Raw genomic sequence first — 61502 nt, 5'->3', positions numbered from 1 at the left:
AGGATGCATGTTTTGGAATATATTTTATTCCTTATATTTCTATTCTTCTTTTCACTCATTCAGGTCATTATCGTAGCATAACTACAATGTTGTTGATCCATCCTCAGTTTTKTCCCATCACAGCCATTGGTACTCTGTAGCTGTTTTAAAATCACCATTGGCCTCATTGTCACATCCCTCAGCAGTTTCCTTCCTGTCCTGCATCTCAGTTCAGAAGGACAACTGTATCTTTGTTGTGTCTGGGTGGTTTAATACATCATCCACAGCATAATTATTAATTTGACCTTTCTTAAAGAGATATTCAATGTCTGATTTGTTATTGTTACCCATCTACCAATCACTTCCCTTCTTTAGGCTTGCCTAAACAAAAGGGTGAATACTTGTGCAACTGATACATTTTAGTTATTACATTTTTCTTAACTTAATTATTATAACTTAGTTATTACATTTTTCTTAACAAAAAACATTTGTATAATTGTCTTTTCACCTTGACATTGTGGAGTATTTTGTTGTTTAGATCAATTACAAAAAAGTCACAATAAAATCCATTTCAATCCCACTTTGTAACACAACAAAATGTGAAAAAAATCCAAAGGGGGTGAATACTTATGATACCCACTGTATCAAAACAATAATTATTCAAATTGAGGGTAACCTAGCCTCAAGTGTGTGAATTGTTAAATTTTGCTGCACAATAAAAAAATAAAAAATACCCATTTGTATTCACAAAAGGCTCAATTTATTTAAAATACATGATGTACGTTGTGATAAATATAACAAATTGGAAGAGCTCATCAACAACCTAAGGGTAGACCCTAATTAAAAACACAAGCATAGACATAACGTTGTTACAATATTGTGCTGCGACAATCACAGATACTGAGAGCAGAGTAGAATATCAATTGGACTGTAGAGTTCTGTTCCTTTGGACTTCAGTTCTGAGAAAACCAAGTCGCAAAAACAGCACTACAGGAGTTAGTTAGGACAGTCCCACTCTACAGGATTATTGTGTATTGTCAAAGCCACAAGAATCCAATATGGCTTCATGGTAATCCTTTCAGCACTGCGTGTGCAACAACAACACCTACAGAACACCCAAGCCTGTTACCACTGACGAGAGCCTATTGGAGGAGATGAGGAAATATGACAGCGGAATAGAGTGGAAAAACCCTTGTTACAGTAAACATCACAGTAATAACTACTTTATAAAACAAGTAACCCTACCAATGGTAAACAGTTGCTACAGCGTCAATTCCTGTTTGAAACTGGACTTTTCCTAAGAACATCACTGGTCAACTACTTACATTGATACCAAACAAAGTACAGTACATTCTATCTGAGAAAATGGTTATATTGGAAGTATCGGCTGTTTCTGTGCATCACATACTGTAAGTCTGATAAATGGCTGTGTATTCTTATGTGTGTTCAGATACACTAGGAGGTATTTAGCTTCACTTACAAATTGCAAACAATTATACTGATACACCGAAGTAGCTGAATGTCAGGTTTCATTAGCAGTAGAGATATCCTTAACCATACAGTCAATATAACTTAATCAAGCTTTGCAACAGGGAACAAGTGTGATGCAGTACTGACCCCAAACGCATTTTTGGATGGGGGAATCAATTCTTATCCTATTATGTCAATATGGGGCAAATTTCTGGCGGTCAGATTTTTTCATGCCAGCAGTAGGGACTTTAGTGCTGTAAGGGGATAGACCTTGTGGAAGGCCCGAGGCAGKTGCTGGGTGCATAGCCAGCATAGGGAGCGTTTTCATGCCAAATAGACTGGAAACGGGGACAGCATAGTGCTGGMTGGGGATAGACTGTAAGGTGGAGGGGGAGTGCATGTTAATGGTGCCAGGGACTTGGGTAGTGGCAGCCATGACAGCCATAGAGGTTGGTGTGGAGACAGTGGGAACAGACTGAGAGAAGCTCATATTGTTGAGGTCAACAGGTGATGCAGAGGAAGCAGCATGCATGGTGTATTTAGCCATCTCTAAGCTGTAAACAGATACAGGGAAGGTAGTCATTTTTTGGAGAGGATCGGGTGGGGAGAAAATGGTAGGATTCAGCAAAGGTGTTAAAGAGAGGCATATCCAAAGAAAAGAGGAAAGAGAATGGGCAAAGCATTGGAGGAGAGTGAGAAATAGGGAAAAAATAAGTAAATGAAGAATGTTACGTGATAAAAATCAGAATTAATAAGACAAAAGGGTTTTCATGCTTTTGTGAGTATGGATGAGTTGATTGTATGTAGACCCCAAGGCACTAAGATTAGATGTAATGCTTTTCCATAAAACAATGTCATCCTTCCATCATGTCAACATTGTTTGTTTGAGTATCTTGTCTGATGTTAGACTATCTTGTCTGTTATTTGATTATCTTGTCTGTTAGACTATCTTATCTGTTGTTTGACTATCTCGTCTGTTGTTAGACTATCTCGTCTGTTGTTAGACTATCTCGTCTGTTGTTAGACTATCTTGTCTGTTGTTTGATTATCTTGTCTGTTAGACTATCTTATCTGTTGTTTTACTATCTTGTCTGTTGTTTGATTATCTTGTCTGTTAGACTATCTTATCTGTTGTTAGACTATKTTGTCTGTTGTTTGATTATATTGTCTGTTGTTTGACTATCTCGTCTGTTGTTAGACTATATTGTCTGTTGTTTGATTATCTTGTCTGTTAGACTATCTTGTCTGTTGTTTGACTATCTTATCTGTGGTTTGATTATATTTTCTGTTGTTTGACTATCTTGTCTGTTGTTTGACTATCTTGTCTGTTGTTTGACTATCTTGTCTGTTGTTTGACTATCTTGTCTGTTGTTTGACTANACTATCTTGTCTGTTGTTTGACTATCTTGTCTGTTGTTTGACTATCTTGTCTGTTGTTTGACTATCTTGTCTGTTGTTTGACTATCTTGTCTGTTTTTCTCCTCTATTGTCAGCTGTATCTTGTCAGTTGTCTGTCATGTAGTGCGTTATTGGTCACAACTCCCAACTGACCTGTTAGAGGTAGTGAAGCAGTTTTACCTGGCATTGATGAGGTAGTGTGCCACATTGATGCTGGTCGGAGAGCCTATGATCGTGACTTGGCGCATGGGCGATCCGTCCGTGGCACTGGCTATCTTAATGTGAGCTCCTGACACCTGGCGAATCTCATTGACCTTGCTGCCGTGTCTGCCAATTATGGAGCCAATAAGCTGAGGGAAAGATTGGGAAGTGAAAATGAAAAGATGTGTCATGCATGTTGCTCATGCATTATCAGTCCAATTAAAACATCTGCATCCTCCATAATGTTATCTCCCCAATTGGAACATCTGACATTTTCCTTGCCAATTTGGACATCTGACAATTTTATTTCTCTCAGTTGGGAAACATGTCTACCTAAAGATAAGAATAGAACATAATGTAGAGAGATAGCATTCAGTTGGCTTACATTTCGGGGAAACAACCATTTCAGCTGTCATTCTCATTTTAGAGCAGCGAAACTGGTGCCTAAAAGAATGTGATCTATATGATGTACATTGTATGATGCTGATGAGACTGAGCAAAACGTACTTCATTGGGTATTGCCAGCTCCTGAGAACTTTTGGGGACAGAGGCATCCATTCCTGCAGAGTAGGACATAGCATGGTAACGACAGTGCTACATCGTTTCCATATGCACTGAATATAATGGCATAGTATGCTATGTATGATGTCTGAGACATCACATTCATTAACTATTTGTCAACTGTAAACAATTCAGGTCACATTGCATGCACATCTAACATGAAACTATAACACGATACCACAAAAGAGCAAAGTTCCTTAATACATTATTAATAGACCTTAGCATTACAATCTGGGAATTTTTCATTTGAAATGCATACTTWTTTTGTTGCAATACCCTGTCAGGCAATTGTGATAATTCAATAATTCTCCTTGTTTGAATGTTGTGTTATTTCAATTTGCTGCTTGTTTGTTGTGGGGTAGAATACATGGGGTGGTATAGGTCAGGATTGGTATGGAGGATGTAAGAAATAGAGGAGAATCTTTGCCAAGGTCAAGGAGAGGGGTCTGTAAGATGTAGGCTACCACTTCATATAGAAATGGCTCTATCTTTTCAGACGTACAGTAGAACATAACCGTGTGAAATAATGGAAAGAAGATGTGCTCCTTCCAGAAGCAGAAGAGGGMTTTTGATTGGTGTGATGAGCACAGGAGGACAGAAAGTGGAAGAAAGAGGACAAAGAGAGAGGGATAAGATGGACTTCCCCAGGGAGCCTTGGGTACGTACCAGGGAAGGTAGGGTTGCTCTGCCCAAGGGAAGGGAGGGGGATATGCTGCATAGCCAACTGGTGAAGCTTGGTCAACTGCAGGGTAGGAAGGAAGTTAGAACTAACCAATCAAACTGGATTATTTCATAGAGGAGATGACAGCTATAGCTACAATACAGAACCAATCTGAAGTTCAAAACACAGAGTTCAAAAGTGTGTGTTCATTTGGTGAAGAATTTGACGTTTGTCATCAGAATCATGCTGGCTTGTCATGGAAGTGATTTTGATTTTGTCATTATTACATGTGGTATTTCTATGAGCAAGAGGCTGAGGGCTAAGTCATCATTAGTTTTGCTTTGTGGTCCCCGTCTTTGCTGACACTCTTTGAAACAAAGCAAGCTGCTATGTTAGTGTTAGTAAAGACTACAGTACAGGAAAGTGTTTCATCCTTGCTAGTGGGTGGCACTGAGGACATAGTGTTGGCTTGGAAGGCGTGTGGTGGTGGTGGTGGTGGTGGTGTGGTGGTGGGTGGTGGTGGTGGTGGTGGTGGTGGTGGTGGTGGTGGTGGTGGTGGGTGTTACTGGATCAGACAAATACACTTACATCTTGATGTGGAAAAGCATACTGTCCTTGAATTGTGAAGGCCTGAAAAAATGGGATACAATATTGATTGGGTTACTATAACTGTTTGAACATTTTTACTCTTGTCCTTTTTTGATTCTTTTCAAAATAGTTGCAACACGTGAGAATTGAATGCTGCTTTATTCACATCCCCAAAATCTGTAAAACCTTTAAAAAATGTCCCATGCTTTTATCTACTACCGCCATGGTTTGATCCACGTAATTTAATCTAAAGGTAATTCATTCGTTTTTTTTCAACTGTGAAAGGTCACAATGGATTTTGCTACATGTAAGATGGGAGCGCATAATGCACAATGTTACATGACAAAGTTAGAGGTTTAAGAGTCATATTTGTCTAGCATTGATGCACATCAGTACGTTGCCGTTAGTTGTAAAGGGAAGATGGGCTTACTAACAGCTGTGTACTTCTATGACAGATCTGACCAGAGGCAATAGATGTTTCAGTCAACTGGCTGTAGCAGCAATTTCTCCTCATCTGGCCACTCACAATCTACAAATAGTGGTGAGATGTCTTTATATGCAGATTCTTCCCTCTAGTGGTGAAAGATGCTCTGGTTAATGTTTGGCTTGTGCATTGTGTTTCACTTCAGAATTACATTTCATAACTTGATTACTCTGAATTGAAAAAGGCCAGGAAAATGCAGAACCTGCATTTTACTTGTAAAAACTGGAAATGCAATGAATTTCCATGAAATTCCAAGAATGAGGGCCTCCCAAGTGGCGCAGTGGTCTAAGGCACTGTGTCGCAGTGCTAGCTGTTCCACTAGAGGTTCTGGGTTCGAGTCCAGGCTCTGTCGCAGCCGCCCGTGACCTTGAGACCCAGGGGGCGGCGCACAATTGGCCCAGCGTCGTTAGGGGAGGGTTTGGCCGACTGGGATGTCCTTGTCCCATTGCGCACTAGCGACTCCTGTGGCGGGCCTGGCGCAGTGCATGCTGACATGGTCGCCAGGTGTACAGTGTTTCCTCTGACACATTCGTGCGGCTGGCTTCCGGGTTAAGTGGGCATTGTGCCAAGAAGCAGTGCTTGGGTTGTGTTTCGGAGGATGCACGGCTCTCGGCCTTCGTCTGTACGGGAGTTGCAGCGATGAGACAAGACTGTAACTACCAATTGGATATCATGAAAAAGGGGGTAATAAAAAAATTGTAATTCCTAGAATGAGTGGAATGATTGTTGCCAAGTTTGCATTTTTACCAACATATTTTATTTATTAACATATTTAATATATTTAAGCAGGTATGTTAATGAATGTACAATAATGAATGTACAATAACAACATCCAGCCTTCCACAGAGTTAGATGACCAAATGTGAATTCATTTATCGTCATATAACAGGTTAATTTTCAAGGAATTCATGGACACATACATTAACATTTCTAATGACCTATCCTCAAAACTATGCAGAATGCTTTGAAGAGAGGTGGCTTTTTCAGCAAGGTGATCGACAATGTCCTGAAAATAACGTCATCACCCTTAGAAAGATATTTGATCACATACATTTACATTTTACATTTTCGTCATTTAGCAGACCCTCTTAGTCAGAGCAACTTACAAGTTAGTGCAATCATCTTTAAGATAGCTAGGTGGGACAACCACATATATCAGTCATAGTAAGTACATTTTTCCCCAACAAAGTAGCTATCAGCAAAGTCAAGTGCGAGTGTTAGTTCACGAAAGGCAAAATTATTTTTATTTTATTCTGTATTTAGTTATTTGGGGGGAGGTGGTGAGGAGGGGTGCGATGGGGGGTGCTGTGGGATTATTTAAGATACTCTTTGAAGAGGTAGGGTTTCAGATGTTTTTGGAAGATGGGCAGGTCCTAGCTTTAGGGGGAAGCTGGTTCCACCATTGGGGTGCAAGGACAGAGAAGGACACTTGCCATCACTTGCCAATCATCAGTGCCAATTTTTTTTTATACCTTACTGTAATTGTATTAAAGTGTCACTTTTGTATATGCAAAAATGGTACTCACTTGTGAGGCATGTTGTTGTTGTTGTTGAAATACTGGATGGCCGGCTCCAGGCATGGTCTTGGGGCGATATGGGATTGTTGCTCCTTTGGGCGGTGACTAAAGACACAAACAAACAACAAACAGCAATGGCTGATTGGACAAACACATCACTATCAACAACAGGTTTGATTTTTTTATTTAACCTTTATTTAACTAGTTAGTTAAGAACAAATTCTTATTTACAATGACGGCCTACCCGGGCCAAACCCTCCCCTAACCCGGACGATGCTGAGCCAACTGTGCGCCACCCTATGGGACAAGTAGTGAGATTGCATTGTTTCTTAGATTACTTTTGATATCAATTGGTCTGATATGTCTGTAGCCTCCATTATTATGGTGTGAACCTGAGTTAAATACCATAATTATGGAGCCTATAGCCATTTTAGGTCTGACCAAACAGCTAATTGGATGCTATAATAATACTGTATGTTAATTGTATTGGCATGATTACCTCCAGCATGACAGAGCAGATGTGTCTGACACACTGCGTGATGGCCTGAGGGGTGCCTGAGATAGTGACAGCTCTCTCAGTGGATTCCGGCAGCATGTCCCCTGCCACCTGTACCTGAGCACCTGTGGTCTGAACATAACATTCAATAGGAGTCAATTACAGAGATAGGGAATTACTTGTCAAAAGATTCCATAGGCCATTAGATCATATATTATTAATATATTACAAATATATTGTATAATTGTACAGTGTCTGATATTTATATTTGACACGCACAACGTTCCTGTCGTACAAATTAGTCTCTTGTGACAGACCGCTGTACAGCGCACACAAGATTTGGTTCTGTGTTCTGAGATTATGTCAACATAAATATTTGACATCCAATTATTCGGAGAGTGCATTCCTTCTCATTGTTCATTGACTGTGTTGACAATGAAGATTCAGCACCCCGTTCCTTTGATGAATAGACATTGTTTGGTACTCCACACTTATCAGTCTCCCTGAATAGTGTTGTGTGGTGCTGTTGCGTCATTGTAATTCATTTACCTGAGGCTGTTTCATTGGGTGATTGAAAGGTTAGGATGGGATCCCCAGATATGTGCTGTATAAACAACTCCAAAAGTCATGAGTTGGCTATACAGCTCAAACAGATCTGGGAGCAGTCTAAATCAAATGAGCTCCCGCTGGACAAATGCAAACGAGAGATGCTTGAGGCCTAGCTTATTTTACCTCTCGGATCTCCTTGATCTTGGAGCCTCCTTTGCCTATCAAGGAGCCACATTGACTGCCTGGGAACACAAGGCGGAGTGTCACTGGAGGATGGCTTGTTACAGTGCTGTTTGTCATTGCAGCTGTAATGTCCTGAAATAGAGGTTTAGACAACAGTTTTAAGGTTATCAAAGAATAMGGGTCTAATCTCAGACATTATATCATGAGCTTTTGTGCTGTATCATTCACTGAAGTCAATGGAAGTTTTGAGTAAAATGTTGCCCAAGGTGAGGAAATGAGTTACTTTAGTACTTACAAGATGTTAACACACCAGAGTACATGGTACCAGAGTATTTTGTTACCTCCTCAAACTTCTCAGCGATCATAGAGAAAGCTCTGAAGATGCCCTCTGTTGGTCCTGTGATGGTAACAATCCTCTCTGGAGAAGATCCCTCTGAAATGTTGATGCGAGCACCACTCTGGAAACACTCATAGAGTTTTAGGTGAGTCATGTAAAAATACACTTTATTCCAATTCTATTTACATTTTATTTCCTTTCTATTGAAAATATTTTATTTTATTTTTTATAACAGTTGTAAGGATAAGACTTACCTCCTCTCTCATCTTTTTGACGGTTTCCCCTTTCTTTCCAATTATGCTGCCCACTTCCTGTTAATGAGACACCCCAAAAACGTYGCATACACTTTTCTAAGCCTTAATTTAATCAATAACAATCATAAAAAGAATGTGATCTGACAATCAGAATCATGTAAAAGAAGAGGTGATGTTGTGATGATGAGACGTGCGTTTACCTTCCCGTGCATGAGAAGCCGAAACGTGAGGGTAACATTCAGCCCCCCCCCTGAGGCCCCGTCTTCCTTGTCAGACATATTCACACGTATCAACGGTCTCTAGACACTCATGCAACACTCTGTAGACACAAACAGGGACCCAATTCACATGAAACTGGCATAGTCAATAGATTTTGTTCAGTCGGTCATAACATCAGATAAGAATACAAAAGCCCTGCAATGTATCCCTTGAAATGTATCCAATATAACAGGCAGACAATAAAACTCTACTGGAAGGCTTTCCCAGAATTAATCAGACAATTAATTTGTCATTTTACAATGAAAGAGTTTTCCCTATAATGCCGTTTTCTTTGATTTTCACGTCAAGTTTTTRACCACATATCAACTCAAAAGTGAAATCCAAGCCTCCAGAGTGAAATGTGCCCACATACCGGTAAGCACGCATGGTAACATATTTCTTTATCATTAGCCCGATGATGCAAGGCTGATCATTATCCTGTTTTAGCAGTTGATAGTTGCTACTGAGTAAAATTAGCTTTGCCCCTGGTGTGATGCTCACATGGGACTCCCTCATTAGTTCCAGCTACACAGAACATGTGTGACTCTTCTTTGATTGTACAAAAAGGAACTGCTTGAGTCCTACAGGGCAGGAGATCAAGTGATGTCTGTGTGACCGTCTCTAATATGCCCCTGCCAATATCACACTGTGGGAGAACAATGTCCGCATGTAACATTCATCCTATACCCAAAACCACAGAGGAATGTCTCTGAATGTAACACAGACAGAAGTAGGACACTCAACATGGACATACATGCTACTTGTTGAGGGTGAATGCAGCGGTCTAAGGCGCTGCATCTCAGTACTAGAGGCGTCACGACAGACACCCTGGTTCGAATCCAGGCTGTATTACAACGGGCCGTGATTGGTATTCCCATAGGGCGGCGCACAATTGACCAAGCATCGTCCCGGTTTAGCCGGTGTAGGCAGTCAATGTAAATAAGAATTTGTTCTTAACTGAACAGAATCATTTTTTCCACAAACCTAAATTACATCAAATATTTCCCAAGGCTACAACAAAGCTCTAAACATAACTGCATTTGTCACTTATGTATCTTACAAAGTGTGGCATGACTCATGCATGACCTTTGACCCCACTCAGATACTTACATAGTTTAATAGGATCTCTATGCATACACCAATGGCTGAAGACAATGCTTTGCCGCCATGCCACACCTAAAAAAGATCATGAGTAAAATAATGTTTGAGTTTGACAATAACATCTCACCGGGCACAGAGGTCAATTTCTAGTTTGGATTTACATTTGGTTGAGTTGTCAACTAATGTGAATACAACGTGAAATCAACCAAAAAATGTCATTGTCATTGGAATTAGGTTAAAAGTTGGGTGAAAAATTATGAAATTCCCTTACGTTGATGACTTTTTGCAAATCAATCAGTTTTCCACATTGATTTAACGACATCACATTCATTTTTGGAGTTGAAATTACGTGGAAACCACMTTGATTCAACCCATTTTTGCCCAGTGGGATATCATCACATTCCCACAGCACATATTTGTTCCATTATAATTGCTTCAATAGTCATAATAATTATCCAATAAAATGTGGGGTTTCTTAAGGGTCCTCAACTTCCTGCTTGTGAACAAGGAAAATTGGAGAGCTAGGTCAAGCCTGGGTCAATTCCCAGCAAGCAATGCAAAAATCGACACACATTCCCTTGTTGCAAATACCAGACAAGGGCCATATCAAAAATAATATACTATTGTTGCAAATAACAATATTAGGAATCCAAAGAGTTGTTGAGCAGCCAGCAGGGTACAGTGCCTTCGGAAAGTATTCAGACTCCTTGACTTGTTCCACATTTTGTTAGGTTACAGCCTTATTCTATTCACTTGTACTTTTCCCTCATCAATCTACCCATAATACCCAATAATAATTAAGCAAAAACTGGTTTATAGAAATGTTTGCTAATTTATTAAAAATGAAAAAATGAAATATCACATTTACATATGTATTCAGACCCTTTACTCAGTACTTTGTTGAAAAACCTATGGCAGCGATTAAAGCTTTGAGTCTTCTTGGGTATGACGCTACAAGCTTGGCACACCTGTATTTGGGTGTTTCTCCCATTCTTCTCTTGTGATCCTCTCAAGCTCTGTCAGGTTGGATGGGGAATGTTGCTGCACAGCTATTTTTGGGTCTCTCCAGAGATGTTTGATCGGGTTCAAGTCCGGGCTCTGGCTGGGCCACTCAAGGACATTCAGAGACTTGTCCCGAAGCCACTCCTGCGTTGTCTTGACTGTATGCTTAGGGTCGTTGTCCTATTGGAAGGTGAACCTTCGCCCCAGCCTGAGGTCCTGAGCACTCTGCAGCAGGTTTTCATCAAGGATCTTCCTGTACTTTGCTCCAATCATCTTAGCCTCGATCCTGTTATGTCTCCCAGTCCCTGCCGCTGAAAAATGAAAAACATCCCCACAGCATGATGCTGCCACCATCATCCTTCACCGTAGGGAGGGTGCCAGGTTTCCGCCAAATAGATCATTCTTGGTTTCATCAGACCAGAGAATCTTGTTTCTCATGATTTGAGAGTCTTTAGTTGCCTTTTGGCAAACTCCAAGCGGGCTGTCATGTGACCATAAAGGCCTAATTGGTGGAGTGCTGCAGAGATTGTTGTCCTTCTGGAAGGTTCTCCCATCTCCACAGAGGAACTCTAGAGCTCTGTCAGAGTGACCATCAGGTTCTTGATCACCTCCCTGACCAAGGCCCTTCTCCCCCGATTGCTCAGTTTGGCCGGGCAGCCAGCTACAGGTAGAGTCTTGGTGGCTCCAAACTTATTCCATTTAAGAATGATGGAGGCCACTGTAGAATGATGGAGGCCACTGTGTTCTTGGGGACCTTCAATYCTGCAGAAATATTTTGGTACCCTTCCCCAGATCTATGCCTCGACACAATCCTGTCTCGGAGCTTTACAGACAATTCCTTCGACCTCTTGGGTTTTGCTCTGACATGTGCTGTCAACTGTGGGACCTTATATAGACAGGTGTGTGCCTTTCCAAATCATGTCCAATCAATTCAATTTACCACAGGTGGACTCCGATCAAGTTGTTGAAGCATCTCAAGTATGATCAATGGAAACAGGATGCACCTGAGTTCAATTTCGAGTCTCATAGCAAAGGGTCTGAATACTTATGTAAATAAGGTATTTCTGTTTTTTATTTTTTATAAATTTGCAAAAATGTCTAAAAACCTGTTTTTGCTTTGTCATTATGCGGTGACAATTTGCTTTGTCATTATGCGGTATCCCTTTAGAATAAGGCTGTAACGTATCAAATGTGGAAAAAGTCAAGGGGTCTGAATACTTTCCAAATGCACTGTATATATGGCCTAACAAGAGTGATTCCCTTCCCTGTGTCATTTTAAGGTACTGTAAATGCATCCAACAAACAGCAACATCCCAGCCTAATCCTATAGGCCAGGATTTGTTTGGTTAATGCTTAAGACCCTTCTGACCCATTTCTTTCACCTCTAGCATGTCAGCACCCACTCAATACTTCAGAACAAAACACTGACACAAAGCAGCAGCCATAAACATGATTTACAGATGATCTCATATTTCAATCAATATTTCAAACAACAACAAACAAACAGGTGCAGTGACAACGTTTTAATAACAATTTCATCTTTGTGAGCAAAATTCAATTACACTTCAGTGTTCACATGTACTCTTGACTAACTCTTATCTTGAGAACAAAATCGATACTGAATTTGATCTTTGATACTCATGAAATAGTAATTTCTGGAAGATATTTATCATAAGAAAAATGACTTTGTTCAGAGACTGTGTTGTGGCCCGCACCCTAATTGTGCGTTATAGGGCCTAAATACTGTTCTGTAACATCGGAGTATTTTAAAACCTTCCTCTCACATCATGCAACGAGATTAGGCCAATCTAAGCTTGGGGATAAAATAAATGTTTTCCTGGTATACAAGGGCATAGAACATTGGCATACATATTTATACTCAAAACCACAATTTTTGACCTAAAGCCTCACTTTTATATTAGTTTCGTCAATAAAATGCAGTTCTGTACATAAAATGGAATACTGCATGGAATAAAATGGAACAATACCGGCTCTGACGCTCGTCGGACGTGGCAGGGCTTGAAAACTATTACGGACTACAAAGGGAAACCCAGACACGAGCTGCCCAGTAACGCGAGCCTAGCAGACGAGCTAAATGCCTTTTATGCTCGCTTCGAGGCAAGCAACACTGAAGCATGCACGAGAGCACAGGCGTTCTGGATGACTGTGTGATAATGCTCTCGGTAGCCGATGTGAACAAAACCTTATTTTTTTGTGTGTATTTTATGTGGTATCCAATTTTACAGTCTAGTTACAGTCTTGTCTCATCGCTGCAACTCCCGTACGGATTCGGGAGAGGTGAAGGTCGAGAGCCGTGCGTCCTCCGAAACACAACCCAACCAAACCGCACTGCTTCTTGACACAATGCCCACCTAACTCGGAAGCCAGCCGCACAAATGTGTCGGAGGAAACACCGTACACCTGGCGACCATGTCAGTGTGTACTGCGCCCGGCCCACCACAGGAGTCACTAGTGCGCGATAGGACAAGGATATCCCTGCCGGCCAAACCCTCACCTAACCTGGACGATGCTGGGCCAAGTGTGCGCCGCCCCATGGGTCTCCCGGTCATGGCCGGCTGCGACAGAGACTGGACTCGAACCCAGAATCTCTAGCAGCATAGCTAGCACTGTGATGCAGTGCCTTAGACCACTGCGCCACTCGGGAGGCCCCATGAACAAAACCTTTAAACAGGTCAACATTCACAAAGCCACTGGGCCAGACGGATTACCAGGACGTGTACTCAAAGCATGCGTGGACCAACTGTCAAGTGTCTTCACTGACATTTTCAACCTCTCCCTGACCGAGTCTGTAATACCAACATGTTTCAAGCAGACCACCATAGTCCATGTGCCCAAGAACACAAAAGCAACCTGCCTAAATGACCACAGACCCGTAGCACTCACGTCCGTAGCCATGAAGTGCTTTGAAAGGTTGGTAATGGCTCACATCAACACCATTATCCCAGAAACCCTAGACCCACTCCAATTTGCATATCGCCCAAACAGATCCACAGATGACGCAATCTATATTGCACTCCACACTGCCCTTTCCCAACTGGACAAAAGGAACACTTATGTAAGAATGCTATTAATAGCGTTCAACACCATAGTACCCTCAAAGCTCATCACTAAGCTAAGGATCCTGGGACTAAACACCTCCCTCTGTAACTGGATCCTGGATTTCCTGACGGGCCGCCCCCAGGTGGTGAGGGTAGGTAGCAACACATCTGCCACGCTGATCCTCAACACTGGAGCTCCCCAGGGGTGCGTGCTCAGTCCCCTCCTGTACTCCCTGTTCACCCACGACTGTATGTTGTTGATCACCAACAACGACGAGACAGCCTATAGGGAGGAAGTCAGAGACCTGGCTGGGTGGTGCCAGAATAACAACCTATCCCTCAACGTTACCAAGATAAAAGAGATGATTGTGGACTACAGGAAAAGGAGGACCGAGCACGCCCCAATTCTCATCGACGGGGCTGTAGTGGAGCAGGTTGAGAGCTTCAAGTTCCTTGGTGTCCACATCAACAACAAACTAGAATGGTCCAAACACACCAAGACAGTCGTGAAGAGGGCATGACGAAGCCTATTCCCCCGCAGGAAACTAAAAAGATTCGGCATGTGTCCTGAGATCCTCAAAAGGATCTACAGCTGCAACATCGAGAGCATCCTGACTGGTTGCATCACTGCCTGGTGTGGCAATTGCTCGGCCTCTGACTGCAAGGCACTACAGAGGGTAGTGCGTACAGCACAGTACTTCACTGGGGCTAAGCTGCCTGCCACCCAGGACCTCTACACCAGGCGGTGTCAGAGGAAYYCACTAAAAATTGTCCCAGCCACCCTAGTCATAGACTGTTCTCTCTACTACCGCATGGCAAGCGGTACCGGAGTGCCAAGTCTAGGACAAAAAGGCTTCTCAACAGTTTTTAGCCCCAAGCCATAAGACTCCTGAACAGGTAATCAAATGGCTACCCGGACTATTTTCATTGTGTGCCCCCATCCCCTCTTTTACGCTGCTGCTACTCTCTGTTTATCATATATGCATAGTCAGCTTTAACTATACATTCATGTACATACTACCTCAATTGGGTTAACCAACCAGTGCTCCCGCACATTGGCTAACCGGGCTATCTGCATTGTGTCCCACCCACCACCCGTCAACCCCTCTTTTACGCTACTGCTACTCTCTGTTCATCATATATGCATAGTCATTTTAACCATATCTACATGTACATACTACCTCAATCAGCCTGACTAACCGGTGTCTGTATGTAGCCTCGCTACTTTTATAGCCTCGCTACTGTATATAGCCTGTCTTTTTACTGTTGTTTTATTTCTTTACCTACCTATTGTTCACCTAATACCTTTTTTGCACTATTGGTTAGAGCCTGTAAGTAAGCATTTCACTGTAAGGTCTACACCTGTTGTATTCGGTGCACGCAACAAATAAACTTTGATTTGATTTGAACTGCTCGGCATCTGACCGTAAGGCGCTACAGAGGGTAGTGCGAATGGCCCAGTACATCACTGGGGCCAAGCTTCCTGCCATCCAGGACCTATATAATAGGCGGTGTCAGAGGAAAGCCCATAAAATTGTCAGAGACTCCAGTCACCCAAGTTATAGACTGTTTTCTCTGCTACCGCACGGCAAACGGTACCGGAGCGCCAAGTCTAGGACAAAAAGGCTCCTCAACAGCTTCTACCCCCAAGCAATTAGACTGCTGAACAATTCATAAACATTGCCCCCTCTTGTACACTGCTGCTACTCTCTGTTTGTTTGTTACCTATGCATAGTCACTTCACCCTGACCTACATGTACAGATTACCTCAACTAGCCTGTACCCCTGCACACTGACTCGGTACCGGTGCCACCTGTATATAGCCTCGTTATTGTTATTCTTATTGTGTTACTTTTTATTATTACTTTTTTATTGTAGCCTACTTGGTAAATATTTTCTTCTTCTTGATCGGCACTGTTGGTTTAACGGCTTGTAAGTAAGCATTTCACGGTAAAGTCTACACTTGTTGTATTCGGCGCATGTGGCAAATAAAGTTTGATTTTGATTTGATTTGAATTTAACAATAAGGGTATAGAAACTCAATGACACGGGTAGCTAAGTATGTGTCAACTCAGGGAAGCCGGATATTGTAAGTCTACTTCACAGAACTCAAGATAASAGGGCAATTTATTTGTAAATCGTTAAAAGAACAGGGGATTAAAGTCTACGGTTGAATAAGACTACTGTAGTTTTCTTCTTTGCAATATTATTACCAAGGGAAACATAACGTATCTGAAAGCCTAAATCCTCTGTTAGCCCCATTGGTTGAGGGGCCTGTAATGTGACAAGAACTATTAGTATTAAACACTAACCTGCTGTTTTAGTATAAATATTAGTTCCTCTTCCTCGTCTCTCCAGAATGAGTAGTCCTCTAGTTTTACAGTCGTCGTTAAATGTTTGACCCCCTTTGTTGTCAGTTATTGCACAGAGAATCGACAGATGGCTATCTGTGCCCCTAGACTGGCTGGAGTGAGGTTGGCTTTGCTATTTGTCCGTCCCCTAGCTTAGCCCTAGATAAGCRCCTACAGAGGGCAAAATAACCTGCATCTCTCTATTTCAGTGGCACATGAGAGGTGTTGCTCTGTGGAGAGATCCACTAGCTGCTGAGGCCTGAGGGCAGGGCAAAGTGGCTCCTCTGCAGGACACTGTCCAGAGAGATCTATGGTTATAGTGTCTGCATGGGTTATGTTTAGAGAGACATCCATAATGTCTTCAATGGGATGCTTTACCCTTATTCTGCCCCTCCCCCACATCAAGCCCTTACAACCCATAATGACGCCATAGCGGATACAATACAGCCCTTCTGCCCATAGAGCTGSATTCAAATTGTGAAGGGAAAGGAATCAGCGAAGCACAAGTGGCATATTTAATTACTGCTCACTGCATGGAAAGGAGACAATAATGGCCTCTGCAAATTCCTCATGTCACTTGCTTCCAGACCACGTGCTTTGGCCTCCATATATCAAAAATGATTATTATTGCATTTCTGCAATGTGTGTGTACATTACCACATTAATGTGTGTGTGTTCATGCACATTCTTGAATTACATTTCAATTCACTCCTTGAATTGACTGAATAGGAATTTGAATTGTTATGGTTATCACAAAATAAATCCTTAATAGCAACAGTATTTCATTTTCATTAGCCAGTATTATGTTTTGCTCACTTATTGTCCCGATTGACAGACTCGGTCCACTTTCAAATGTAAATGATGTTGTGTTCCATTTCCTGCATTCTCAGTAACAGATCTATAATTATCTCAGTCGTCTTGTCATGGGAATGCGAGGTAAATCGTTTCGATACAACTGACTACTACTAAAACAGACTGTCACTGTCTGTCAGAGATGCAGTGTGGATTTAGAACTTTGTCAACTCTGCCATTCGACATGTGCAAGACGCGAAAATGCCACTGCATGAGGCCATGGAGAAGGAATCGTTGAATTTTAATCAACTGTGCACGTTTGAGAGCTTCGAGGAAGTGTGGAATCATTACGGCTATAAGAATGTATTCCAAGACGTGATAGAACGGGAGTTCTCAAGGATTAAAGGTACAGTGCGCTACTTTTTGCGTGGGGTTTATGTTAACTTAAGCTGGTTCAATGCAAACAGGTGATGTAACATTGTAACATAGGTCTGCCTACTGTATATGTTATGCAGGACCAAATCTGCCATAGATAAATGCATATATTAATACATAAATAAATGTACACGAAAAGAAGAAACAAAATATATTCACGATTTAAATAATTAATCCCACTTTCTTTCATTTTATTCATTTATATTATTTATTTATGTATTTCTTCCTCCAATATGATAATGCGGGGGTGTCAAGCAAACATATTTGTGGGTGGTATATAACACACCATTGGTTGATCAACGCCACGGCGTGTTAAGCGATTACATTTGCCTGGGCTGCATTTAAGTATGACAGAACGTATTCAAAGTTTTGTTTCACATTAGCATCCCCCKAAAAATTATGTGTAGCTCATATAGCTATGTATCAATATGATATGTCACTTTTTTGGGGGGACATTGGAGATGAAGTCTATTATATGCTGCTGTGTAAGCTCTAAACAGCTGTATTCTGTGGGTGTCACCGAGTAGGCTGATACCTAATTTCATGGAGKCAAGATCCATAGGTAAAGCTGTACATTGCAATATGAACGTTCAATACACAGTAGGTTGACTGTGAGCTAATGTGGCTCATTTCACAGTGGTGTCAAAGTCCTGCCATAAGAGCTACGACACTAATATGTGTGTTAACTCTTCACAGTTGTGAACATTTCATGGACCCAAGATCCATAGACAAGGCTGTACAATGCATACAGTATGCCCCCAATACAATTCTAAAGTCTAATACATCCACAGTGCAATTTCAAATTAACTAATTATTGTATTTTGTTGAACTTATATAACAACATTCCAAACGTTTAATTATTATCCATTTCAAATGTGGCATGATCCCACTATTTGTATCTGTTTGGGTCAGTTTCAATTTTGAAGGCAATCCTCCAATTCTACTTTCGTGGCTAATCATTATTGTGGCTAGCTTCACATAGGTGGTGCAAAAGCAGTCTAGCAACGTGCTGTGGATGGGTATAATTTGTGGAACGTACCAACAGGAATCTAGTCCAAAAACTTCGTAAATAACAAGGTTGCCAACAAACAATGCATACAAAGTTGTATAGCGGCCGAATAAGATACCGGGTAGGGAGTGGACTATTTCCTTAAGTTATCACTCACCACGTTTATTCAGAAAAATGTCTCTGGTAGCCTATGGACAAATATTAAGAATAAGCTATGTGGTGAATTGATGCCTATTCGGCAGCTAGTTATCTAGGCGAATTGATCATGCTATTTTGTATGCCTTATTTGTTGGCAACCTTGTACTTTACAAAGTTTTTGMAACAGATTCCTGTTGGAATGTTCCACAAATTATACCCACCCACGTGCTGTGACATTGATCAACCAATGGTGTGTTAGATACCACCCACAGAAGTTTGATTGAAACCTCCTCATTATGGTATTGGAGGAAGAAATACAACAAATATATAAATTAATAAAATGTATTAAAGTTTGAACAATTAGATAAATAATTGAATACGTACAGATATGTAGAGAATATWAATTTTAGTCAGTGTTTTTGTATTTCCTTGCAATTTTTTTTAATTATGTGTGGATTTATGAATTAATTTATCTATTTATGTGTGCATGTATTTATTAATTAATTAAATTATAATTACAGTAGGTTTGGTCCTCCATAATATGTTGTTGTGTTCTTATGACAATACCTGTGCTTACCACTAGTAGTGCAAGTGTTGTTATTAGATGCACATAAGTGATTACCCTGCTGAAAAAACGAGAAGGGTGTGCTTGGGGCCTGCAATTCAGGGTGTTCCTGCATGTGGGTGTTCTTTTGGTCAATGTTTAAGCTACGACTCCGATACACAGGCCGGAGGCGACACCGGTAGTTATCTATCCAGGACACTGGGAGAAAGTGTTCTTTGCCCCCACCTGCCGAGCACTGCTTTCCCGGAGTTCTGTTAACGTTACACCGAGGGCAGGTTCTCGGAAAGGCTGGGGTCGAAAGACACCGTGTACTAGCTAGCTAGGACCCCAGTACACAGGCGGGAGGCGGGGTCGACACCCACCGGTAATTAGCTAGCTAGGACACCTGTAGACAGTGTCCTTCACCCTCACCTGCCAAACACTGCTTTCCCACAGTTCTGTGATGTATCTTTGTGTAGCATAATATTAATGAATCACTCAATGTACATGCACAAACACAACAAACAAAAAAGATATTGAAACAAACAATTCTAAAAATGAAACCGCAATAGAGAATGCTGAGGAATATGATAATGATGGGTGTGGTCAGACCAGATTGACCAGCTAGACCATCATAGACCAGCTTGTTTACCAGCATCACCAGCATAAGCTGGTATGTGTCCAAAATACAGCAAAGGCTGGTCACCAGCAAAACCAGCAAGACCATGTTGGTATACCAGCATCACCAGCATAAACTGGTATGTGTCCAAAACACAGTGAAGGCTGGTCACCAGTGTCCAAAACACAGCAAAGGCTGGTCACCAGCTAAATGAGCTAGACCATGCTGGTCAGACCAGCTTGACCGGCATCATACCAGCACTGACCAGCTTGTTTTTTAGAACAGTTTTTTTCAGCAGGGTATATCCAGATAAAAACTCTTTGCCGAGAGTCTCTAATTTCAACTTTTTGACAGGCATTACATACCTGGATCATGCTGGAACAACACTATATCCTGAGTCATTGGTGAGAGAATTCTATCAGGATATCTGCACGAATGTATATGGTGAGTATTTCCTCACATACCAAATATAATTAGCTACAACTGATATAATGTGCTGAATTGTTACGTGTGAAAAGTCATTTGATTAAAGGGGAAATCTGGGATTGCTAAATACATTTTTGGACTATTTATGTAAATGATGCTCTTGTTTTTATTAACAAGTAATGTATTGGCCATTGCATGTCAAGGTGTATGCCAGGTCAGGGCAAGTCCTTTTAGGATCCCCATTCTCCTTATTCATGGAGAGCTACTTGTTGGGGTAACAAATTATATTCCACTAGTTTAGTTCCGAACAGAACCATAATTATTTTTCATTCCATTCCACTGCTCCGACCAGTTCTACTACATACCTTTCAGACCGTCAGTATGGTTGACAGTATGGGTTATATCCCTCACGTTCCACGCAGGTCGAGATATAACAACAAAGTCACACCAGTGACCTGACAGCATGGGAGGACATGCCCCAGTGTTCATATAAAACGTCAGACCATGCGCTACCATGCACTTGTCTCTTATTTATTCTCGCAAAGTCAGCGGAGCTGTAGTTGACTGCACAAGTTGACTGCTCCGCTGCTCCCGTTTTTCAGATTGCATCTTCGCAGGTCCCGGTAGGTAAACTCTGTGTGAGTTGTGTGTATTGTCAGTCTGTCACCAACGGCCTGTGACCTGTGTGTCAGAGCGCGAAATTTGCCCTCCGATGCTGTTTGACAGCTCTCCCCTACCTATCCCTTTTATCAGAGGATATCGGGCTTTCTCGAGTTGTGCTGACATACAAACTAGCCCACCAGCTAGTTTGTATGTGTGTGTTGTCCACCGTACTCTGGTGCTAACCTTGTCAAGATATTCTACACTGCCATGCTCGTTATCGAGGCCACAGGACACTAGTCATCTTTCGACTATTTAAAACTCAAATGGGTCACTTCCCTAGATAACCGCGTCTAGGAAGGTTGTTAGCCTAGCCAGCTATAAGACGTGAGATTCGCATTGCCTTCCCTAGGCATCCCTCTCCCCAGGTATTACTGACATGCTAGTCTGCCAACTCCACTGTGTGTTGTCAGCTTGGCTTACCAAACGACGGCCATTCGTGCGTGTTTCACATAAATAAGCTTACGTTTAAACATATCTCTCCTGCTCCAGCCCTGGAGTCATAGCTAGGCTCACCTAAAATTATTTTGCGGGYGCTGTACAACTCCCGCCAGATTATTGTAGCTCTCTACCTTTTACTGTATATTGTGGTAGCTGTTGTAATACAGTCCCCGGTTACTCTTATATTAGTTAATGATTTAAGTAATATAATAGGTGAAAAAGGTGAAAAAATAAGAGCCTCACTTGGAAGGTCGATTCCTTATCCTTTGAGACAGAGCAGAAAAAAACGATTTTGCATTCCTTCAAGCACCCTGAGTCGGGCCCTCTAGCACTCCCTCCAGCATGGGGGACGCAACAGAGGACTCAGATAGCCGTGCTGATGACCTGCTCTCCACTCAGGCATCCAACCGGCACTTTAGTGTCCAGGATGATGACATGCCCAACATTGTGAAGGAAAGGGGCCAACCAGTGTTGTAGATGCATTCAGTCTCAATGCTAAAGATGGGTTAGAGGAGTCATTCCAAGGCTCTGATCAAACTGAGTCAAAAGAAAGCTTTGCCTCACTATGCGATGTCCTGCGTGCGGCCTTAGCTAGGCTAGAGCTTGATGACCTTCAAGCCACAGCCCCTGCAGCTAACCCGTTCTTTAAGAAGGCCCCAGCAGCTACACTGTTCGGGGGGCCACCTTCACCCGCTTTTCTTACGGAGCTTCAGAGATGCTGGGCCAACCCGCGGGCTCTCGCCCACCACGGCAAGGATAGTAGGATGCTACCTGCCATGGGCGACACAAAACAACATGGGCTGGACAATATGCCTAAGGTGGATGAATTCATAGCAGACCTGGATCTCTGCAGCCTGAATGATGTATCTCTTCAAGCATTTGTAATCATGACTAGAGAGCTAGGCAGACTGATGTTCACCGTGGTTGTGACTCGTCGCCAGGTCTGGTTCGCCCAAGCCCCAATGTCCGATGACTCCAGGAGGATGCTGAGATAGCTCCCAGTGGTCCCCGTACTGCTCTTCAGCCCCATGGCTGAGCGTGCCATCAAATGTACAAAACAGCTGAGTCAGGCTACACCGCTGTGGAACGCACAGCCCAGAAACCAGGCATCACAGAGTCGGGGCAGAGGGAGGCCTGACGCACGTCAACCTTGCCGCTCTAACTCGGCCCAGTCCTACACATGCCCTTGGCCCTACCACTAGCCTAAAACAGGTGCTCGCCAGCCCAAGATGGTGATGCAGCCAACCCCCCCCAGCCCCCAGGAGGCCGTTGCCGTGGTTAGCCCCCCCCCCCCCCCCCCCCCAAACCCCACAAACAGGTGTAGGGGCATAAACTGAATGGCGGGGGTCGGCCGTTGTCTAATTTACCCAGCAGCACCGGACTTACTTCCCACCAAAGCACAGAAACAACTGGTCTGACTTCCTGTAGTGCGCCATGGCTTGCATATTGCATTTGAGGGAACGGACTGGACACAGGAGATTTGCTCGCTCCTCCTCCGCATTCTGGAAAGGAGGGGGGCAGTAGGCCGCCAGCTCGAGGGCTTGATTGATGTGAACGGGTGATAAAACCTTAGGCAAAAAGGCTGGATTGGGCCATAATGTCACACCTAGGTCATCTGCCTTCCTTTTTAAACCTCTGAAAACTATATATTTTTTTTACATTTAGCTCTACATTAAATTACTTCACCTATCAGTGTTGATAGAGCAGCTTGCCATGGAGCAYGTAAGTGATTTAATCTGTACAGGAAGTCGTTAACAGCTAATTTTATTTTGTCTTAACAGCATGGTTTAATCATAATGAAATACAAACACACACACTATGATGCCAGACACAGTGTAGGGCGTGAGATGCAACATAAAGAGCGYATGGAGGAAGCTTGCCTTGAAGTGCTGGGCATCTTGTTATGACATACATTATCTGAATAAGGCCCACAGAATTATGCCTACAGAGGGGCGACTTCTATGGAGAACTTTGAACGTTTTTGAACTTCCGAGTTGGTTTAACGTTGGACCAGAGCAAACGTTAACTAGCTAACTAACTAACAAGCTTGTTGTGTGTGCAGAGCAGAACTATAATTAAAAACACGTCTTAGCTTTTTGTAGTTAATAAATACAATGTGAAACGTGATAACTATAGGTTCCTTAACTTCCTTAATCCATTCTTTTAAACATCTCTCCCTAATTTCTGAATAATGCTTGTAACCTTGCTTCAGAGGGGAGGGGCAGGTACCCTACACACACACATGCACACCCTCTGGCAAAGATTTCCAGCTGGCAGACAGGCACTGGAATACGTTTGTGAGTGACAGAGTAAGGGGACTGGAAAAAATATGCTTGGAATGTAAAAATAATGTTATTAACTGGTTCCCATTCTTTTAAAAGAACTATTCTGTTCCAGAACAGTATAGATCACTTATGTTTCCAGTTCGGGGTCTGTTCCTCAAATAATTTCCTTTTCCGGTTTTGTTCCCTGTTACTAGGCTATAGCTCTGCCAAACTCAGATTTGTTTATAGGCGTTTTGCCTATACGTAGCCAATTGCAAAGTACAAGTATTTTTGTCAACTGTTTTTCCTAGTACAAACTGTTCACTTGACTGTAGAGACTGTATCCAGTCTTCTTCATCACTGCCTGCCCTGCACTGTAAATAAATACCTCCTATTTTTGGACACCCCTCAGAGCCTGGTTTCTTCCTAGGTTCCTAGCCACCATGCTTCTACATCTGCATTGCTTGCTGTTTGGGGTTTTAGGCTGGGTTTCTGTATAGCACTTTGTGACATCTGCCGATGTCTTTATAATTACATTTGACTGATTTGATTTGCACCTGAACTTCCGACTCAGAGACTGTTGCTGCTCCACACCAACTAAATAGGCTGCTGGGTCCTCTATCTTCAAGGCCCAGTTTAGTTCAAATGAAGTTTTCCTGTGTTTTGTATCATATTGTACAACAACTGATGAAACTAACACTGTAAAAGTGTGAAAACATTTCATCAATGTTATCTCCTGATAGTTGCTGGTTGAAAATGCAATTTACACAGGACCTTTAAATCAGACTGTGCATGGGCGGGTGTTTGGTTTGCCTGGTGACATCACCAGGCTTTAAATTGGTTAATAGACCAATAACAGAGAGTTCCAAACCTCTTTGCCAATAACAGCTAGTTTTAAGTTTTCCCCTCACTCATACCACTCCGACAGTCCTAGCAAAATTCTTGCTTGAGAAATAGTTTCAATATATTCTTCTAATATTTTTGTTTTTAGGCAACCCTCACAGCCATAACCCCAGCAGCAGACTGACACATGACACAGTGGAGCATGTCCGATACAGGTAAGCCTCTCCTTTCACAGAAATAATTAATCACCATTATACCATCCTAATGAATGTGACTGTGTGACCACTAATTTATGCCCTCCTATTGAGGACATGTACTGAACAGAAATGTATTTTCTTGCAGGATATTGCAGCATTTTAACACCACTCCTGATGAATACTCAGTGATTTTCACCTCTGGCAGTACGGCAGCTCTCAAATTAGTCGCTGAGAGCTTTCCCTGGAGGCCTCCCACTGCTGCGGAGCCAGCCAGTCAGTTCTGCTATCTGACTGATAACCATACCTCGGTGGTTGGTATCAGAGGAGTTACTTCAGCACTAGGAGTAGTTTCTCTACCTGTCTCCCCCGAGGAGATAGAGGCCAGAGCCAAAGATGTGGCCCAGAGTGAAGGCAGCAGTTGCCAGACACCACACCTCTTCTGTTACCCAGCACAGAGCAATTTCTCTGGCAGAAAATACCCTCTGGGGTACGTGAGGGGCATCCAGGCGCGGCAACTGTACCCAGCGTGTGAAAGCGAGGGCCGGTGGTTCGTCCTGCTGGATGCTGCCTCTTTTGCCAGCTGCTCTCCGCTGGATCTGCAGGAGCACCCAGCTGACTTTGTTCCCTTCTCCTTCTATAAGATGTTTGGCTTCCCCACAGGTTTAGGGGCTCTTCTGGTCCGGAATGATACAGCTGCCCTCCTAAGAAAGACGTATTTTGGTGGGGGGACAGCAGCGGCCTACCTAGCAGGGGATAACTATTATGTGCCAGCGCCAAATATGGCTAGCCGGTAAACTATTGCATGAGCTTGGAAATGTAATTATACACGTGGTAAATGAACAAGTATGATTTTTGAAGTTATTTATGAAGTTGAGTGAGCAAGGCTTAGAGAGAAAATATTTTGTGTGATTCTTTGTTTGTGATGCATCTTGTGGTTTTGTTCTCGATTTAAGGTTTGAAGATGGCACCATCTCTTTCCTAGACATCATTGCTCTAAATCATAGTTTTGATTCTCTCCACACGCTCACAGGTATGTACATGTGAATAATGTAAAAGACATGGATGAAACAAAAAGTGATGCATCAATATGCATCAATATAATGCATCAATATCATCTGTCATTACAATAAGTATCAAAGTAAGAACTCTGAATTTTAAATCATTTTCAAATGGTTGAGTGGTTGTTCATTGCATCAATTTGACAGAAATCTTTAACACCAGTAAGGAGGGGAGCAATATTCTACAGAGATTGAAATGAGTCAGTGAAACCCTTCTACTATTGTATTGCAGCTCAATATAATTTTTTTCTCCTTCAGGAGGCATGGACAAGATCCAGCTGCATACATTTGGTTTAACACGCTATACCTACATGTTGCTGTCTAGTCTTTGCCATGGCAACGGACAACCAGTTGCTCAGATATACTCCCACAGTGAGTTTGAGAACCCGAGCACACAGGGAGCCATCCTCAACTTCAACTTGATGGACTGTCATGGACAAATGATTGGATACTCTCAGGTCCACTCCAATTAGCTTATTTTATTTACTGCACCCTAGAGTTATTTTGCATTTATTGATTTCACACATCCACACAGAAGTCAATTCAGAATTAACAACGCCTAAGTGTGTTATGAATGCCATTATTTTTTTTGTCTTACGTTTCTGCTGATTGATTTAAATGTCAAGGCATTTTCCATTCTCTCGTCTCCTTAGGTGGACAAGCTGGCTAGCCTTTTTAATATCCATGTGCGGACAGGTTGCTTCTGCAACACAGGTGCCTGTCAGCTCTTCCTTGGCATCACCAATCAAGTGGTGAAGAGCAACCTCCAGGTGAGTAATGAATTGTAAGTGTCATTGCACATGTGTTTGTGCGAAAGACGATAAAGATTATTCTTCATCTTAACATACTGTTGCCATGTCCTCTTCTGTGTTCTTCGAGGCGGGTCATGTCTGTGGAGACAACATAGACCTGGTAGACGGCCGTCCAACGGGATCTGTGCGTGTATCTTTCGGCTACATGTCAACCTTCCAGGACTGCCAAAACTTCCTGAACTTCGTTGCGGACTGCTTTGTGGAGAAACCAGTAAAAGTGGACCAAGATAAACTAGACAGACTGAAGTCGAACACCTCTTCTAAAGGTTCCGGTCAATGTCTGCTCACCATGCTTACCAATGGTAAACCTGACCACATAGATGAGAGAGTGCAGGCCTCTACAGATCCAGTTGTGAACCAACGTGGAGGGAAGGCCATCACCAAAGATGCAAAGAGCCATGAGAAGGCCCAGACTCTGACTAACATTTACATATATCCCATCAAATCCTGTGCAGCGTTTGAGGTTTGAGCACATTTCACTTTTAATATTGTTMGGKTGTCATTAAATCTACAATGCAAATMATTATAGTTCACCAAATACCCATATTATGATTTGATAAAAGTATCAAAAACCTATTGTTGGATATTAGTTGTAAGAAGTACTATTTCATCAACTGAACACAATTACAATATGTGTGTTTGCCTGGCAGTACTATCAATGGATTTCTCACTTCTTCTGTGTTTTGATTGTGATATGGGTTTATGCAGGTGACTGACTGGCCAGTGGGGGCTCTGGGTCTGCTCCATGACCGGGGCTGGATGGTGGTGAATGGTAATAGAGTGTGTCTGAACCAAAAGAGAGAACCACGCTTATGCCTCATTCATCCACAGATCTACCTGCCCACAAACACACTGCTCCTGCAGGCCTCAGGTCAGACATCTATATAGTCAGTTCCAAAGGTTGTGGCACCCTAGATAAAGATGTGCAAAAAAGACTATAAAATAAATTCTTAAAATCTGAGCTATATTATATCAATAATGTATGCACTCACTACTTTAAGCCGCTCTGGGTAAGAGTGTCTGCTAAAATGTAAATGTATGCAAATGTTTTTTTATTATTATTTTATACTAATACAATTGCCCAGAGAAAGACATTTTGTTTAACAAGTAATAATGTTTTAGGCACCCCTGTTTTCAATACCTTCCCATACCTCACCTTGCAAGTATAACAGCGCTGAGCCTTTAAAAAAAAAATGTGATTGGAGAACACATTGGGAGGGATCTTAGACCATTTGTCCATACAGAATCTTTCCAGATCCTTGGTATCCTTCYTCTGCGCTTATGGACTGCTTTCTCCAATTCAAACCACAGGTTTTCAATGGGTCTGAAGTCCGTAGACTGAGATGGCCATTGCAAAAMGTTGATTTTGTGTTCAATTAACCATTTATTATTTTGTTTTGATGTGTGCTTGGGGTTATTGTCTTGCTGAAAGATCTACTTGTGACCAAGTTTCAACGTCCTGGCAAGGGCAACCAGATTTTTGGCTAAACTGTCCTGGTACTGGATAAAGTTCATGATGCCGTTGACCTTAACAATTGCCCCTGGACCCATTCGTTTAGCCTATTCTAATGTTCAAGCGAACAGTAACTGAATGCCTCTATGCCTGTCCGCCTGCTTTATATAGCAGGTCACGTGACTCACTGTCTCTAGGAGCGAACCATTTTCTTGAAAGGGGTGGTGTACCTAATAAACTGAGTGTATATATATATATACACTGCTCAAAAAAATAAAGGGAACACTTAAACAACACAATGTAACTCCAAGTCAATCACACTTCTGTGAAATCAAACTGTCCACTTAGGAAGCAACACTGATTGACAATAAATGTCACATGCTGTTGTGCAAATYGAATAGACAAAAGGTGGAAATTATAGGCAATTAGCAAGACACCCCCAAAAAAGGAGTGATTCTGCAGGTGGTGACCACAGACCACTTCTCAGTTCCTATGCTTCCTGGCTGATGTTTTGGTCACTTTTGAATGCTCGCGGTGCTTTCACTGAAGTTGAGTGACATTTGTGGCCTGCTGGAGGTCATTTTGCAGGGCTCTGGCAGTGCTCCTCCTGCTCAAAGGCGGAGGTAGCAGTCCTGCTGCTGGGTTGTTGCCCTCCTACGGCCTCCTCCACGTCTCCTGATGTACTGGCCTGTCTCCTGGTAGCGCCTCCATGCTCTGGACACTACGCTGACAGACACAGCAAACCTTCTTGCCACAGCTCGCATTGATGTGCCATCCTGGATGAGCTGCACTACCTGAGCCACTTGTGTGGGTTGTAGACTCCGTCTCATGCTACCACTAGAGTGAGAGCACCGCCAGCATTCAAAAGTGACCAAAACATCAGCCAGGAAGCATAGGAACTGAGAAGTGGTCTGTGGTCACCACCTGCAGAATCACTCCTTTATTGGGGGTGTTCCCTTTATTTTTTTGAGCAGTGTATATACATTTATAAAATGTTTTATTGTGACACGTCAGGAATTTTTATTCAGCAGCACCCCGCAAATACATTTCAGTAACACATTTTCAGAACTGTTCTAAAAGAGTTCCTCTTCTCTCTCAGGAATGAACACTATTTGTGTCCCTTTGGAAAACCACAATGAGCCACACCAGAGTCATAGGGTGTGTCAAAACATGGTGTGTGGTGACAGGTGAGTTGGCTTTTTTATTAAACTACTAGCTATGTCTTTGTAGAGTAGGCTTGAAAGACATGTATCATCAGAATGACATGTTTAATTTTGACGCATTTTCCCACAATCATTGGTCTGCCACTGAGTACTTTTTCAATACCTTTTAGTCACCTTCAGATGTTATAACAGATCATTTAAAATAAGGATATTTSACCATCCCCTTGATTCAGAAATGTTGTTATTGTATTCTCTCCATCCCAAGGGTGGAGACAGTGGACTGTGGCGATGAAGCTGCATCATGGCTCTCAGAGTTCCTTGGACAGCCTTGTCGTTTGATAAGGCAAAGTCCTGATTTCAGTCGCGACATGAAAAAGGGCCATGAAAAAGGTGAAAGGGAAATGTCCTTGGTAAACTTAATTTCAGATGCAATACTAGAGTATCATTTGACATTTTAGTCATTTAGCAGACGCTCTCATCCAAAGCGAGTTAGTTAGTGCATTCATCTTAAGATAGCTAGATGAGGGGCCTCCCGGGTGGCGCAGTGGTCTAGGGCACTGCATCGCAGTGCTAGCTGCGCCACCAGAGTCTCTGGGTTCGCGCCCAGGCTCTGTCGCAGCCGGCCGCGACCGGGAGGTCCGTGGGGCGACGCACAATTGGCCTAGTGTCGTTAGGGAGGGTTTGGCCGGTAGGGATATCCTTGTCTCATCGCGCTCCAGCGACTCCTGTGGCGGGCCGGGCGCAGTGCGCGCTAACCAAGAGGGCCAAGTGCACAGTGTTTTCTCCGACACATTGGTGCGGCTGGCTTCCGGGTTGGAGGCGCGCTGTGTTAAGAAGCAGTGCGGTTGGACGGCAGATGACAAGTGCCTGGATTAGGAKCTGCGCCGCTTCCTGTGTGAGGTATGGTTGTACTCTACGGATGTTGTAGAGGATGAACCTGCAAGAGCGAGTCACTGCTTTGATGTTTGCAGAGAACGACAGGGTGTTGACCAGGGTCACGCCAATGTTATTTGCACTCTGGAAGGGCAACACTGTGGAGTTCTCAAACGTGACGGAGAGGTCTTTGAGAAGGCAGGCCTTCCCCGGGAGGAAGAGCAGCTCCGTCTTGTCGATGTTGAGAGAGGGAGAAGGATTTAGCAGAATGGAGAGATGATAGGATAATAGAGGAGAGAGTAGTGGGAGAGAGACTGACGATTGTGATGGCGCATGACCATCTGGGTAGGCCCACGCACTTGGGAGCCAGGACCACCTACTGGGGACCCAGGCCCAGCCAATCAGAATGATTTATTTTACCCACAAAAGGGCTTTATTACATACAGAAATACCCCCCCCCCCCCAGACGATCCCACAGCTGAAGAAACCAGATGTGGAGGTCCAGGCTGGCGTTACACTTGGTCTGTGGTTGTGAGGCCGGTTGGGAGTCCTGCCAAATTCTCTAAAACGAAGTTGGAGGCGGCTTATGGTAGAGAAATGAACATTCAATTCTCTGGCAACAGCTCTGGTGGAAATTCCTGCTGTCCTGTCAGCATGCCAATTGCATGCTCCCTCAAAACTTAAGACATCTGTGGCATTGTGTTGTGTGACAAAACTGCACATTTTAGAGTGGCCTTTTATTGTCCCCAGCACAAGGTGCGCCTGTGTAATGATCATGCTGTTTAATAAGTTTATTGATKTGCTACACCTGTCAGGTGGATGGATTAACTTGGAAAATGCTCACTAACAGGGATGKAAACAAATTTGTGCATAGAATGAGAGAAATACACTTTTTGTGATTATTGAATGTTTTTGAGATTTRTTTTCTTCTGCTCATGAAACATGGGACCAACACTGTTGCGTCTATATTTTTGTTCAGTATATTTCGTATGCATGAATGTTGGAATGTTCTTTGCCCTCTTAAATGCATAATGACTTGCCCCAGAGGTCTCGTCCACTGCCCTCTCATTGGTGAATGAAGCCCAGTACCTAGTAGTCAACCGTGCCAGTGTCGATTTGCTTCAGAGACATATCACAAGCAGGTATAGTATAACATGTTATTATTGCCTGAGGGCCTCACTCATTCTTGGTGGAGGACATTTTAAATTTGTGACATACTAAATTCTGCATTATAAAATGGGTTGTTTGAATCCTGGATGCTGATTGGTTGATAGCAGGGAGTTTTTCACAACAATCCCCAGGTAATGTCTGTTAACAGTTACATTTGAATGATCAATACATTTTTTATAATGTGAGCCATCCTTTTTTCTTGTTCCTTGTGGTTCATCTAACCACTGTGGGACAGACAGGAATCCTCTGATGACCATCAGCCTCTTGACACCCAGAAGCTTATTAGTCGATTTCGGGCCAATTTAGTCATCTCTGGAAAGGATCCATTTGAGGAAGATGATTGGTCACATTTGATTATTGGAAATACCCATTTCCAGGTGAGGATGCAGATCATAAACGGTGACACTTATTACTGAAATGGTAATGAAAATCTATAACTGCATCATCTCTTTGTGATGTGACGTGAAGGTGGCAGGTCGGTGTGGCAGATGCCAGATGATCGGGGTTGATCAGAGCACAGGAGCCAAGACCAAGGAGCCTCTTCTGTCTCTCTCTGCCTATCGCAAGGGGAAGGTCAGTGTAAAACAACTGCTGCAGTGTGCTCGTGTGTATGTGTGTGACAGAGAGAGAGATTGAGAGAGAGAGCGGGGAAGTTTGTGTTTAATTTCAGTGTGTGACAATATGTTCCAGGGTGTGTAGCGTTTTTTCAGAAAGTCCCTATCCCATGACAACACCATCTGACTAACTACTGGGTGGACTGCATTTGCAACAGTCTGTGTTATTGACCTTAGATCAGAGGTAGCCAGAGTACATAGAAAAGAAGAAAGATAACAAAGAAAGCACACAGCAAAGTACACAGTATCCTTTATCCCCAAATTACCCCTTTTGGTTACAATGGCCATTTTGCCCGTTCAGTATGCTGTAAATGTGTTCTGATTGTTTTTTAGGTGACATTTGGTGTGTACCTGGTCCACCAATCACTGGAAGACTCTAATTCTACCCTATCTGTTGGCTCTTCTGTAAAGTCTGAAATGTCATGATAAGGTTACCAATTCCAGATGTGTTTTCGTTTGTCTGGACTGCGAACAAATTTAAGCAAATCCATTGCATGGATACAATTTCAATTTATTTGAAGTGTTTGCATAAGTGTTTGCATATTGCTAGACAACCCAGGTAATAACAGAGCTCATACAGACTGAAGTGTAAATCAATTACTGTACCTTTTTAGTTTTCATGATTTGAATGTTTTGAAAATAAACAAAACTGTATTTTGGGGGTTTATCTTTGAATAACTGATTTGGTTAACTTCGTCCTTAAACATGTGGATTAAGTATGTTTGCTTACCCAAATAAAAACRGTATTTTTCTGTGTTTTATATATATTTCCACACTATGAAGTTGGAATAATATGCTTCTACAKCTGCATTGCTTGCTGTTTGGGGTTTTAGGCTGGGTTTCTGTACAGCACTTCGAGATATTAGCTGATGTACGAAGGGCTATATAAAATACATTTGATTTGATTGATTTGATAATACTGTGGAACAGTGAGAATGATGATAATGCCCTTTTAGTGTAAGAGCTGTSTGAAATTTCAGGCTGTTTTGGTGGGATGGAGTTTTGGSCTMCCATGGTGACATCACCATGCAGTAAATTAGTTAATAGACCAATAAGAAAGTTCTAAACCTCTCTGCCAATAAAAGCTCATTTTCAGTTTTCCCCTCCCCACTCAGACCACACCCAGACAGTCCTAGCAAAATTCTTGCCGTGAGAAATTGCCCTTTAAAAACGTCTGAATTCGACCTTTAACCCGGGTGTCAACTTAAAAAATGTATCATACCGTTCCCAACCATGTTGCCATCCCCTCTGTCCCCAGACTGGGCTTGCAATGAGCCTGCACTGAAATACAATTTACTATAAAAAAGTGTAATTCTATTAGATTCATTGGAGGATATTGTTTTAGGAAAGAATATAATGTGTTTCTTGATTTGATTAGAAAAACACTTTTTATGATGATTTGCAGAATAGTTGTGAATAGACACACATGCATATTCAGATGTTTGATTATAGTCAACATTTCTCAACAGCGCTGAATGATTGGTTGACACTGCTCATTCTTGGCAAGGTGTTTGCTTGTTTTCTAGAACCACATGCCCATCAATCGTGTACTCAAGGGACCTCCAGTTAAMGACATTCCCAGGGGTGAAATTTAAGTCTCTGGTGAAGCGCTGGATCTCACAAGGTGACAGAACATAATTCCACATGTGCACATCAGTGAGTTGACCAATAAACGCTTGTCCTTTATCAAAATTTCCACCATAAGAATCCTGCTCCTGACCTAGGATTATGATGGGTTTTCCATCCAGCACACTCCCAGCAGTGTATGCCATCTTCCTTGCACTTGGCGTCCCATTGATCCAAACCTGACTGAGTCCGGTGACTGAGTCCCAGCTCCCACACAGAGACATCCACATGTTCTTCTCATCTGGTAGCCCTGTGAATGTACCTCCCTTATCTCTAACAAGTAGCTCCATGTCACCATTGGACTTTTTGAACAACAGAAAGTCATTGGTTCTTGTCGGAGTTGCCATGGAAAAGATGGAAAATCCCCTCTTGACATCTGTGAAATACCTTRAGGAAATTCATAATACACACATTAGCTAAGCCTTGGAAATACATTTTGTGGCTGAAATTAACTAAATGCAAAAAAAAAAAAAAATTTTTTAATTATTACCCACTTATTTACTAAGAATAACCACTGAAAAATAAATATATCACAGYTGTTTGACTGCTGCTCACACCATAGTATTGTTGCCCATATGCATTGCACAGCTTTCTAATGCTAGATACAGACACATATTGAAGTACTGAATACTACATTGATTACCTGAGACATACTGTCACAAAAGAATAGTTTTCTCCCGTTGGCATTAGCACCACATGATCAGAGTCGGACTCCTTTGGAAATGTGAACATTTTACCTGAGAGGTCTGATGAGACAGAGAGAGGACATTGTAAATACTGATAGCCTCTGTATGATGAACAAATTATATATKTTTTTTTATTGAATCTTTATTTAACTAGGCAAGTCAGTTAAGAACTAATTCTTATTTACAATGACGGCCTACCCCGGCCAAACCCGGACGATGCTGGGCCAATTGTGCGCCACCCTATGGGACTCCCAATCACAGCCGGATGTGATACAGCCTGGATTCAAACCAGGGACTGTAGTGACGCCTCTTGCACTGAGATGCGGTGCCTTAGACCGCTGCGCCACTCGGGAGCCCACATGCTCTGATGTAAATTTCTCTTGTAGGCCATTTAGATCTGAATAATTATCATATTCGACATGTGGAGACAGTATAGTCAGCCACCAAGACTTTTTGAGAGAGTTAATTTAATCATTAATAATTGCACGAATGACTGTTTATTCTGTTCTAACCTAAAAATAGACTGATTGCTGTTTTGTCAAGATCTTTAGGCTAACTTGGTACTTTCTGTCTTGGAAAAACGATACATGAGAAATAAAATACAGAGACAATATATTTGTTGTAGCGTGAAAAACTTTAGGCTCTGGATTTAGGAATAAACGGTCAGATTTCTCACCTTGAGGCACGGCCCAGCACATTGTAAACAGAGCATGCACAAGAAAGAGTCTCTCCATCTATAGAAAGAAAATGTAATCCAATCGAAACACATTATTATTTTTTTAAATAGAAAATTGCATTACATTTACACAAATACACTGAGTACACCAAACATTAGGAACACCTTTTGAATATTGAGTTGCTGGCCCATGTTGACTCCAACGCTTCCCACATTTGTGTCAAGTTGGTTGGATGTCTTTTGTGTGGTGGACCATTCTTGATACACACGGGAAAACTGTTGAGCAGTTTTTGACACAAACCGGTTTCCGACACCTACTTCCATACCCTGTTCAAAGGCACTTAAATATTTTGTCACCCTCTAAATGGTACACAAGCACAATCCATGTCTCAATTGTCTCAAAGCTGAAAAATCCTTCTTTAACCTGTCTGCCCCCCCCCCCCCCCCTTCATCTACACTGATTGAAATGGATTTAACAAGTGACATCAATAAGGGATCATAGCTTTCACCTGGTCAGTCTTTGTCATGGAGAGAGCAGGTGTTCTTAATGTTTTGTATACTCAGTGTATGCACACATATACAGTACCAGTCAAAAGTTAGGACAGACCTATTCATTCAAGAGTTTATTTATTTGTAGTATTTTCTACATTGTAGAATAATAGTGAAGACATCAACACTGAAATAACATATGGAATCATGTAGTAACCAAAAAATGTTTAAACCAATTAAAACTCTGTAGTGAGTAGGTGTGTCCAAACTTTTGACTGGTACTGTACATTACACATTTTAGTGGTTAGAATAATAATATGTTAATGTTATAATAATGTTATCATCTTAATGTTATGATAATGTTGCCTACCTTGCCGGTTTTGTAAAAAAACGGATTCGTCTTAGGGGATTCGTTCTCCTGTTGTTTAAATACTCATCTTCAGTCTTTGTGAAATAGGGTAGTTATGCAAGCGAGTCACCTATAATGTAAAAGGCCCCTCGCTGCCAGGAATTACATTTTGCAAGTTATGCACTTTCACACAAAAAAAGGGTGATTTGAGTAAAAATCATGGTCAATATATTTTTTTCTGACCATTAGTCATGCGACAGTAGGGGTTGTGAAAGTGTCAACACAGCATTCTAATGTATCTGCAATTGTATGGTGGTATTCTTCTGACTTTCTGTTCCTCTTTTCAATCAGCTGACTATTTTTCTATCAAGTTCAACGAGTCAATTTCCTTTGACTTTAAGGTCAAAACCTGATGGATCAGGTTTTTGGCCAAAGAATAAAATAGAGAAGAGGAAAGTATTTATATCTTAGTGGATTCTATTATATTCTATATAAACACATACAAAACAACACATTAGCTAGGTTTCCATCCAATTGGCGACAGATTTTCATGCGAATATTCTAAAATCTATCAAACAATGGCTTGTTGCTGATAAAATGCTGTGCGCCCTTACAAAAATGTACCATGGCAGTACAATGAAAGAAATACCATGGTACTATCATGTTTTTCTGGACACTACCATGGTAGGAAAATACTATTGTATTGCAACAGTACCATGACTTGGCTACTCTTATACAATTCTAAAAAGGTATAAATTGTAATTTTATCTCATAYATACATTTCCATCATGTAATTCTCAACATATCCCTAAAAACAACAAGTTACAATGTTTCTCTTTGGGTGTGTTCCTAAATTCAATCTGGAGAGCAAGAGTGCGCTCTGTGCGTTAGTAAATTCAGAGAGTTATCAGATTGTCCATTCCTACATTTTTTGCTGACGTTTACTGACACTGGCCATATTCAAGGGGTGTTGAGTGTTGGTAAATTAATCAGTTATCCTGAGGGAATTTACGAACGCACCCTTACTAGGCAGGTTAGCTCAAGAGTGAGAGTGCTTGAAGCAACCACTAGAGCGAGCGGCTCCCTCTGCAGGCCTGAATCAAGGGCAACACCCTTGACTTTAAATACTGTAAATGATTACACAATGCCAAACATTTGACTACCATATACACTACATGACCAAAAGTATGTGGACGGACACCTGGTCGTCGAACATGTCATTCCAAAATCATGGGCATTAATGTGGAGTTGGTCCCCCTTTTGCTTCTATAACAGCCTTCACTCTTCTGGGAAGGCTTTCCGCTAGATGGTGGAACATTGCTGAAGGGGACTTGCTTCCATTCAGCCTCAAGAACATTAGTGAGGTCGGGCGCTGATGTTGGGCGATTAGGCCTAGTTCGCAGTCTGCGTTTCAATCCATTCCAAAGTTGTTAGATGGGGTTGAGGTCAGGGCTGTGTGCAGGCCAGTCAAGTTCTTCCACACCGATCTCGACAAACCATTTCTATATGGACCTCGCTTTGTGCATCCGTCTTACTGCTAGATGGTGAAGCGTGATATATCACTCCAGAGAACACGTTTCCACTGCTCCAGAGTCCAATGGCGGCAAGCTTCACACCACTCCAGCCGAATCTTGGCATTGCGCATGGTGATCTCAGACTAGTGTGCAGCTGCTCGGCCATGGAAACCCAAATCRTGTGCTGACTTTGCTTCCAGAGGCAGTTTGGAACTCTGCAGTGAGTGTTGCAACCGAGGACAGACCATTTTTACACGCTTCAGCACTCGGCGGTCCCGTTCTGTGAGCTTGTGTGGCTTACCACTTCAGGGCTGAGCCGTTGTTACTCATAGACGTTTCCACTTCACAATAACAGCAGTTACAGTTGACCGGGGCAGCCCTAGCAGGGAAGACATTTGACGAACTGACTTGTTGGAGAGGTGGCATCCTATGACGGTGCCARGTTGAAGGTCACTGAACTCTTCAGTAAGACCATTCTACTGCCAATGTTTCTGTGGAGATTGCATGGCTGTGTGCTCGATTTTATACACCTGTCAGCAACGGGTGTGGCTGAAATAGCCGAATCCACTAATTTGAAGGGGTGTCCACCTACTTTTGGTGAATTAGTGAATCTTACAATCTCCCACATTTTAGGATGGCAAGACCGGGAACCCAAACATGAGCAAAAAATMGTACAATTAATACAGAAAGTATTACCCCTTTTTCCCATCAACTATTTCCCTTTTTCGTTGATTTTACAGACAAACTAGGACCAACAATAGTAGCCTGACTATCAGAAATTTGCCCACACTGTAACGGCTTTCGTCCTCTTCGTCTGAGGAGGAGTAGGAAATATCGGACCAATATGCAGTGTGGTACGTATCCATAATATCGTTTAATGAGAATGAATACAAAATACAAAAAGAACAAGATAATCAAAAGAAAACCGACACAGTCCCGAATGGTGCAAACACTGAAACGGAAAACAACTACCCACAACCCCTAGTGGGAAAACAGGCTACCTAAGTATGATTCTCAATCAGAGACAACGATCGACACCTGCCTCTGATTGAGAACCATACTAGGCCAAACACATAAATATAACACACAGAACAAAACATAGAAAAACAACATAGAATGCCCACCCCAACTCACGCCCTGACCAAAKTAAAATAAAGACATAAAAAAGGAACTAAGGTCAGAACATGACACATACTGGTATATAAATTCATCAATATAAAACCAACCAACCTCTTTTGACCTTGTGGGGTTAATTTATTGAATACATGATACTGCAATTGTGCTATGGAAACGCACAATTAATAAAGATGGTACTATATGATAACTTTTTGCAGCATTTATCATAATTCTGKGTTACTATGGTAGAATGTATAATGCAGGTTAAAAACCATGGTATTTCCATGATCCACATCTATCTATACCATGATAATTCAGGAAGTACAGTGCATTTGGAAAGTATTCAGACCTCTTCACTTTTTCCATATTTTGTTACGTTACAGCCTTATTCTAAAATGGATAATAAGGTATTTATGTTCTTTATTTTTAATACATTTTCAAACATTTCTAAAAACCTATTTTCACTTTGTCATTATGGGGTATTGTGTGTAGATTGGGAAAAACATTTATTTAATCAATTTTAGAGTAAGGCTGTAACATAACAAAATGTGGAAAAAGTGAAGTGGTCTGAATACTTTCCGAATGCACTGTGAAGTGAAGTACCATATAAGTAGCATTATATGAATGAAAATACCATAGTAGTACGTGGTACATTTTTGTAAGGGTGTGATGACGTAGTGCACATATAATACATTTTGAGGTTAAGTTGCCATGTACCTGAATAGACAACACAACTTAAATTAGTTTCCATCGCATTTTAAACTCTAGCCAACAGAGCGCATATAGGCTACATCTGCGCACTGTTGGATAGAGTGCATGTACAGCATACAAAATGATATTATTATGGACTAAAGAGTGAGATTATTTTTAATTCTTCAATTAGCAGCCAAGCAGGGATGATCATGTCACCAGAAAAATGTTGTGTTAAGAAAAACTGGGAAATCTCCGACTTCCAACTTCAGTGCGTGCAAGACAACTGGGAACTTGCAAAAAAACTAGTTCCGACTGGGAAAAATCTTTTTGAAAGTTCACCCAACTCGGACTTCCAAGTCGGAAACTCTGGCATCTTTCTAGAGCTCTGACTTTCCGACCTGAAGATTACTGATGTCATGATTTGACCTTGTTTTTTTCCAGAGTTCCCAGTTGTTTTGAATACAGCATTAGACCTTCAATATTTGTTGGAAAGGAGCATCACCTTGCACTTTCACCATCCTGTGAAGTTCCTAACTTATTTCATCTGTAGCCTAATAAACAGCATGGTTACCGATGAGTCATAGTGGTAGGACCAGACAACATGTCATCACGTTTACTTAGATATTATGTTATTATATCAATATTTGTGGATAAAAGCGTTACCACCCACACAAAAACCTCCTACAGTACCTTGTCTAGCATATTTTGTTTTGTGGACATTTGGAAAGTGTCATGATATTTTTTATCCGACATGTACTTTACTAGCATAAAAAGGTTGGATGGAAACCGGGTTACTGTAGTAGTAAATCATAGACATAGGCCTAAACCCAAAATTATACACTGAGTGTACAAAACATTAGCAACACCTTCCCTGCATGCACCCYGCCCACCACAAGGAGTTGCTAGAGCACGATGAGCCAAGTAAAGCCCCTCCGGCCAAACCCTCCCCAAACCCGGACGATGCTGGGCCAATTGTGCGCCGTSCTATGGGACTCCCTGTCAKGGCCGGTTGTGACACAGCCTGGGATCGAACCCCAGGCTGTAGTGACGCCTCAAATTAGCGATGCAGTGCTGCGCCACTCGGGAGGKCCCATATTTACAGTAGCTTTGATTGGACTGATCATGTCAACATCATACTTTCAAAATCATCATGAATCAAGTCGACAATCTACTGGCAAATCCTTTTCAATCCTTGTCATATGAAGAGAAATTATAGATAAAACGTATCAGTGCTCATTGGCCATTGGACATAAACATTACACAACAAGTTGGAAATCYCAAATTCAACAATGAGTGATTTGGAAGGAATCAGTGGCTAACTGCACACTTTGCAAAGCAATCACTAGCCTGCTATTCAGTGGAGAGGGTGTGTGGTCCAAGTCTGGGTTTAAGGGTCTCTTTTCCAAGCTTAAAAGGATAAACATTCACTCGCAACACACAATGGGCCAGATAAGGTTGAACGTTGAAAGTTTTGAACGGTCATCCAACTCGGAATTTCAAGTCGGGAATTACGGGCCTCTTTCTAGAGCTCTGACCTGAAGATCCCTGACCTCATGATTAAAACTTGTTTTTTCCGAGTTCCCAGTTGTCTTGAGAACACCATAAATCCAGAGAATTCCAGACTTGGATGACCGCCGCGCCACCTTCCTATTCAAATGAGCATAGCACAACAAACTGAGTAKAAAAWTGTATTGTATGCTGCTGCATAAATTATGTAATATGCCAGGGAGATATGTATACTGTAGCTAAGAAAGTAATACCAAYTGTATGTTGTGTAGTAAGCTGTTAGTGTTCCTCTRACCATAACAATTTTGTCCCTTTCCCCCTCATAACTTAGCCTACWGTTRTGACTTAGRGGTGCACATGTAGCCTATAGGTTGTTTTAGAAAAATGGAATCATTGAATGTAAGTGCTTTCCTRGTCTGCTTATATGCCCCCTTTTTTTATCCTACGGTTCTGACTTGGTGTACAGGGAGAATACTATAAGAATGGCCCATGTTCTGAATTCTGTCACTGTACATTTCAAAAGTTCTGAACAAATTGTTATATTGACTACGTCCGTCCTAGCTCGCTCATTAATGTCTTAATCAACGTTGTGGATTGCCTCTGATGCGCTCATCGTTCCCTTATGCCATAGTTTGTACATCTCAATTGTCATTAGAAACCACATTTGTTTAAGCAAGTCAGCCATATCAGCTATGTTTTTTTTTTAAAGCAGTAAAGGAGGCTGAATGAACTGTTTCGCTGCAAAACAAGGCTCCGCTGATAGCCAGGTGTAGCGGTGGTAAGGATTCACTCCATGGTGCTGAAGAGAAAGCTCTGCTGTTGGGACAGCTTTATGTAGGCCCTAACAGTTTGTAGGCACCTTTTGGCACCGTTACAGTTCAATTAAGTGCAATTATTGTTTAGTGTTGTGTTGTGTAGTGTCTTTGCTGGCATGCTTCTCCATTTTTTTGTTGTTTAGTTTGCCCAACCAAGATGTACATGCTCAAATTGCCACTTGACAACAGTAAAAGCCAGCTAGTGATATTATTGTCATATCAGTGGCATAACTGTTAACCGTCATGGTAGGATAATATCAACAGAACAGTTTTTARAACATGTTGCCATGCAAGGCTCATTTTTGCTTGTAGTTTTTTTCACAGATTAGCATGGTGTTGGTGGGCTGGTACACAAGGTATGTCATGTAACAGTTGTTTTTTTGCACAACTGATGTTAAAACATAAAATACATTTYAATKATTTGCATTCCAAAACACWAAATATCCACTGGGGYGTTATCTTTCCTTTTCAGGACYACCCGATACGTATGTAGYTACGATACAAGAACGATACATGTTTATATGGGGGGGAAAATATTGGTTATACTTCACTGACAAGCTCTAAACTTTGKCATTATACTTGTTTGATTATTGGCAGTTTAATTGGCTTTTATWAACATCGTTAGACTGCGCTGGAGAGAAACTGTCAGTCAAGCTCAGAGGTTTGTATGTATGCAGAAGATAGTAATTATTTATTGCAGTATAGTAAATTCTGATTAAGGGCCTACTTGTGGTTGTTTTAACTTTAACTGTCTACATCGAACATGTATGTTATTGTGCYTCACTCACTGTCAATACACTGTGTTGTTACCTGATGGAAAAGACTGCTCCCTGACATTTGTGACCCATGCACTGGGGAAGGCTTGTGTTCAGGGACACCGTGGTAAGCAAGACTGCATTCAATATGTGTTTCTCCTGCATTGATGATTGTCAACTGCCTCACTAGTCCATTCATCAGAAGAGTCACATAATTMTGTGTCTCTTTCTGCAGGGTTAGTGTTTGAGGTGCTGGCACCTCGCTTCTCCTCCTGCACTCGCTCAGACATGGTGTGGCAGATTGTGTGCTGGAAGCTTCTGGAGAAGGTCCTGGAGTGCTGGCTGGAGAGTGTGATCACTGGGCAGGTGCAGGCTGTCAACAGGTAAGGGAAGGGGATGGGTAGAGGTTATAAAAAGGTGTCAAACTGTCTGCGTCTTTGTCCAATCTCTTTCTCTCATAATGTAAGTGTTWTTTTTCCTCTAGGCRCGACAGAGGTCCAGGATCATGGGGAACCTGGTGTTGATGGACAAAAAGGCCCGGTTTGTCATCACCCAACCCCCTCTGGATTAGCAGCTGTATYTGAGCCGGGCTCTGCTGCTGTGTGTGGGACGACCGAGTGATACAGGGCTACAGGAGCTACGCTCGGATACACTACGGCGCAGCATTGTGTCACACGATCAGAGCCGTTCACATTACTTTCTGACCTGTCCACCTCCGGATTGTGTTAATTTGAGAAATGAACAACAACTAAAATCCTAACATTTTGTTATGGGAAGTGTCCGTGTAGTCCCGTCTTGTTGAAGTCTATTTTCTCCTGTTTGGTGCGTCATGATCACGACCCTTCTATCCTTTCCTCTGTCAGAACTGCTACAGTTCATGCTGGGAGAGATGCAGAGCCACCTGGATAGCAGTGTAGTGCGTGTTAGGGGCATGGTGGTGGGCGAGTGTCTCCACTCCTGCATGGWCCTCAATGGAGCCAAGCTGAAATTCYAGGTACAGTATGGCACCTTASCCAAGGTTTTCGGTGCATCCCAATAGTCTGAKGTGGCTCARAGTCATTATATTCTGTTCTCTGCTCATACTCATCWAAATGAACTGGACGGGTGAAAACAAATACCCTAATGCTTTCATCTGTCTGCTGTTCAGATCAGAGATAGAGGAAGCCACTGTAGACTATTGAGGTGCACCCCTACAGTAGGCTATGGCTGCCTTGTTAGGAGTCCTGTGTAGGACACAGGGAAGGGTGTGTGTTCAGTGTTTCTTTCCCTCGGGATGAGGAGACAAAAGGAGCTGCTCTCAATGATGATCACTGGCTGATGAAGAAACGGAGCCGCTTGATGACAGATTGGGCAGACTGTAGCCGCTCAGGTTGTACCATCCCAGGCTGCTTCACTGGCCCAAAAATCAGGAGCTGACCCAGATTCAGAGCTGGATAGGTAAGAGATAGCATTATCATAATCAAACCCGTAACACTCTGTAATACCTCTTGTTARMCACCACATTTATTAACATGATGTTGTCTTTGAGACTGAAGCTTTAGATTCCCATTCAAATCACTACAACTTATTTAATCTTCCCATGGGCATTTAAGAAGACATGGTATAGAGCTCGCCTGTTTGTAGTCTTAAAAAAACGGAAATGAGTTACCTCTGGTTTGTTCAGCCATTTCGATTGGGAAAGAAAAGGATTTTGGGATAAATGCTGAAAATGAGGTCTGAGGTTAACACAGGTTTAGGAGATCTTATGTGTTTTGTTATGCGAGATAATGTCAGTCAGTTAACATGACCTTTATGAATTATGACGCCTTTATGTGCATTTTATGATTACATAATCACTGATGAATATTATCTCATAGAACAAAACATACATAATCTCCCAAATCTTTGTTTACCATAGACTTTATTCTCAGCTTTAGTGCCTACAAAAGATTCTCTCTATAGTAGTGTTGTATTAACTAGGCTCTATGTCCCTGTCCTGTGTGTGTATGAACCAGTGATGATTCGCTCACCCCTACTGACCAGGAGATGAGCCAAGCCACCRCACCTCGCTACCTCCGAGACCTCTTGATGGTAAGATACAGTATATATAGTAGGTCACTCCATGGATGGGAGATGGACATTTTAGCTTATCAATGCTCTCTTTATTTAACTGACTTGTTGAATGATTGATTCTTCCATCCCTCTATCTCTTCCCAGCCTTCATCTCCTCTGAGGACCCAGTGAGGCTGGAGCTCAATCAGAGAGCTGTTGAGGGACTGGTTAGGAAGAACACTTCTACAGCCAGTGAGGTGAGAGGTCACATGGTTTAGATGATAAATATTTGTCACCATAGTGGTTCATCTCTGGCTGTATGAAAGTGTATTTCCCCCCAGGCGCACACATTTTTCTTTGTTTTTATCAAAGTAATTTGTGTAGAATGTACATTTCCCCACTCATTCACCACATCTCTTTACATTGCTTATGCATATTCGGATGCCTGATTGCATCCAGACTACACTACCGGTCAAACGTTTTAGAACACCTACTCAAGGTTTTTCTTTATTTTTACTGTTTTCTACATTGTAGAATAATAGTGAAGACATCAAAACTATGAAATAACACATATGGAATCATGTAGTAACCAAAAAAGTGTTTAATTTATATTTGAGATTCTTCAAATAGCCACCCTTGGCCTTGATGACAGCTTTGCGCACGCTTGGCATTCTCTCAACCAGCTTCACCTGGAATGCTTTTCCAACAGTCTTGAAGGAGTTCCCGCTTTTCCTTCACTCTGCGACTCATCCCTAACCATCTCAATTGGGTTGAGGTCTGGTGATTGTGGAGGCCAGGTCATCTGATGCAGCACTACATCACTCTCCTTCTTGGTCAAATAGCCCTTACACAGCCTGGAGGTGTGTTGGGTCATTGTCCTGTTGAAAAACAAATGATAGMCCCACTAAGCCCAAACCAGACGGGATGGCGTAGTGTATATCAATTTCCAAACACAAGCCTGTCAGATCTGAACCTGTTGTGAGCACAATACTTTGAATGTTTTARATACACTGAACAAAAATATAAACGTAACATGTAATGTGTTGGTCCCATGTTTTATGAGCTGAAATAAAAGATCCCAGAAATGTTCCATCATATTTCTCTAAAATGTTTTGCCCAAATTTGTTTACATCCCTGTTAGTGAGCATTTCTCCTTTGCCAAGATAATCCATCCCCCTGACAGGTGTGGCATCAAAAAGCTGATTAAACAGCATGATCATTACACAGGTGCACCTTGTGCTGGGGGACAATACAAGGCCACTCAAAAATGTGCAGTTTTGTCACACAACACAATGCCACAGATGTCTCAAGTTGAGGGAGCGTGCTGTTGGCATACTGACTGCAGGAATGTCCACCAGAGCTGTTGCCAGAGAATTGAATGTTAATTTCTCTACCAACGTTCTTTTAGAGAATTTGGCAGTGCGTCTAACCAGCCTTACAACCGCATACCATCTGTATGGCATTGTGTGCGCCAGCGGTTTACTGATGTCAACGTTGTGAACAGAGTGCCCCATAGTGGTGGTGGGGTTATGGTATGGGCAGGTATATGCTACGGACAATGAACACAATTACATTTTATCAATGCCAATTTGAATGCACAGAGATACTGTGACGAGATCCAGAGGTCCATTGTCGTACCATTCATCCACCACCATCACATGTTTACAATTCCCGGAAGCTTAATATCTCCCAGTTCTTCCATGACCTGCATACTCACCAGACATGTCACCCATTGAGCATGTTAGGGATGCTCTGAATCAACGTGTACGACAGCTACTGACTGGTTTTCTGATCCACGCCCCTACCTTTWWAAAAAAGYTATTTAGGACCAACAGATGCATATCTGTATTCCCAGTCYTGTAAAATCCATAGAATAGGGCCTTGACATTGACTGATTTCCTTATATGAACTGTAACTCAGTAAAATCTTTGAAATTGTTTCACGTTGCGTTTATGTTGGGTTTGGCCGAGGTAGGCCGTCATTGTAAATAAGAATTTGTTCTTAACTGACTTGCCTAGTTCAATACATTTTAAAAATGGTTCAGTATAATACAGTCAAGAAATGGAATGGCAAGGCCACAGAATATCACATACGCAGACCACCTCAAGCATGCCCATAGTAGAGCCGGGGGTGGTGTTTACACAGTGTTGTAAAGTACTTAGGTAAAYATATTTTAAAGTACTACTTAAGCAATTTTTTGCAGTATCTGTACTTTACTATTTATATTTTTGACTACTTTTACTTCACCAATATTCCTAAAGAAAATTGTGATTTTTACTACATACATTTTCCCTGACACCCAGAAGTATGTTACATTTTGAATGCTCAGGACAGGAAAATGGTCCCATTCAGGCACTTATCAATAGAACATCCCTGGACATCTCTACTGCCTCTGATCTGATGGACTCACTAAACACAAATGCTTAATTTGTAAATGATGTCTGAGTGTTAGAGTATGCACCTGGCTATCCGTAAGTAAATTAAGTATATTAAAAACCAAATARTTTTCGACTTTTAATCAAGTAGTATTTTACTYGATGACTTTCACTTTGAGTCATTTTCTATTTAGGCATCTTTACTTTTACTCAAGTATGACAATTGGGTACTGTTTCCACCACTGTGTTTACCACACCACCACGCCTTCAGCAGGCTTGAAAAGTGGGATTGATCGGTTGGTCTTTGTTTGATCCATTTGTTTCAGTGTTCAGTAGTTAAATCCTTTGACGTATTGTTGATTTAAAAAATATATTTTTCAACAAAAATGCACTGGATTGGTTGAAAGGCAATGCTAAACTAACACTGACTGTACAAAACAATAAGCACACCTTCCTAATATTGAGTTGCACTCCCCTTTTGCCCTRAGAACAGCCTCCATTCGTCGGGGCATGGACTCTACAAGGTGTCGAATGTGTTTCACAGGGCTGCTGGCCCATGTTTATACCAATGCTTSCCACAGTTGTGTCAAGTTGGCTGGATGTCCTTTGGGTGGTGGACCATTTTTGATGCACTCGGGGAAACTGTTGTGTGAAAAACCCAGCAGTGTTGCAGTTCTTGACACAAACRGGTGCGCCTGGCACCTACTACCATATCACGTTCAAATGCACTTAWATCACCCTCTGAATGGTACATACACAATCCATGTCTCAATTGTCTCAAMGCTTAAAAATCCTTCTTTGAAGCACAGTGGATCTCAAAGCTGTAAACATGAAAACACATACCAAATCAAATTCCTTATTCATAAAGGCCTACACTGTAGGTATCCTACTGAATTGTATATGTTCCATGTGAAAAGATCCCTCTTACAAGTATTATATGTCCCCATTGTATAACCTGAAGTATGCCTTTGTGCGTTGGGATTGGGTTCTATGAAAGACTGTTATCCTTATGATTGCCAAACATATTTCTAATTTGTAAATTCATAAGGTACACCGGGAAGCATTATTTCATGGCTTGTACAGTCGTGGCCAAAAGTTTTGAGAATGACACAAATATTKATTTTCAAAGTTTGCTGCTTCAGTGTCTTTAGATATTTTTTGTCAGATGTTACTATGGAATACTGAAGTATAATTACAAGCATTTCATAAGTGTCAAAGGCTTTTATTGACAATTACATGAAGTTGATGCAAAGAGTCAATATTTGCAGTGTTGACTCTTCTTTTTCAAGACCTCTGCAATCTGCCCTGGCATGCTGTCAATTAACTTCTGGGCCACATCCTGACTGATGGCAGCCCATTCTTGCATAATCAATGCTTGGAGTTTGTCAGAATTTGCGTGCAGATGCACTCACACCTGCCTGCTGCCATTCCTGAGCAAGCTCTGTACTGGTGGTGCCCCGATCCCGCAGCTGAATCAACTTTAGGAGACAGTCCTGGCGCTTGCTGGACATTCTTAGGCACCCTGAAGCCTTCTTCACAACAATTGAATGGCTCTCCTTGAAGTTCTTAATGATCCGATAAATGGTTGATTTAGGTGCAATCTTACTGGCAGCAATATCCTTGCTTGTGAAGCCCTTTTTGTGCAAAACAATGATGGCGGCACGTGTTTCCTTTTAGGTAACCATGGTTGACAGAGGAAGAACAATGATTCCAAGCACCACCCTCCTTTTGAAGCTTCCAGTCTGTTATTCAAACTCAATCAGCATGACTGAGTGATCTCCAGCCTTGTCCTCGTCAACACTCATACCTGTGTTAACGAGAGAATCACTGACATGATGTCAGCTGGTCCTTTTGTGGCAGGGCTGAAATGCAGTGTGAAATGTTTTCTGGGGATTCAGTTCATTTGCATGGCAAAGGGGGACTTTGCAATTAATTGCAATTCATCTGATCACTCTTCATAACATTCTGGAGTATATGCAAATTGCCATTATACAAACTGAGGCAGCAGACTTTGTGAAAAWTAATATTTGTGTCATTCTCAAAACTTTTGGCCACGACTGTACATACACAGGTTACTCTAGGTTACCTTAAACCCGCTTAACTCCTCCCTCATTTCCTTATCAACAGTGTGGGACTACTGGACTTTCACCCATAGAGCCACGGCGGTAGACCAAAAAAAGTACGTAGGGTTGGCCATAAAGTAGTTAGTCACATAGCCTGGATGTCAATCTAGATCAGAACATAACGGCTGTATTACAGATGCAGAGGACTGGTGGCTCGGTTAGTAAACGTCTCAGGATGAGGAAGAGGACCGGTGACCATGATTCCGAGGAGCAGAAGACTGACAGAAATAAAACTAGGGTGTCATCGAGTGCGCAGCCGAGGTGAGTTGGTAGGCTGTGCATCGCACTAGCACTGCTTAAAATGATCCTCCCTTCTAGTCTAGTCGAGGCTAGAGTCTAGAGTCTAGACTAGTAAATAGGCCTACAGTTGAAGTCGGAAGTTTACATACACTTAGGTTGGAGTCATTAAAACTCGTTTTTCAACCAGTCCCCAAATTTCTTGTTAACAAACTATAGTTTTGGCAAATCGGTTAGGACATCTACTTTGTGCATGACACAGGTCATTTTTCCAACAATTGTTTACAGACAGATTATTTCACTTATAATTCACTGTATCACAATTCCTGTGGGTCAGAAGTTTACATACACTAAGTTGACTGTGCCTTTAAACAGCTTGGAAAATTCCAGAAAATGATGTCATGGCTTTAGAAGCTTCTGATAGGCTATTTGACATCATTTGAGTCAATTGGAGGCGTACCTGTGGATGTATTTCAAGGTCTACCTTCAAACTCTGTGCCTCTTTGCTTGACATCATGGGAAAAGACCTCAGCCAATACCTCAGAAAAATAATTGTAGACCTCCACAAGTCTGGTTCATCCTTGAGAGCAATTTCCAAACGCCTGAAGTTACCACGTTCATCTGTACAAACAATAGTATGCAAGTATAAACACCATGGGACCACACAGCCATCACACCGCTCAGGAAGGAGACGTGTTCRGTCTCCAAGAGATGAACGTACTTTGGTGCGAAAAGTGCAAATCAATCCCAGAACAACAGCAAAGGACCTTGTGAAGATGCTGGAGGAAACAGGTACAAAAGTATCTATATCCACAGTAAAACCAAGTCCAATATCGACATAACCTGAAAGGCCATTCAGCAAGGAAGAAGCCACTGCTCCAAAACCGCCATTACAAAAGCCAGACTACGGTTTGCAACTGCACATGGGGACAAAGATCATACTTTGTGGAGAAATGTCCTCTGGTCTGACAAAAATAGAACTGTTTGGCCATAATGACCATCGTTATGTTTGGAGGAAAAGGAGGAGGCTTGCAAGCCGGAGAACACCATCCCAACCGTGAAGCACGGGGGTGGCAGAATCATGTTGTGGGGGTGGTTTGCTGCCGGAGGGACTGGTGCATTTCACAAAATAGATGGCATCATGAGGATTGAAAATTATGTGGATATATTGAAGCAACATCTCAAGACATCAGTCAGGAAGTTAAAGCTTGGTCGCAAATGGGTCTTCCAAATGGACAATGACCCCAAGCATACTTCCAAAGTTGTGGGACAACAAAGTCAAGGTATTGGAGTGGCCATCACAAAGCCCTGACCTCAATCCTATAGAAAATTTGTGGGCAGAACTGAAAAAGTGTGTTCAAGCAAGGAGGCCTACAAACCTGACTCAGTTACACCAGCTCTGTCAGGAGGAAAGGGCCAAAATTCACCCAACTTATTGTGGGAAGCTTGTGGAAGACTACCCAAAACATTTGACCAAAGTTAAACAATTTAAAGGCTATACTACCAAATACTATTTGAGTGTATGTAAACTTCTGACCCTCTGGGAATGTGATGAAAGAAATAAAAGCTGAAATAAATCATTCTCTCTACTATTATTCTGACATTTCACATTCTTAAAATAAAGTGGTGATCCTAACTGACCTAAGACAGGGAACTCTTACTAGGATTAAATGTCAGGAATTGTGAAAAACTGAGTTTAAATGTATTTGGCTAAAGTGTATGTAAACATCCGACTTCAACTGTATTATTGGCGTAACATGCATTTCAATGGTAATATCCAGTAAGGTCAGCTGACACAGCATGGACCAGTTGTCATTGTAATGTTATGCTTTTTTTCTTGAGTTTGGGGAAGTAATGATCCAATTTCTCACTCAATTCAATTTAAAAATATATATTTAAGGGCTTTATTGGCATTGATAATCATATGTTAACATTACCAAAGCAAGTGAAGTAGATCGCTCTCCCTCTGTCTTTCTTTCTGTCTCAGACCTAGCCCACATTTGTTGTGGTGGTTCAAAAGAGGTCTCCTGGCTGTATGTGTCATTTATGTTTCTGTGACTTTCATGATGCCACTGTTTCCTGACATCATAAAGCACCTGGTTTATTCTCACAGAGGTGAGTGTAATCATGAGCATTATCCAAAATACTGGACAAATTAGGAATAATAACTCAAGAGTAATTAGTATATATTCTCACCTTGTTTTTAGTCAGGGTCCCATTCTTCGTCGACCATAGCCAGCCAGCCGACCTGTCTCTTAACCACACAATGAACATGTACCTTACATCCGAACAAGGGATCTCATTGGGCGTATGGTGAGTAGGCTAACGTAAACCCTTTCTCCAGGTTACATTGTGAGTTACGTTTAATGTAGCCTACCTACCTTACATCTGAAGTATATTCACTGCCACTGGACAGTGTAGATTTATAAAGACTGCATTGAACTTTATACATCAAAGTCAGTATAAAAAAGTGTTGTCACTGTACAAGTGTTGTCACTGTACAATATCTTCAAGGCACACAGTCCCTGAAAGTCAGTGGAAAGAGGCACAGGGAAAGGACTTGGAATGGTACCAAGATTCTTTGAGAGCTGGAATTCCGATCATCATTTATCTCCATGGCAATGGAGGCACAAGGTAGCAAGAACAATGGATTGCTACACAATAATATTTCAAATGTTCTCACTTTCAATCTAAAAGTCCACATTATTTCAAACAGGGCAGCAAGTCACCGCGTGGGAGTAATAAATGTAAGTGACTGACAACTACAACAAAAGTTACTTCATCATGGTGTGAATGATAAACTGGTGGTTGGCCTTTGTCTACAGCTGCTGAGTGCAATGGATTACCATGTTTTGGCTTTGGACTACAGAGGTTGGTTAAAATTTAATTATTCTACTAGACGGTTGAAACAGGTCATTACACATATCCTTGACAACCTGACATTAGCCTCATTTTTGTGGTGTGTTATTTCACCTTGCTGTAAAGAGACTGATAACCACCTCCCAATTCCAAATACTGTAGTAAAGTTCACCTTACCCTCTGGGGTTGTTTTGCTTCTGACTGCCCCCTTGTGGTAATTTACAAATCAGTATACAACTGCATCAAGTTTACCTCAGGCAGACAGACATGACATGATAAGGACTATACGTAGTCTAGTATATTTGCATACTGTACAGCCATTGATATAAGAAACTCTGACAGGTTTTGGGGACTCCACCGGAGAGCCCACTGAAGTTGGTATAACCACTGACACCCTCTACTTGCACCAGTGGGTAAAAGCCCGCTGTGGGAGCAGTCTGGTGGTATTATGGGGACACTCCCTTGGCACTGGGTGAGTGACCAGGTGGATGGTTCAGTCTGTAGAGAAAAACGAGTGGAAATGATAACTTATGTCAATGCATAGTTGCACACAATTCTGCTTTTACTCAAACTATACACAGCGGTCTCTTAAATGAACAATGCTCAGATTTCATTTCAAAACAAATAACAGTTAAATCATATGACCACGATTAAAATCATGAAGAGCCTAACAGTCAAATAAAATGCACATCTCAGATGTAATGTAATTGAAGTGTAAGGCAAATTTCATAAAAGCAAAGGTAATCAAAAGTAATATTGCGTCTGCATAAGCACACACAATATTACCTTTATTAAATTTACATTGATTAACTTAAACTTTCCCTGTAATGCCTTTGTCTTACATTCCAGAGAGATGTGTATGTCATTCCACTGGTAGGTATCTCATTATTTAAATTATGATTATGTTTTAAAGTAAGCATTGTTCATTCAAGAGACTGGACTATGTTTAAAGTTTGATTCAACACTTACTTGTTTCATTTGTTGCTTGTTCCCCTCATACACAATACAGGTATTTGTGATATTTATGTTGTGAGTTTAAGTTAGAGGATCTGTCACTACTACTACTACTACTTAATCTACCCCCACTAATGGTGATGATTGAAATAGTCAAATCAATGATTACAAATATGACAGAACATTTTGACAGTTACTCTGATAGAGTATAAGACATGAGCAGTAAATTCAATTTTCCCCCTCATCTTTGTACAGAGTGGCCACTAATACTGCAGTCAAACTAATGGAACATGGTAGGCCTGAATCCATTCAACTTTCGTATTTTATACCCTCTGGTTAAAGTACAATACACATGATCGGCATAATGACATTCATTTCATGAAAGTTTCTTGTGTGACTCATTATGGAAGCTGACTTGATATATTTACACGCTTAGAATATTTTTGCTTTTATCAGGGATTGTTGTTGATGGTGTGATCATTGAGGGAGCATACACCAACATTCGACAGAAGGGTGCTCATGATCCGTTTGGCTGGGTAAGATTCACATACCCACCTCTCCATAGCGATACAGTACATCTTTAAAACGCCATGATTTTGTATTCATTAATGTACTAAACTGCATTTTGTCTTCAGTTTTATTGGAAGTTCCCAGGTTTTGAGTACTTTTTCCTGGACACAATGGCAGAAAACAATATAATCTTCCGTAATGATGAAAAGTAAGTATTTTTGATTTAGACTTAGGTTCAAATGAAACCAAAACATTTTGTTGTAAATTTGTTTTGGTTCATGCAACTTTTCACCATACTTGTCATCCTTTATTTTGATAACATAATACAGGTTTGCAATATGCAGTAACAAATCGAATCAAAATAACTGATACACCCACTGCAACCAAATGTGTTTCAGAATTGTTCGGAGAGTTTGAGGTTGACTGTTCATAAAAGTGATGTTTCACCATGTCTCTACAGCTTGAAGAGGATGAGGAGTCCTCTTCTGATACTTCATGCAGAGGATGACCACTTAGTGCCTATCCACATGGCTCAGCAGGTGTGGCTTATACATTTATTGTAACTCACAATAATTTCTCTATTGTCATCTGTCTATTTTATCACAGGCAACATTTGTGATATTATCTGTATGGTTTGAATGACAATAGCAAGAAGGGTTCCTGGAAACATGATATACAGTTAAGGAAGTTTCCACCTCTCGTCCTTTGTTGTGTTCCTATCAAGCTCTATGAAATTGCACAGAGCGCCCAAAACTCAGAGAATCGAGTTAAGATGGTACCYTTCGCCAGATCCCTTGGGTACCTTCACAATGGATTGTACAAAGACCCTCACCTGCCCAACATTATTGGGTGAGGAAATCCTGTCAACTCTTCAATTGCAATTTGAAAAAAGGCAATTCTGGTTCTATATCAATGTTTATTCTAACTATAAAACGTACACCTTTTTTCATCCATATCGTTACAGGGAATTTGTACATTCATTGCCCCCCTAATCCAGTGACCTATGCAGAAGAACCTTTGGACATCAATTGTTTCAACATATCTAGAGAACTGCAAAACCTAGATGCACAGTTTGCACGTGTCTCTTTACCTTATGGCAAATCAGTTGGGTGGACTTCAATCACATGGTCCAATCATTGACCTAATATCAGATAGAAGTTACATTGCTAGTAATGTAAAGCACTTACTTAGCTGAAAGGACTGAGAGAAAAAAGAGAATCTATGAGGTTCAACTCTGGGTTTAGCACTTACTGAGATGTCCAATGCATTATTATCTAGCTATAGTCTTAGTCTATGTGCAAATTACAGAACTTTTGAGATGGAGGCAATGAATTGGTTTCCTTTCTATGAATTATAAATGTGAAAAATTATGATTAATCAATGTTTAAAGTGTTCAAGTTTAGGTGAATTCTTAGTAGGGATTACAGAAAAGTTACTCTTGTAAATGCTTTTCTTTTTGGCAAGTATTACATTACAAATAAAACCTGATCAACGTTCATGAATCGTACATGTTCTTGTTGGATGTTTACATTGCTGGTTACTAGTACGTCTGAGATAAAGATTAAAAGAGACAAATCACTACAGTGGAAGTGTTACATACTGTATTTTCTGATGATGTAATGAGATGTACCTAGAAATCCTAGTAGATACACTACCGTTAAAAAGTTTGGGGTCATTTTAGAAATGCCCTTCTTTTTGAAAGCATCCCGGAGTCGCCTCTTAACTGTTGACGTTGAGACTGGTGTTTTGCGGGTACTATTTAATGAAGCTGCCAGTTAAGGACTTGTGAGGCGTCTGTTTCTCAAACTAGACATTCAAATGTACTTGTCCTCTTGCTCAGTTGTGCACCGGGGCCTCACACTCCTCTTTCTATTCTGGTTAGAGCAAGTTTGCGCTGTTCTGTGAAGGGAGTAGTACACAGCGTTGTACAAGATCTTCAGTTTCTTGGTAATTTCTCACATGGAATAGCCATCATTTCTCAGAACAAATATAGACTGATGAGTTTCAGAAGAAAGGCCTTTGTTTCTGGCCACTTTGAGGCAGTAATCGAACCCACAAATGCCGATGTTCCAGATACTCAACTTGTCTAAAGAAGGCCCGTTTTATTGCTTCTTTAATCAGAACAACAGTTTTCAGCTGTGCTAACATAATTGCAAAAGGGTTTTCTAATGATCAATTAGCCTTTTAAAATGATCAACTTGGATTAGCTAACACAACATGCCATTGGAACACAGGAGTGATGGTTGCTGCTAATGGGCCTATGTAGATATTCCATAAAAACTCTGCCGTGGTCAGCTACAATAGTCATTTACAACATTAACAATGTCTACACTGTATTTCTGATAAATGTATGTTATTTTAATGGACAACAAAATAGCTTTTCTTTCAAAAATAATGACTTCTCTAAGTGACCCCAAACTGTTGAATGGTAGTGTATAATGATGATCTGTTCAATGAGTTGTCTCTGTAAAATGAGATATCAACAGTTTAGTCATACATGAGAAGTGGGTCAGGCTTCATGCCCCCAAAGGTGAGGCAGTTCTAATACTTACAGTCGGATGACGTGGCTGAAAGTTGCGAACAGTTTAGAAACCGGAGTTCCATTATTCAACTGTTTGTTCACCGTCTTCGATTTGATTTGAGATTACAAGCCATGTGACATGTCTGCATCAATCACAAGCGAATGCGATGCGAGTGAGGCAATTTACGCCATATGCGTATGAGAGCATCCTGAAAACTGCCACTGTCGTACAACCAGGAAGAAGGTGGGATAGCATTAACAAAGCTAACATCCCAAATCTGCAAACTTTCCCAGAAAATGATGGGGTCTTCCAGGTGGAAGATTGCAGTGGTGGTCTTTCTCTCGGTTGCCGAGATATTAATGCCGATCGAGGCAGATGAACACGAACACACGGTAAGATCATTTGAGGCCGAATAAAAATGGGTAGCCTTGTGTGTAGTGTGAAAATAATGGACGTTCTGGCTTGTTAGRTAGCTGTAGTAGCTACATGATACAACCGATTAGCCTATTTTTTTTAACTCAGCGAGATAAGAGGAATAATATCGTTTCATGTAACTAACTAGTTCATTGTTATGAGGTTAACGTTCAATGTTGATAAATAATAAATACAATAACTAACAAGTTAACGTAGGGGACCAAAGTTAGCTAGCTAATGTTAGCCAGTGACATCTCATTGCATACATATGGTAGGAATATTTTGCATAACCAGTCATCCATATAATTTGGTTATTTAGCTACTTATCTAGCTAGCTTGCCAACTACATATAGAAAAATGTCTCTTCCAGGAATATGCCTAACTAGTTAACTATTTTCGGTAGTTTACTAACGTTGTCATTGCGAAGACTGCATATCCGGTTATTCAGGCGGTAGGCCTGTCTAGGTACTAGGATATCAAATGGTCAAGACAAAAGCAAATCGCCTAATGCGTTTTACGGTACAATTGGAAGTAAATACTTTTGCTCTTGATTTCTGACCTGTAACCTATATGGTGGTTTGATCATGCTTCAACCTAGCCAAGAATTCTCAACTTTGCAAGTTCAACCTAGCCTATTCATGAACGTATCTTCTGGCCGAGGGAGTGTTGTAATAGCCCCGACGCTCGGTCTGAACGTTAACACGCATCGCTTGCGGTACTGGTTTGGAAACGTAAGAGACGTGTATTTCATATCGGTGACAAATAATTTTCATAAAAACAAAAGGTTAAATTACTACACCTTTTTTATAGGGTTTGTGATCTCACACGGCTATATATCCATGTTAGCGCTTGTTTACTGAAGACAGACAGAAGATGGCTAATTAATACAGGTGGTCAACTATCTAGCTTGCCCCGAAAACTTGTGTGTAATGGGGAAGTGTAGTTTGTTGGTTGGAGGCACACACAGTATGGATCTGTGCAAACCTGCTATACCCTACATTGGCAAAAGTATGTGGACACCAATTCAAATTAGTCCATTCGGCTGTTTCAGTCACACCTGTTGCTGACAGGTGTATAAAATCGAGCACACAGCCATGCCATCAATATGGACAAACATTAGCAGTAGAATGGCCTTACTGAAGAGCTCAGTGACTTTCAATGTGGCACTGTTCTAGGATGCCACCTTTCCAACAAGTCAGTTTGTAAAATGTATTCCCTGCTAGTGCTGCCCCGGCCAACTGTAAGTGCTGTTATTGTGAAGTGGAAATGTCAAGGAGTGACAACAGCTTAGCCGTAAAGTGGTAGGCTACCCAAGCTCACAGAACGGGACCGCCGAGTGCAGAAGCGTGTAGCCTGTAAAAATGGTCTATCCTCGGTTGGAACACTCACGACTGAGTTCCAAACTGCCTCTGGAAGCAACGTCAGCACAATAACTGTTCGTCAGGAGCTTAATGAAATGTGTTTTCATGGCTGAGCAGCTGCACACAAGCCTAATATCACCATGCACAATGCCAAGCGTCTGCTAGAGTAGTGTGAAGTTTGCCGCCATTGGACTCTGGAAACGCATGCTCTGGAGTGATGGATCACGCTTCCCCATCTGGCAGTCCGACAGATGAATCTGGATTTGGGGGATGCCAGGAGAACGCTACCTGCCCAACTGCGTAGTGCCAACTGTAAAGTTTGGAGGAGGAATAATGGTCTGGGGCTGTTTTCATAGTTCGGTCTATTCCCCTTAGTTCCAGTGAAGGGAAATCCTAATGCTACAGCATACAATGACATTCTAGATGATTTTGTGCTTCGAACTTTGTGGCAACAGTTTGGGGAAGGCCCTTTCCTTTTTCAGCCTGACAATGCCCCGTGCACTGAGGTCCATACCTCACTAATGCTCTTGTTGCTGAATGGAATGTTCCAACATCTAGTGGKAAGCCTTCCCAAAAGAGTGGAGGCTGTTATAGCAGCAAAGGGGGGAACCAACTCCATATTAATGCCCATGATTTTGGAATGAGATGTTTGACGAGCAGGTGTCCACATACTTTTGACCATGTAGTGTATGTAAAAAAAAAAAAAATATATACCGTAGGCCTATTGCAAGCGATTTATTGACGTTTCTAAACATTAAAATAGAGCGTTGGGATTGTAGTTCACATGGTCTTACCGGTAAAAGGCTCTGCATGGTCAATTTGACATCTGCAGTGGCCGTACAGCATTTGCGGTGATATGGCCTCTGCAGAAGTCAGGGCATTCATACTTCTTGCGCTTTGTTGTTGTCAAGGAAGTGAGTGTGTTTATACAGGACCTCCRGCCCACACCTACCATCAACCAATCATGTCAACGCAGAGCTATACAGAGCAATCGGCATTGTTACAAAATTTGGGAGGTGCATGGCGATCCAGTACGGCGCTCAATTTGGCCTCTGCATGTCTCCAGAAGCTCCGCAATTGCATCCCTACATATGGAGCCTCCGACCACATATTCGGATCAAGTATAAATTGGATTTAAGCCTTGTTTATAGTTGAGAACCCTTTGCATAAGGCACAGTGCCTTGGGTTCTCAAGAGCAAGCTTCAACTTGGTCCTCACTGGTACCATAGCCAGTTAGCACTGGCTAGTAAGCTTTGCATCCGCACTCAGTGCAGAATGAATAGCTGGCTACACAACCAGAGCAAGCAGACATCCTTACCAATACTGTGTTGTCAGTGTGAATGTGATCAGGTGAGTTTTTACATGGATAAAGCCCCTTGTCGCTACATTGTTTTCTGCCCGTGATTGTCAAGCTGACAACTAACAAGGGTGCTTGCTCATGCCTGATCTTTCACTCCGGTTGAAAAGACCTGTATTCAGTTCAATATACATTTCGTTGTCGATGACTCATGCCTGTATGTCGTGTGGATTGGTTTTGACATGGCGTCATTAAAACAGTAACTTTATGACTCATTGTCAATGTATTTTTGCCGCCGACAGCTGCTATCCAAAAGCTTCATAGATGGAGGCTGCTTGGAATAGACTAACATGTTGGCTGTTTTTTGTTATTATTTGCCTGAATGCACAATTTATATCCTTGAATGGAATACCAAATGCTGCCATCTGAGAACTAGCAAAACAAGTAAGTTATAGCATGTTTAATGTGTGTCTTCCCTTTTTCAGTACACAGATAAAGAGGAGGTGGTTTTATGGATGAATACAGTGGGGCCTTACCACAACAGACAAGAAACGTACAAGTACTTCTCCCTGCCCTTCTGCGTGGGCACCAAAAAGACCATTAGCCACTACCATGAGACATTAGGAGAGGCTCTACAAGGAGTTGAGCTGGAGTTCAGCGGCCTAGACATTAAGTTCAAAGGTATAKAAATATCTACACCCACAGGCAACTGTACTACTTGGTTTACTTGGACTCTGGAGTGACAAAGTCACTATTTTATCAGCATTGTTTGATTTTGAGTAGTCAATTATATTCTTTCCTAGCATGAAGTTAGATCCAAAAGCAGCCTACACTTGCATTATGTCTTGTAGTGTTATGTCACACTAAACACTTTTTTTTGTGTCATTTTGTTCTCACAGATGAAGTRATGCAAACAACATACTGTGAAATCGAGCTGGACAAAGCCAAACGGGATGCCTTTGTATATGCCATTAAGAACCACTATTGGTACCAAATGTACATTGATGACCTACCTATCTGGGGTGAGTCATACTGCTGCACTGCCTGTTGCAACTTGTCCAGTAATTTAGTTATGGAGAATCAGTTATGCCCCTGAGGCAGTTGAAAAGATGGCATCCAAATGTTCATTCATACTTTTCTGGGCTTATCTGTTGCCTCACTGGTTGGTATGGGAAGTTGTTTGACTATGACAAAGGTTATCTATGGAAAAGCCMAGTTCATTATTATTGAAAGGGGCCCAGTTCTGGAATGAGGAATGTCTTTAACATGGAGTTATTTCACATGGAATGGTGCCTACTAGGGTTGGGCGACGTGCCGATATATAGTTTTTCAACTTGACTGGCACCGCAGTAGAGCTGACCGGGCAGCCCACAGCCGGGCCATGCCAGGTGGCTTTTCCTATAGCCTGCATAAGCTATTTCAATAAATATGTTTTAAACAATTTACAGAATGCAAGAGAATAATGTACAGAGCTAAGCTTTTCACCAAAGCAGCACAAAATGTCCAGTTGGAAAATGTTTTTTTCTTTTCTCTTTGAATATTTTTACCGGACACTCCGGCGTCTTAATTATTTTAAAGCCTAAATTATTTTTTTTATTTTTTTTTCATTTGATATGACTTCAGTTTTTATGCGTGCTGGCTTTCTCCCGTCGTGCTACTTCATGATCATACAATTCATTTATCTAATGGAGTTCTAGGCTATATCAGAAAGTTATGTTGTTTTTGAATAACCTAAAAACATTAACATGTTCTGACAATGTGAACTCGGCATTCCTCTCTCTCCCCCTCAGTAACATATTTCAAGTTTAGGAGTCAGAACCCATCATAGGCCTAAGGTAATAATGAGAGGGGTAGAACAAACCATAGCAAGACAAAAAACAGAGCGAGTAATTTGAAAAAACTATACATTTCAGTAAATATCAGTCTATTAGCTATAAAGGAAATGATGCATGCATCCCTCTTCCTTGCTGTTGCAAATCAAAAGGCAAATCCTACTAATTTAAAATAGCCTATCAAAGCATTAATACAAGTTAGTTATGAAGGGTATTTCCCAAATAGGCTAGTGTTTAATGTCCTAAAATTGCAGCTTTCAAATGGGAAAGTCGGTCTATAGGCCATTTTCGCTTTGTTTTGCTTTATTTTGAATGACAATTATTAGACAACGAGTGAAATCGAGCAAACAATATCAAGATGGAAAAGTCCAATTTGGAAGTCAAAAGAACTTACAGCTGAGCAAAGCTTATGATAGAGTAGGCCTATTTCCATAGCCTATTATTGGCAATGTAGGCTACAACCTACCTACATCGTTTAAAACAGAAGCCTAGACCTGATAAGAGCGGAAGATTAGGCAAAAATGTCAATCATTGAATAGTTCTCCAGTTCTGGGGACAGCAGCGTTGCATGCTTTGCAGCCAGGCCCTTGGTGATTTATAACCCGTCACACGACGCACTGCCAGCGATTCTCCTTGACTGCCACTTGTACAGGCGCGCACCTCTTTCGTGCCACTGCTCCAAATCAAAGTGTATTGGTCGAGTACACAGATTAGCCTATTCCTCTCCAATAAAGATTTGGCTCAAATATATTTTGTCAAGATTCCTCTCATTGGCTAAACGGCCACACTTAAACACGGAGTA

At 41.6% G+C, this 61502-nt stretch overlaps 5 protein-coding genes across 10 annotated transcripts in view; 3 read left to right on the top strand and 2 right to left on the bottom strand.

The window, feature by feature from the left end:
* Positions 1-990: 990 nt before the first annotated feature.
* Positions 991-17344, bottom strand: LOC111978109 (poly(rC)-binding protein 3-like). Of its 4 annotated transcripts, none has more exons than XM_070448407.1 (13): positions 16411-16571; positions 10047-10112; positions 8879-8997; positions 8679-8735; positions 8429-8545; positions 8088-8219; positions 7359-7487; positions 6869-6964; positions 4859-4900; positions 4276-4351; positions 3556-3608; positions 3028-3197; positions 991-1121 (listed from the first exon to the last, which is right to left on the bottom strand). In XM_070448407.1, the coding sequence occupies exons 3-13, from the start codon at positions 8954-8956 to the stop codon at positions 1085-1087; spliced, it is 987 nt and encodes a 328-aa protein (XP_070304508.1). In that variant the 5' UTR covers positions 8957-8997; positions 10047-10112; positions 16411-16571; the 3' UTR covers positions 991-1084. The 4 variants fall into 4 exon arrangements, with proteins under 4 accessions (XP_070304508.1, XP_023863695.1, XP_023863693.1 ...); XM_024007927.2 differs by lacking the exons at positions 991-1121; positions 16411-16571 and adding exons at positions 1133-2003; positions 17266-17344; XM_024007925.2 differs by lacking the exon at positions 991-1121 and adding an exon at positions 1133-2003.
* Positions 17345-17408: 64 nt separating this feature from the next.
* mocos (molybdenum cofactor sulfurase) lies at positions 17409-32721 on the top strand. Of its 3 annotated transcripts, none has more exons than XM_024007924.2 (15): positions 17410-17647; positions 20341-20430; positions 24769-24835; positions 24963-25607; positions 25771-25847; positions 26137-26333; positions 26529-26645; positions 26755-27150; positions 27396-27558; positions 29240-29327; positions 29569-29693; positions 31222-31318; positions 31582-31723; positions 31815-31919; positions 32294-32721. In XM_024007924.2, the coding sequence occupies exons 1-15, from the start codon at positions 17503-17505 to the stop codon at positions 32384-32386; spliced, it is 2547 nt and encodes an 848-aa protein (XP_023863692.1). In that variant the 5' UTR covers positions 17410-17502; the 3' UTR covers positions 32387-32721. The 3 variants fall into 3 exon arrangements, 2 of the variants coding, with proteins under 2 accessions (XP_023863692.1, XP_023863691.1); XM_024007923.2 differs by having other exon boundaries at positions 26134-26333; XR_002879111.2 differs by lacking the exon at positions 32294-32721 and having other exon boundaries at positions 17409-17647; positions 26134-26333; positions 31586-31723; positions 31815-31904.
* A 608-nt stretch (positions 32722-33329) lies between these two features.
* Positions 33330-35989, bottom strand: LOC111977460 (serum amyloid P-component-like). Its single transcript, XM_024006900.2, has 4 exons — positions 35808-35989; positions 34949-35006; positions 34230-34332; positions 33330-33973 (listed from the first exon to the last, which is right to left on the bottom strand). Exons 2-4 carry the CDS (start codon positions 35004-35006, stop codon positions 33454-33456), a joined length of 681 nt encoding a protein of 226 aa, XP_023862668.1. The 5' UTR covers positions 35808-35989; the 3' UTR covers positions 33330-33453.
* A 12729-nt stretch (positions 35990-48718) lies between these two features.
* LOC111978560 (lysophosphatidylserine lipase ABHD12) lies at positions 48719-54781 on the top strand. The gene is made up of 13 exons (XM_024008673.3): positions 48719-48975; positions 50939-51066; positions 51159-51264; positions 51466-51585; positions 51668-51698; positions 51777-51822; positions 52153-52282; positions 53020-53057; positions 53221-53300; positions 53400-53482; positions 53735-53813; positions 53999-54123; positions 54239-54781. Exons 1-13 carry the CDS (start codon positions 48851-48853, stop codon positions 54264-54266), a joined length of 1119 nt encoding a protein of 372 aa, XP_023864441.1. The 5' UTR covers positions 48719-48850; the 3' UTR covers positions 54267-54781.
* A 1214-nt stretch (positions 54782-55995) lies between these two features.
* Positions 55996-61502, top strand: part of tm9sf3 (transmembrane 9 superfamily member 3) — a 16835-nt gene continuing 11328 nt past the window's right edge. Inside the window, exons 1-3 of the mRNA XM_024006782.2 lie at positions 55996-56188; positions 59354-59549; positions 59768-59890. Coding sequence (XP_023862550.1) covers positions 56093-56188; positions 59354-59549; positions 59768-59890 — 415 coding nt within the window. The 5' untranslated portion in view covers positions 55996-56092. The remainder of the gene's footprint in view (positions 56189-59353; positions 59550-59767; positions 59891-61502) is intronic.

This window comes from Salvelinus sp. IW2-2015, linkage group LG18, assembly GCF_002910315.2.
Source record: "Salvelinus sp. IW2-2015 linkage group LG18, ASM291031v2, whole genome shotgun sequence".
In the NCBI taxonomy this organism is placed as follows: Eukaryota; Metazoa; Chordata; class Actinopteri; order Salmoniformes; family Salmonidae; genus Salvelinus; species Salvelinus sp. IW2-2015.
The sequence above is the reverse complement of the archived record's forward strand: the minus strand, read 5'-3'. Positions and strand labels throughout refer to the sequence as shown.

Coding starts and splice junctions, on each gene's coding strand:
- mocos (XM_024007923.2), top strand. CDS start 17,503: ATGCCACTGCATGAGGCCATGGAGAAGGAATCGTTGAATTTTAATCAA. Junction 17,648..20,340: donor GGAGTTCTCAAGGATTAAAG/GTACAGTGCGCT, acceptor ACTTTTTGACAG/GCATTACATACCTGGATCAT. Junction 31,319..31,581: donor CAGAGACATATCACAAGCAG/GTATAGTATAAC, acceptor ACTGTGGGACAG/ACAGGAATCCTCTGATGACC.